Raw genomic sequence first — 72,089 nt, 5'->3', positions numbered from 1 at the left:
TTCAACTCATAGGTGTCATCCCCCGTGGAGAAAGCAGCGGAGCGCACTCCTACCATGATAACGAGATCCACAGCTCCCCTGGAACACTCTTCTACCAATGCTTTAATGCTTTAAATCACATTTTATTGGTCACATACACATGGTTAGCAGATGTTATTGCGAGTGTAGTGAAATGCTTATGCTTCTAGATCCAACAGCGCAGCAGTATCTAACAGGTAATATGTAACAATTCCACAACAAACCCTAATATCTAACAAATTCCACAACAAAACCTAATATACCCAACCTAGTTAAGGAATGGGATGAGAATATATAAGTATAAAATATATGGATGAGCAGTAACAGAGCGGCTAAGATGCAAAAAAATAGTAAAAAATAGATAGTGAAGGATACAGTATAAAGTATATACATGAGATGAGTAATGAGAGATATGTAAATATTCTTAAAGTGGCAATATTAATGTGACTAGTGTTCCATTTATTAAACTGGCCAATGATATCAGGGGCCACCTGATACTGTCTGGAACAGAGTTATTCCATTATTCACTATAGCAAAGTAGAATATAAGCTGTATAGTGAATGATGGAATAACCGTTCCTTTAAATAACATTTACAAGATATCATTAACACTGTATACTCCAAATATGACACCCTTAGTTTAACAAGTTTCTGAGTAACCCGAGTTGATCATTTTGAATGTTTTGAATTCTGAATGTGCATGAAATGTAAAAAACCGCAGGTAATTAGATTTCAGCTACTGCTCAGCAGACTAGTTTCCTTGGGACTGGGAGACAGTCGGAACAGACTAAAATGAAGCTTTTGTAAGCTTTGTCTGCTACTGGTGTCTTGTGAGTTGAGGCCTTCCCTCTGAAGCAAGGTTATGCACTTTTCCGTGTTCTAAAAGAAAAATTATTGCAATGTACCACTCCCCTTCTTGACATGTTCTGGCACACCTCGATCCTGGAGCTGAGCAGAGTACTAATTGGTTGGAACATTTTGGCAATGATGCACTTACGATCCAGGAAAAAGCCTGCCAAGGGACGTGACATACTGTATTATATAGAGCCAAAATATTGCAAGCACAGTGCAAATGAATAATCACAATGTCTGGCTCACTTCCACACACTTTTCTAAAGTATAGCACATAAAAGTTGCTTTTATGCACAAATGCATCTTAGGCACAGACTTCCACCTACGCGCACATTAGCTCATAAAGCATGAACGTCTTCGAGTACCCATTTGCTGTGTTCTTCAGCATCTTCAGATTAAGTGATGCATACTGTAGTTTTCTTCTTTGGGGATGAAAATGCAAAGCATGTTACAGTAAGTAGCCTTTTATAACCTCCCTTCAGCTGTCAGGCTTGGACTTTCTCCCTCCAGCCTCATGTACATAGCTACGGATGATCTTAACTGGGTCCAACGTGTGAGGAAATTGTGGCTGTAGGTGTTTTGCACAGATGGGTCAAATGGGGTCACGTATGGTAACTGAATCACAATTAAAATGTGATTGAAACGCTGCTTTTCTAATATCATACCATTGTGCTTCTTGATAGTCTAGATTACTGCAACAATACAGTAGCAATATGGATGCTAACATCTTAGATGGCTGGAAGGTATCTAAAACCTATTTTCTCTCCATTCTCTTCTTCCTCTTCATCCATCTCTATTTAATCAATAGATTGGACCAGAGTGATCGCTGGAGCTTAACTTTGAATGATGGAATAACTCTGTTCCAGACAGTATCAGGAGGCCCTGAGGGGAACATACAGCAATGTTAAAGGGGATAGGTCGAGCACAGCTGTCAGTCACTGGGTAGGAGAACACGATTGGGTGTCAGCAGGCACAGTGTCAAGAGTGGGAGGGGCTCCTGGGTTGTTTGCTTCCTGCTTGCTCATCATGATCACCGCATGATTGGCTTATAGATAGATTGATAAGGTGTCAAACGGTGGGTGTAGCTGGTGAATGGAAGTCAGGTGCAGGAGAGCAGAGATGAATGTACAAAGCACTTTACTGAGGCAATTATTAGAACACGCAACCGCGTCACAAAAATAAAATGCCCAAAGAACAAGTGAGGCAGCACAAAGTACAACAACCCAGTACAAAATACCGGCTGCCACAAAGCACAGCTACAAAACAAATCCCGGTGCAAACCAGCCGGAAGTGTGCCAACCTTGACAATAAACAATACCCCACACAGACATGGAGGGAACAGAGGGCTAAATACACATAGTAATTATGAGGAGATGTAAACCAGGTGTGCAGGAAAACAAGACAAAACAAATGGAAAATGAAAGGTGGAGCGGCGATGGCTAGAAGACCGGTGACTTCGACCGCCGAATGCCACCCGAACAAGGAGAGGGACCGACTTTGGAGGAAGTAGTGACACAGGGACCTACATTTTAAACATGTTGATGACACTCCATTGGATTGCTTGTTGAATGCATGGAGGACTTTGCTATGTAATGAAATGACAAAATTGCAACCTCTTTTACCTCAAATGCCGTGGTCTTGGATAGTGAAACTTTAGGAGGGTTTTCCGTAATTACAGCGCACTGTGACACCTAGATTGATATTGAGGATGCATAATGTATGCGTAAAAGTGGGCATCCCTAGGGCGCACTCACACATGCACAGGGGCTATCAACCAGCTGACATGGGGTTGCCAGATTGGACATCACTCACCTCACTGTCCTTGCGGGTATGTGAACCTGCTCATTTTCCATTGTACGTGTGTCCTCTTTTGAAAGGGCCAAGAGATTTCGGTTGCCTTTGCTGCTCCGGAGGTTAGGTTGATATACATCAGGGTCAGATGGGTTTCGCCGTGCTGTCTCTCTCCATCTCACTCCTAGTGTACATCTGCCCACTCGCCCCATCTGCATGTCCCTAGAGTGACAAAACAAGTTAGCGGAGCAATAAATCAAACCTGGACTGCCCAATTTGGTTTCCTAATGTAATGAATAAGTGCTAAAGCATTTAACAGGCCATCATTTGCAAATGCCACTTTGAAAGGGAGTATTTAAAGAACTTCGCTGATGGGAAACTACAAAATAATGTTTTCTTTTTTGTGCATGCAATCACAACACAGTAACACAGTGAGTGGACACTCATTTATCTTTTCAAAATAACTTGAGGGAAAATCCTTTTGCGCATATTTCTGACCACGAAAGATTATTTTAACATTCTAAATAATGTGGATGTACTGTATATCATCTAAGAACACTTGATCAACATTTTTAATGCATACGTAGTTGTGTCCAACCCACTCCAGCCTATCAGAAGACGGACTCTGAAGGGTATGGATCAATCAATTAAATCTCTATTACTCTGGCCCCAATCCCTGCAGTAGCTCCAGACTTCGCTAATCTCCCTCCACTCTCCCTTACTGCAGCACTGCACTTCCAGGATATTGTAGACAGACACAGAAGTGAGGGCGAGGGAGGGGTGATTGCCGAAGAGCAGAGCTTGTCATGAGTGGATTTGTAGCTGGGGAGTGACAGCGACGGGACGCGGGCGAATTGATGGGGGACACATAATCAGGGCCTTATCGCGGCCTGCAAAAACTGGATTGCATCCAGTGGCTAGTGATCCAGACGGATTTGGTTAATGTCCCCTCACTCCTCTCGGGTGCAGAACCAGGCAGATCTCACCCTCGTCCACCTCCACTTCTCTGTCTGTATCTCTTGACCTTGAGGGCCAGGTGGAGAAGCAGCTGAGGTCTCTGGGAGTGAGAGCATGTTGACCAGGATTCTCTCTCGATCTCCTCTGTGTATCAGTTGGTAGAGCATGGCGTGGGGATTGTGGGTTCGCTGGGGCCACCCATACAAATGTATGCACGCATGACTAAGTCACTTTTAATAAAAGCATCTGCTAAGTGGCATAACTTATATTATTGCTCTCTCCCTTTCCCGTGCTCTGGTCCTCCTGCATTGTTGGGGTTGTCATTGCTTTCAGTAATAGGACATGGTGTAGGACTCAGACTATAGACTGCAACTACTCTGCAGATACTGTACCACTGCAATCTCCTACCACACTTTTTCCTTTGGACATATTACAACACGACATAGGGTGAGTCATTGACACACATTCAACAAGAGAATGAGCATGCAGGAGCAACCGCATACATTATCTGGTATTGTCTTGTTTGTCTTCAAGGTTGACTGACACCACAAATGTCTATTATTGCCTTCTGATGTTATCACGGACAGAATTCAAGCTAGATGATATGGTTAGTTTATATTTTAGAGTATCACATCTACTTATTTTGAGAGAGACTGAGCTACTACTTATCAAACATGTTTACCTTGCATGTCTCTCTGAGCACTGTTACAGAAGATGATAGTGTGCCTTTACTGTATTTCTTCACGGAAAAAAAACCCACGACAGAATGCCAAAAGCTTTTTACGAAGATGGATTTCTCCAAGCGACTTCCTCAAGTCGAAACCACATGTTTACAGTAGACTGGGGAGAAGAAAAAAGAGACTTCGGACAAGTCAGACTCTTAAAGAGGATCAAGTGTCCAATGTAAACCCTTTGGTAACCTCTTCCTTCCAAGTTTTTTTGGGGGAGTGTTATTTTGCCGTGACTGGGATTACCCAAGCAGTGGAGGGAGTGATTCAGAACCGGAGAATGGTCTGGGCCAGGGTACTGGCACTGTGGTGTTGTGGTGTAGGGGCACAGAGGAAATAGCTCTCGGTGACACAACATGCTGGCTATGAGGGGAGCCTCTGTGTCATCAATCACACAAGACATTGGCTGGCTTCATTGCTAAGTCTCACGATAGAAGAGAACAGTAATCGTATTGTTGAGACACACTGCGTTGTTTGGGAAGACGTTGCGTCGCAAACCATGCAACTACTGAATTCGACTCACAACACCTTTTTTAATTTGTTTACTTATTGTGTAAAGCACAATTCATCTTTTTTTATTTAACCTTTATTTAACTAGGCAAGTCAGTTAAGAAAAAAATCGTATTTACAATGACAGTGGGTTAACTGCCTTGTTCAGGGGCAGAATGACAGATTTTTACCTTGTCAGCTCGGGGATAAGATCCAGCAACCTTTCAGTTACTGGCCCAACGCTCTAAACACTAGGCTACCTGCTGCCCAATAACTCAGACTATCCATATATTTTCAAGTCTTACAGTATTCTAATTACAATTAGCATAATTCATATATTTATGGGACTTAGAGCACCAGTGTTGGAGTTACCTACACTAACAAGGACCACAGTATTTGGCTGTGGACTGACTAACAAAGAACATTTATAGAGGACAAGAAATACATACACATAGGTAAAAACTCATGCTAACACCGTTCTCGACATGCATTGTTCAGATTAACTCAGATGAATGACTTTTTCTTTTGAGCTATAAAATGCAGGGAATAATTGAAGGTGATGGGATATACACCGAATATAATTCAGCCATGGGCCAACTAAAGTATATAGAAGAGTTTGCCAGTTCTTCGATGCATTGGATAAGGCTTCAGAGATTCAAACTAAAACACACACACACACAGTGAGATTTCTGAGAGCTCTCTGAGATATCCAATCTTCATTTTCACTTTAGTAGAGGGAGAAAAGAGGTTCACTGACTAGAGCGTAATAATTTCTGGAACCTTTTGCTGTGTGTTGGCAGGCACAGTGTGGATTTCGTAATGAGCTTAATTGCCTTATTTTAATGGTAACCTGAAGCTTTGCTGGCTTTGCAGCACATGCAGACCAAAGGATTAAACCACATATCCCAGCATTACTGTTAATATTCCCTGTTTCTACCTCTTCTGATTCACTTAGTAGCAACTACACTCTTAGAAAAAAAGGTGTTATCTAGAACCTAAAAGGGTTCTTTGGTTGTCCCCATAGAATAATCATTTGAAGACCCCTTGTTGGTTCCAGGTAGAATCCTTTTGGTTCGTAGTCTAAACATTTGGGGTTCCATGTAGAACCATTTTCACTGAGGAACCCAAAAACGTTCTACCTGGAACAAAATAGGGTTCTGCCTGGAACCAAAAAGGGTTCTCCTATGGGGACAGCTAAAGAACCCCTTTGGAACCCTGTTTTCTAAGAGTGTAGCTCACATATCAGCAAATGCAGCTGTGCATCTCAATAGTTGATGATATTCTCAGTGTACCGCGTGGTCTCCAATTACTGGAGGATTACGTATGGCAATAAATGGGACTTTCTTACTGACTATTTCGGTTGTGCTTAATGTTGTCATGTGGTAATGTCATGACCATGACCGATGTCACTTTTTCACTGCCTTGTGTTAACCTTTGCAACATTGGGATGACACGACTTGTTGTTAGAGATATCCTCAAACCCGTCTCCCAGAAACGACTGACTAATTGCACTTTAAGTAAAACCTTTAAACAGGTCAACATTCACAAGGCCGCAGGGCCAGACGGATTACCAGGACGTGTACTGTGAGCATGCGCTGACCAACTGGCCAGTGTCTTCACTGACATTTTCAACCTCTCCCTGTCCGAGCCTGTAATACCAACATGTTTTAAGCAGACCACCATAGTCCCTGTGCCCAAGAACACTAAGGTAACCTGCATAAATGACTACCGACCCGTAGCACGTCTGTAGCCATGAAGTGCTTTGAAAGGCTGGTCATAGCTCACATCAACACCATTATCCTAGAAACCCGAGACCCACTCCAATTTGCATACCGCCCTAACAGATCCACAGATGATGCAATCTCTATTGCACTCCACACTGCCCTTTCCCACCTGGACAAAAGGAACAACAATGTGAGAATGCTATTCATGGACTACAGCTCAGCATTCAACACCATAGTGCTCTCAAAAAAGCTCATCTATAAGCTAAGGACCCTGGGACTAAACACCTCCCTCTGTAACTGGATCCTGGACTTCCTGACAGGCCGCCCCCAGGTGGTAAGGGTAGGTAACAACACATCCGCCACGCTGATCCTCAACCCTCAGGGGTTCGTGCTCAGTCCCCTCCTGTACTCCCGCTTCACTCATGACTGCATGGACAGGTACGACTCCAACACTATCATTAAGTTTGCTGATTACACAACAGTGGTAGGCTTGATCACTGGCAACGACGAGACAGCCTATAGGGAGGAGGTCAGAGACCTGGCCATGTGGTGCCAGAACAACAACCTCTCCCTCAATGTGATCAAGACAAAAGGAGATGATTGTGGACTACAGGAAAAGGAGGTCTGAGCACGCCCCCATTCTCATCGAATGGATGAGTGAAGCAGGTTGAGAGCTTCAAGTTCCTTGGTGTCCACATCAACAACAAACTAACACGGTCCAAGCACACCAAGACCGTTGTGAAGAGGGCAAGACAAAACCTATTCCCCCTCAGGAGACTGAAAAGATTTGGCATGGGTCCTCAGATCCTCAAAAGGTTCTACAGCTGCTCCATTGAGAGCATCCTGACTGGTTGTGTCACTGCCTGGTATGGCAACAGCTCTGCCTGCGACCGCAAAGCACTACAGAGGGTAGTGCGTATGGCCCAGTATATCACTGGGGCAAAGCTTCCTGCCATCCAGGACCTCTATACCAGGCGGTGTCAGAGGAAGGCCCTAAAAATTGTCAAAGACTCCAGCCACCCTAGTCATAGACTGTTCTCTCTGCTATCGCATGGCAAGCGGTACCTTTAGCGCCAAGTCTGGGTCCAAGAGGCTTCTAAACAACTTCTACCCCCAAGCCATAAGACTCCTGAACATCTAATCAAATGGCTACCCAGACTATTTACATTGCCCACCCCCTCTTTTACGTAACTGCTACTCTCTGTTATTGTCTATGCGTAGTCACTTTAATAACTCTACCTACTTGTACATATTGCCTCAATTACCTCAACTAACCAGTGCCCCGCACATAGTCTCACTATTGTTATATTACTGCTGCTCTTTAATTACTTGTTCCTTTTATTTCTTATTCTTATTCATATTTTTTAAACTGCATTGTTGGTTAGGGGCTTGTAAGCAAGCATTTCATTGTCAGGTCTACACCTGTTGTATTCGGCGCATGTGACTAATGCAATTTGATTTGATTTGATTTGACTTCTGCTTCCACACTACCTCCTCCTCTTCCCCTTGACTTGGGCTCTTGGTGGCATTAGACATGCTTTTCGGACATGTTGCTCAGTTGCCTTGAACGCATGCTGACACTACTGCTATGTACAAACCTTGTGTTCCACTCTCTCCTCCCCTGACCTTACTGGAAGTGATATACAGGCCGTGTTTCATGCAGTCGTTTTTTGCTGTAGCGCTAAGCATCTAAGAAGATTGCGCGATCATATTAATAGGGTTCCTGAGATGTTAAACAGACATTGAGTTCTTTTCAACAAGACTCCAATAAATGTTCTGAAATATGGCCATTTCCTATTGCAGTGAGAAGCCTCTGAGAAGATGAGGCTTGATTTTTCTCCCAAAGAAGTGCTTCACTGTACAAGTGATGTTCTGATCGCTCCTGATGTCAATGAAGAAACAAACTTCTTCATCCTACAGAACATGATTCCATTGTCCTCAAAGCTCAGTGCTTTCAATACGGCCACTGGTATTTTGTTCACCTCCACAGGCAAGTGTCAGTGTGACTACGCTTTACCATACCAATTAATTTCAAATATAATTTTTCTTGTTAGGCCTATACTTTATTGTATAGAGTTATGAAGTCACCTGAATTAATCATGCAGTGAGAAGAGAGTGCTGGGTGGCGATCCACATTAGGTTTAGATTATCCATACTTCTCTGTTTCCTCTGACAATGCAGCATCGCAGTGCAACAGAGCTCTTACCCATTCCCTTTTCATCAATACTATGTCTTAACCTCTCTTGGGTACGTGAGACGTTAGCGTCGCACCTTTTCAACAGCCAGTGAAACTGCTGGGCGCCAAATTCAAATACAGAAATACTCATTATAAAAATTCAGAAAACAAAACATATTTTACATAGGTTTAAAGATTAACTTCTTGTGAATCCAACCACGGTGTCAGATTTTAAAAATGCTTTACGGCGAAAGCATACCTTACGATTATTTGAGAACATAGCCCAGCAGACAAATCATTACAAACAGTAACCAGCCAAGTAGAAGAGTTACACAAGTCAGAAATAGAGATACAATTAATCCCTTACCTTTGATGATCTTCATATGGTTGCACTCAGCAGACATGAATTTACTCAATAAATGTTCCTTTTGTTCGATAAAGTCTCTTTATATCCAAAAACCTCAGTTTTGTTTGCACGTTTTCTTCAGTAATCCACAGGCTCAAACTTAGTCAAAACAGGCAGACAAAAAATCCAAATTGTATCCGTAAAGTTTATAGTAACATGTCAAACGATGTTTATATTCAATCCTCAGGTTGTTTTTAGCCTAAATAATCGATAATATTTCAACCGGACAATAACGTTGTCAATATAAAATGTAAAGAAAGGCACTCTCTTGGTCTCGCACATGAAAAAGCTCTGTGACACTTTAGAGTCGACTCATTCAGACTGCTCTTACTTCCTAATTTTTCAGAATACAAGCCTGAAACAATTTCTAAAGACTGTTGACATCTAGTGGAAGGCATAGGAACTGCAATTTGAGTCCTAAGTCAATGGATACTGTAATGGCATTGAATAGAAAACTACAAAACCAACAAAACAAATACTTCCTGAATGTATCTCAGGTTTTCGCCTGCCAAATCAGTTCTGTTATACTCACAGACACTATTTTAACCATTTTGGAAACTTTAGAGTGTTTTCTATCCAAATCTACCAGTTATATGCATATCATATCTTCTGGGCCCGAGAAGCAGGCAGTTTAATTTGGGCATGCTTTTCATCCAAAATTCCGAATGCTGCCCCCTACCCTAGAGAATTTAACTCTCTTTCAACATCAGTTTGCATTTAATGCAGAATAAACTCAAACCGAGCTCTTCGGGAGCCAGCTGTTTTATGTAACCACTTGGGAAAAGTCGCTGCTTTCCACTCTCATCCCGTATCGACTGCCTAATATTCTGCAAAATGCTGACTTGCTGCCTTAGTAAACAAGTCATGGGCTATTGACTTATTGCACAATGACGCAAACGTGTATATTACAAGACTATGAAGCTCCAATTAAATTCAAGGCCTAACAAAAATCCGTTCTAAACATTGCTGTTGTTGCATCCCACCTTTATTTGTTCATTCAGTCAGTGGAAGCTAAGAAATAGTCAAAATCAGATTAATTCCTGGGACTCAATAAAAATGATTGTACTAGTAATATGATTGTGCATCCATTCACATGAGCTGAATAGACAACCAAATCTCGAATCAAGTAGAAAGAGGGAAAAGGATGGGCCTTAAAAGATACAATCAACTCTTCATGCTTGAGCCGCTTCTTTTGTTTTTTATTTTATAGCCTTTCCTTTTCACTGAAGCAAAGCTCGCACAATGAGTATGTACTGTATAAGCTATGCAAATCTGTCAGTCAAGGGGAAAATAAAATCAGGTAAAGACATTGATTGCCGCTATCATCTTGAACTAAGAGACAAACAAACCAGAGCAAGCCGACATGACACTGTAATCTCATTATACAGGAAGTATTACATTTACATATAAATTAAGTTAAATAACGATTCCCTTTGATTTTGCATTACGATTACAGCATCTTATCAGTAAAAGAAGTTGCAGCGAAGCCACGTTGTTACAGCCTTCATATTTGGTCAGTGGAGGCATTATGCTGCTTAGGACATTGGATGGTGGCGCATAAGAACAATTTGTGGGAGTTTTGACCTGTGTGTGTGTGAACCTATCAAACAATGTAAACTGAGTACCAGCCTTGATGTTTGTATGCAAACTGAACTAAATGTACCTCCACATCAAATATTTGGAGTATAATTTGTCATCAAATGATAAGTTGAGGTAACAAGAACAGAGAAAAACAGTCATGACATTATCAATGCTGTTTGGTGCTTGAAACATACTTTACAGTTTTCCTATTTCAAAAGAAACCCATAGAAACCAGTTCTAACCAGTGGCAACCATACCATCCCAAAGCCCATAGAGGCTTTTTATCCTCCGCAAACAGAACATTATGGAACCTCATTGAACTTTCTCTAAAGTCTTTATTCTTTAACGTCGCCCTCGCGAAAGCCCAGCTCTTGTCCTTTTTTATCAAGGATGATGATAACTAGAGCCCCGGTTACGTACATAGTCACCCCGGGAGATCAATAACGGTAAGGGATCCTATTTCACAAACGATTCCGACTAAGAAGAAAGATGCGCAGGGGAGACACTCCCAGTCATTACGAGAGCCGTGGGCTACTGGAGACCCCCCTTAATGACTCTGAAAAGCAGCCATTTACAGAGGTGGCTATGAGACTGTCAGCACCCTCTCTCTCCTCTTTTTCTCCTATCTCTCCTCCTTCTCTTTCCCAATGCGGCTAGGGCTCCCAAGATGCCGCAGGCAGAAACACCAGGATGACGAATGGTTGTTTAAAGAGCATTTTAAAGAGGATTACTGTCTCTCGCCGTTGTGAGAAAGGAGAGAAGGAAAGCAGGAGAGAAGGAAAGCAGGAGAGAGGGAGAGCAGGAGAGTGAGAGCAGGAGAGAGGGGGAGCAGGAGAGAGGGCGAGAGAACTGAGCATTAGCGTTAGAGTTGATTTATTGGGTGCAGAAGTACATGAGGAAAACATCTACCTACACGAGCTAGCAAAGGGAGGGGAAAAAAACGACGATTTACTAAAGTCGCAACAAATCCCTCACGGTTTTAAGGTCAGCATGTGGCATATTTTGTGCGAAGCCTCTGACAGCAATTTTTCCCTCCCTCGTGTCATACAGATGAGTGTCTCGGCAGAATATCAACAGTTCCACAGGGTTGTTGTTTACTGTTTGTTGGCGTGGCATTTAATGTGTTATTACAGTGTTTTATCACTGTTCTTACCGATGCCGAGCCATGCCACATAAATAATTGAAATCTGTTTCAGAGAGATGCGGATTTTCTTTCCTCTTGATTGAGTGTCATACGACAGTAATTTATCACCTATGGCTATGCCGTATTGATTATTGTTCAGACTGGGTGTATGGTCAGATAGGATCATACCCTCTCATATCATGTGCTTTGATGCATGTATGCTACATCAGTGTAGCAAAATGAAAAACGGGACTGACAGTGCCTTCAGAAAGTATTCACACCCCTCAACATTTTGTTGTGTGGCCCTGAATTTAAAATTGATTAAATTGAGATTGTGTCACTGGCCTACACACAATACCCCATAATGTCAAAGTGGAATTATGTTTTTCAGAATGTTTACAAATTAATAAAAAATGAAATGCTGAAATGTCTTGAGTAAATAAGTATTCAACCCCTTTTTTATGGCAAGCCTAAATAAGTTCAGGTGTAAATGTTTGCTTAAGTCACATAAAAAGTTGCATGGACTCACTCTGTGAAATAATAGTGTTTAACAATATTTTTTTATGACTACCTCATCTCTGTACCCTACACATACAATTATCTGTAAGGTCCCTCAGTCGAGCAGTGAATTTCAAACACAGATTCAATCACAAATACCAGGTTTTCCAATGCCTCGCAAAGAAGGGCACCTATTGGTAGATGGGTAAAAAAACAATGAATATCCGTTTGAGCATGGTGAAGTTATTAAGTATACTTTGGATGATGTATCAGTACACCCAGTCACTGGTGGGTGGCTGCATTATGGTATGGGTATGCTTGTGATCGGCAAAGACTATGGAGTTTTTTTAGGATAAAATGGAATAGAGCTAAGCATAAGCAAAGTCCTAGAGGAAAACCTGGCTCAGTCTGCTTTCCAACAGACACTGGGAGACCAATTCACCATTCAGCAGGACATAAAACACAAGGCCAAATCTACGCTGGAGTTGCTTACCACGATGACATTGAATGTTCCTGACTGGCCTCGTTACAGTTTTGACTTAAATCAACTTGAAAATCTATGGAAAGACTTGAAAATTGCTGTCTAGCTATGATCAACAACCAATTTGACAGAGCTTGAAGAATTTTTTATAGAATGTGCAAATATTGTACAATCCAGGTGTGCAAAGCTCTTAGACTTACCCAGAAAGACTCAAAGATGTAATCACTGCCAAAAGGTGATTCTAAGATGTACTGACTCAGGGGTGTAAAAACCTATGTAAATGAGATTACTTCATTTTCAATACATTTGGAAAAATGTCTAAAAACATGTTTTCAACGTGTCATTTTGGGGCATTGTGTGTAGATGAGTGAGAGAAAAAACATGAATACATTTTGAATTCAGGCTGTAACAACAAAATGTGGAATAAGTCAAGGGGTAGGAATTCTTTCTGAAGGCACTGTAGTTCCTGAAAGAACATAACATTTGGACAGAGCATGGCCATAACCCTATATTCAAATATATCTCTTTACCACAACTCAATATCTACTATAGGGTGCATGTATTTGCAAGCATTAGAAAATCTATCAGCATTCTATTACTATAAAGCTAATAATGAGTTGTTTCTCACCAAAATACTGAAAGAGTGTACTTGTTTTCACCTTTTTGAAAAACAAAACTCTGTACAAGGCCTTGTTCCCAGCGGGATGGATATACAGCACGTCACAGGCGACCCCCTTTACAATGCTAGCAGACACAAGCCTAAATATAGGCTTCTCATATGTGGGAAGCCCTCATCTACATGATAAATAGCAGGTCGGTCTTGTCATTGAAGAGCCAGTCGTCCTGTTAGTGTGGTCGGCCTGCCCGGCACACCATGATGTTTTGATACTGATGGAGATGGTGCGGTCTCCAGGTCAGAAGTATCCAGTGTCTCCTAGCTGGGCCGTTCCAGTACCCACAGAATGGGGCGGAAAGAGTGTTCTTTTAACAAAAACAATGCCCTATGGACCGGAGACTGGGAGGGTAGGAAAAGTTCAGCAAATGTCGAAAACCAGACAGTGTTTATTTATTTTTGACTTAATTTGGTCTATTTCCCCCCCTCAAGTCTGTTTGGGATGATGGCTCTATATGTGTTTCTTCTGTAAAGTCATGAAACCAAGAGACCTAAAGATTTGATAATGATGAAAGACTCACACATGCAGACAGATGCCCAGATGTGGAAAGCCATACACCCCCCCCCCCCCCCCCCCTTTGTGCTAGTGTTCAAAGTACCATGCATCACTAGGTACAATACCATTCCCCATGAACATCTCCAGGCCGGATGTACAGATCAGTACGCAACCAACCCTTTCATTCTCCCCCATGCCAGTATTTTCCCACGGTTTGCCTTTCCATGCTCTGGCTCACATCCTTGTCACAAACATGTATGATTCATCGCTCTTGGTGGTAAGAGCCACACCGGCAGTGTATGGAGGTAGTGGTGCAACACCACAGCACGCAGGCAGTCGAGGATGAAAAACACACTGCAGGTTATAGCGCACGAGAAGAACTGGATGACGTGCTACAGTGCACTTTTTTTAAGACATCAAAAAATTTATAATATACTGAACAAAAATATAAACCCAACATGCAACATTTTCAAAGATTTTACTGAGTAACAGTTCATATTAGGAAATCAGTCAATTGAAATGAAATAATTAGGCCTTAATCTATGGATTTCACATGCCTGAATACAGACATGCGTCTGTTGGTCACAGATTACTTTACGAAATGGGCCTCACAATGGGCCTCAGGACCTCGTCACGGTATTTCTGTGCATTCACATTGCCATCGATGAAATGCAATTGTGGTTCGTTGTCCGTAGCTTATTCCTGTCCATACCTGTACGCCACCGCCACCATGTGGCACTCTGTTCACAACGTTGACATCAGCAAAACGCTCGCCCACACTACACCATACACGTGGTCTGCGGTTGAGGCCAGTTGGACATACTGCCAAATTCTCTAAAATGACGTTGGAGTCAGCTTATGGTAGAGAAATTAACATGAAATTCTCTAGCAACAGCTCTGGTGGACTTTCCTGCAGTCAGTATGCCAATTGCATGCTCCCTCAAAACTTGACACATCTGTGGCATTGTGTTGTGTGACAAAACTGTATGTTTTAGAGTGGCCTTTTATTGTCCCCAGCACAAGGTGCACCTGTGTAATGATCATGCTGTTTAATAGAGTTTATTGATATGCCACACCTGTCAGGTGGATGGATTATCTTGGCAAAGGAGAAAAGCTCACTAACAGGGATATAAACACATTTCTGCACAAATTAAGGTTTTTGTGCGTATGGATGCCTTCTGTTTCTTTTTTTCTGTATTTATTTGTCTGTATATGTGTGTATGTATGTATGTATGTATATTATTTTACTGCTCTAGGGATAAAATTATTGTTTGGATAACCTTATTTACTATTATGTATTGATTTTTACCTTACATTTTTTTTCACTCTTTATGTGATGCGCAATGCAGAGAACACCAGAAGAAGAATTATAATTTGATTACCATAGTGAATTATTGTAATGTTTGTTCAAAATCAAATCAGATTTTATTGGTCACATACACATGGAGATGTTATGTTATTGCGAGTGCTTCTAGTTCCGACAGTGCAGCAATATCTAACAATTCCACAGCAACTACCTAATACACACAAATCTAAGTAAAGGAATGGAATAAAAATAAACATATAAATATATGGATGAGCAATGACAGAGCAGCATAGGCAAGATGCAATAGATGGTATAAAATACAGTATATACACATATGAGATGAGTACTGCAAGATATGCAAACATTATTAAAGTGGCATAGTGATCCATTTATTAAATTGTCCAATGATTGCAAGTCTGTATGTAGGCAGCAGCCTCTCTGTGTTAGTGAAGGCTGTTTAACAGTCTGATGATCTGAGATATAAATGTTAATATGTCAATTAATCCCATAAGGAATGGGTTGCCAATTGGCGATTTGACACAAAAATGTGATTTAATTCATTCGTTCATTTCAGCTCATGAAACATGGGACCAACACTTTACATGTTGTGTTTATTTTTGTTCAGTGTAAATGGGACCATGGCTTGTCTTGCAGAGCACATTGTTAATAATATATGGTTAATGATATGTGCTTCAGCTGCTTTCAGCATCAGAGAATGTTTAGCTCCTAACTCTCTTTCTCAGATAACACTGAGCATCAGCGCACCAGTGATTAAGGCTGGAATGAATTGCCCATGATTGAGCTGTGAGATGTAACAGGTTGAAATGTTTGCCTTTGCTCTGAATGAAGGAAAGAAGTAAGGAAACGTGTTGTTCTTCTTTGTGAGGTCAACATCAAATGTTTCTATCAAATGTTGGGTTATGGAAGTGGTCTGATATAGTCATGTATTTCTTATGTATTGCTGTTAACAGTATCCTTTGTCTAAACATGCATGGCATGTCCTTGTTTAGCATGGCACTAACCCTGGCATAAGTTATTCTGATTTTTAACCGTAACATCTCGATGTATGGAGATATGCTGGCAACCTAGGTGTGCTTGAGTGGTCCAAATTACCAATAATATTGAGCATTTACCAGGCTTTCTTCTTGTGTTGTTTGTTGGACATTGTCTACATAACACACACTACTGTCGCCAATGGTGATATTTGCGTAGCTAAGATTTTAACATCATATTTCAGTTGCATGCAGTCTTTCGCTTTCCTGATATACCACCATACAGGAAATGACCTTAGGGCAAAGCTGGGTTTGATAAAACATGAGGTTGAATGAAAGACAAAGAGAAAGGAACAATGCTCAAAACAACCATTTGTCTAAACGTTGTATGCCAAGGCATTGTCTGCCAGACACAAAGAACTGCTGCAACAATAACAAATGGAGAAGAGAACAGCGAAAACGTGACATTGCCATTCACTCTGTTGAACACGGGTACCTCTCTGATCTATGGACTGTCAGGATGGATATTTGCCTCAATAAAAAGAATCGTCCTCTCACTGCCGACTGCGTTTATTATCAGCTAACTTAACATGTGTAAATATTTGTATGAACATAACAAGATTCAACAACTGAGACAAACCGAACAAGTTCCACAGACATGTGACTTACAGAAATGGAATAATGTGTCCCTGAACAAAGGGGGATCAAAATCAAAAGTAACAGTCAGTATCTGGTGTGGCCACCAGCTGCATTAAGTACTGCAGTACATCTCCTCCTCATGGACTGCACCAGATTTGCCAGTTCTTGCTATGAGATGTTACCCAACTCTTCCACCAAGGCACCTGCAAGTTCCCAGACATTTATGGGGGGAATGGCCCTAGCCCTCACCCTCCGATCCAACAGGTCCCAGACGTTTTCTTCATATCCATGTTTCTTTCGACCTGACTAAAATAAGTAATGGATTTATTGTGATGGTGTATACTAAATTGATTTAATTTATGTAGTTCCAAAGGCTTGTATGCATGGGGGCCTGGAGATGCTAAACCTGTTTATGTTAGTGGTCAACTATTTTTTTATTTTTTTATTTCACCTTTATTTAACCAGGTAGGCAAGTTGAGAACAAGTTCTCATTTACAATTGCGACCTGGCCAAGATAAAGCAAAGCAGTTTGACACATACAACAACACAGAGTTACACATGGAGTAAAACAAACATACAGTCAATAATACAGTAGAAAAATAAGTCTATATACAATGTGAGCAAGTGAGGTGAGATAAGGGAGGTGAAGGCAAAAAAAAGGCCATCGTGGCGAAGTAAATACAATATAGCAAGTAAAACACTGGAATGGTAGATTTGCAGTGGAAGAATGTGCAAAGTAGAGATATAAATAATGGGGTGCAAAGGAGCTAAACTACCATGAGAACAGCAGACTTTTGCATGACAATAATCAACCAACAAAGTTTTGTGACCCCCACAGCACAATATCTCCTTCTGACACTTTAAATTACACCAAACCAAGTAACTGAGAAAAACACAATGGAAAATGTGTAGGATATCAAGATAATGTCGATACTGGAAGCATGCTTTTGTATACTCTCTTTCGTTTGGTTCCCACATTGTCTTTTTGAATCGGCAGGGCACTGTATGATTCATCCACTGCGGTCGGTACATCGTCGAAAACCTTGTCATTTTTACTTCAATTCAGGCTATAATGATTCACAGGCAGGTTCCAATGCAACACTTTGTTTGTATTATGGAAACCACTTCTCAGGCAACCTTCATAGCCTACACCCTGGGGTGGGAGGGTGGCTTGTGTTCCATTGACACAATATTTCAGACAAACAACAATGGCTGCCCACACAAACCACATGGCACAGGAACATAGCTTCGAGCTTCAGCCTTGTGTTGATTTGTGTCTCATGTATCTAAAACATAGTTGTGTGAGGTCACAGGTTTTCGTAAAATATATTGCACTATGCAACGTATCCCAACTTGCGATACTTGTATAGATGCCCTTGGAAGATTTGCCTGGAACATTTAGTTACATTTAGATCTATAACATGGCACATGTTCACATACTGCAGATAGAACCCCTGTAAATACATGCACCTTAATAGTTTGATATCAAGAAATGTCTACTTGAAATCTTTTGGACATATAGAGCAATCTTGAGGGAATCCTACTTGAGTCAGAAAAGGATATTCTTAAGATATACAAAAGCTCTCAGAGAGCCTATCCAAATGATCTCTTAGTTTATATTTTTTTCTATTTGAACCAATACTTAAAAATGACTGATATTGGCACAATATGGAGGGAACATAAGTTATGTTCTAATGAAATTACAGTTAACGAAAATGTACGCTTAAATCCAGTATAAGCTAATGTATAGAATTTATTACATGAGACAACATTAACATTCTACAGCACAACGGCATGTCTTAAGTGTAAAACTAACAATGACTCAATAATCCATGCCTTCTGGGAATGCTTTGAAGTCCAACAGTTATGGGTAGAGTTAGAAAGCTGTCTGTCAGAAGTATTTCAATGTAAATATACTTATAATCTGTCTGTCTGCATATTTCAAGACATGGCATATGTGGGTACAGTGAGATACCCGATGGATGGACGATACTTTTCTTATAAATCATCTTGAAAAAATGTATTCTTAACTGGAAATGAACCAATCCTCCATCTTTAACAGAATAGAAAAGTCAAATGCTTTATTATCTAAAATGGTGAAAGTGAGTGGGTGACTGAGAGAAACAAAACGCGGTGCGTGTATATGTATTCACCCACTTTGCTATGAAGCCCCTAAATAAGATCTGGTGCAACCAATTACCATCAGAAGTCACAAAATGTGTTAAATAAAGTCCACCTGTGTGCAATCTAATTGTCACATGATCTGTCACATGATCTCAGTATATATACACCTATTCTGAAAGGCCAAAGAGTCACCTGTTCTGAAAGGCCAAAGAGTCTGCAACACCACTAAGCAAGGGGCACCACCAAGCAAGCAGCACCATTAAGACCAAGGAGCTCTCCAAACAGGTCAGGGACAAAGTTGAGGATAAGTACAGATCAGGATTGGGCTATAAAAAAATATCTGAAAGTTTGAACATCCCACAGAGCACCATAACAAACGTCCCAAGAGAGGGCCGCCCACCAAAACTCAGGGACCAGACAAGGAGGGCATTAACCAGAGAGGCAACAAACAGACCAAAGTTGACACTGAAGGAGATGCAAAGCTCCACAGCGGAGATTGGAGTATATGTCCATAGGACCACTTTAAGCCGTACACTCCACAGAGCTGGGCTTTACGGAAGAGTGGCCAGAAAAAATGCCATTGCTTAACTTCTTATGGCTGAAGGTGCAGTATTGAGTAGCTTGGATGAAAGGTGCACAGAGGTGCCAGAGTAAACTGCCTCCTCCTATGCTAATATATGCATATTATTAGTAGTATTGGATAGAAAACACTCTGAAGGTTCTAAAACTGTTTGAATTATGTCTGAGTATAACAGAATGGCAGGCGAAAACCTGAGAAAAATCCAACCAGGAGGTGGGAAATCTGAGGTTTGTAGTTTTTGAAAGCTTGGCTTATCGAATACACAGTGTCTATGGGGTCATTGTGCACTTCCTAAAGCTTCCACTAGATGTCAACCGTCTTTAGAAACTTGTTTGAGGCTTCTACTGTAAAGGAGGGGTCTTTGAGTGAGTGGTCTGGCAGAGTGCCACAAACTCTGACGCTCGTTCACGTGAGTGGTAGCTCTCGTTCCATGGCTTTTCTACAGACAAAGGATTTCTCCGGTTGTAACATTATTGAAGATTTATGTTAAAAACATCCTAAAGATTGATTCTATACATTGTTTGAAATGTTTCTACGGTCTGTAACGGAACTTTTGGACTTTGTCTGGACGTAGTGCTCGCGCCTCATGAAGATGGATTACTGGGCTGAACGCGCTAACAACAAGGAGGAATTTGGACATAAATTATGAACTTATCGAAAATATCAAACATTTGTGTAACTGGGATTCCTGGGAGTGCATTCTGAAGAAGATCATCAAAGGTAAGTGAATATTTATAATGCTATTTCTGACTAATGTTGACTCCAACATGGCGGATATTTCTTTGGCTAATTTTGTCGTCTAAGCTCTGTACTCAGATTATTGCATGATGTGCTTTTTCCGTAAAGTTTTTTTGAAATCTGACACAGCGGTTGCATTAAGGAGAAGTCTATCTTTAATTCTGTGAATAACACTTGTATCTTTTATCAATGTTTATTATGAGTGTTTATTACTGAGATTTTTGGATATAAATATGCACTTTATCGAACAAAACATACATTGTGTAACACGATGTCCTATGAGTGTCATCTGATGAAGATCATCAAAGGTTAGTGATTAATTTTATCTATATTTCTGCTTTTTGTGACTCCTCTCTTTGGCTGGAAAAATGGCTGTGTTTTTCTGTGACTTGGCTCTGACCTAACATAATCGTTTGGTGTGCTTTCATCGTAAAGCCTTTTTGAAATCGGACACTATGGCTGGATTTACAACAAGTGTATCTTAAATGGTGTAAAATACTTGTATGTTTGAAGAATTTTAATTATGGCATTTCTGTTGTTTTGAATTTGGCGCCCTGCAATTTCACTGGCTGTTGATGAGGTGGGACGCTACCGTCCCACATACCCTAGAGAGGTTAATAGCCTCAAAGTTCTTCCTCTGTAATTTGGCCTCTTCACTGATCTTTCTGTACATTTGTTAATTTTTCATTTTTTGTATTATTTAGAAAGAATACCTTACCATAATCTTCATTCAGTGGGAGAGGATGAGACGGGAAAAGAGAACATCTGCCTAAAATAATTAGCTTCCTCTTTTAAACTATCATTCGGAGAATCATAGATGACTCCTTCTTCAGTAACGAGTTTCTGCAAATTATTTTTGTTAGTGTTCCAGTATTGGAGATTCAGGAAGAATTTTGTGCATTTTTCTCCATATTCCATCCAGTTTGCTTTATTTTTGTAATAGATTACATTCGATCGTTCTTGAATAAGTTCCTCAAGTTCTTTTGGTTTTTCCTCTAACTTATTTTGTATCTCTGTAGTATCATGTTTAATTGTTATCTACCTGTACTATTAGTTCATGGATTTCCCTTGTTAGTCTTGTTTCTTTAGCCAGAAACTGCTTTTTTTATTATTATTGATGAATATTGAATTGAATGACCCCTGAAGGTACATTTAAAGGTATCCCAAACAATAAGGGGATTTGAGTGAACCTATATTATACTGGAAAAATTCAGTTATAAATTATTTTGTCTTAGTTAAAAATAAGTTGTCCTCCAGTAAACTTTGATTAAATTTCCAATATCCCCATCCACGTGGAAAATCTTTAAGAGTTATGTGAATGCCAATTAGATGATGATCCGATCGCATTCTGTCTCCTATTAACTATTTTAACCTCTGATGCAAGAGAGAAAGAGACAAGAAAGTAGTCAAGACGACTAGCCTGATTAAGTCTCCTCCATGTATATCTCACTAGGTCGGGGTTTTTTAGTCTCCAAATATCCACTATTTCTAATGTGTCCATAATATTTGTTATTTCCTGAAGGGCACGGTGATAATAGTTTGTAGAGTGATTACCTTTACGGTCCATTGATGTACTTAACATTGTGTTATAGTCTCCTACCATAATGATTAGATCATTTGTTGCCTGTAAGTTCAATAAATTGGTATAAAAGTTTGAAGAAATGTGGATCATCCTGATTTGGACCATATATATTAATGAGCCAAATCTCTTTTTCGTCCACTTTCATATTCAAAAGGATACACCTTCCTTGCGAATCATTCCTGATTATTTGCACATTCAGATCGAAATGTTTGTTAATTAATATCATCACACCCTTTGAGTTCCTTTGTCCATGACAGAAAATTATTGCACCACCTCATTCCTTTTCCCACGCAACTTCATCAGGATGTAGAGTGAGTTTCCTGTAAACAGTATATGTTATATTCCTTTTCTTTTAGCCATGTAAAGACTGATCTTCTTTTTTCATAATCTGCCAAACCGTTACAATTATGACTAGCTACACTTATTTCACCCCTTACCATAACTAGATACTATTCTCAGGCTAAATTGACCATAATTAGTGCTTGAAAAGTCAGAGGTATTATGAAAAAACTAGAGTTTTCAAATGTCTGATATTTAGAATTCAAGAAATAGGTTCTAGCAATATTTGTTTTATTCCCTTGCCTGTGAGCCAATGCCACAGATGTTAGAAAATCGAGATAAATGATGTGTGTAACAAATCTGAGTAGGTTGATGTGTATGATATTGGATATGATATAATGAAAGTGTGTATGATGTCTGTGTAAGACTATAATGTGTGATGTCCAAATAAATAATAACTCTGCCAATTTGCATGTTTAAGTGTCTATGTGTGCGTATAGCCTTAATATTCATAATTGTAATCCATATCGTATCACCATCATAGTTGCATCATAATTACCTTTAACATCATTGAAAAACACATCACAGCATTTCCATAGCAAATGACGTTTCACATGGTCATGAAGAGACCTTGCATTACTCTAGAGACGGCTTCACTACAGTACAAATGTATTCAGTACAATATGTTATTATTCCCCAATCCCCCTATTTTGATATCTTCCCTTTGCTTGTTGTAAACATATATAAACTTGTAGACAAATACAGAAAAAAGATAGATAAACAATAAACACATTAAATTATAAAACAGTTGTCGACAATAGAGAGATGGAGAGAGCGAGATCAGGTGTGTGTTTATGTATAAGACCGTATGTGTAAGCAAGCATGTAGTTGAGTACGTGTGTGTTCATATCCACTTCATAATGTTCAGATATTTTAAACAGTTCCCATACCTTCTTTTTTTTCGTAACCTGAAGTCCCTGTAGAATTTAGTACAGTCACGGTGTTATGGAACTGTCTCGGAATAACTGCATCTATAAAGAGTTTGTCCACAATGATAAAGGCACGCCTACCATCCATCCTTTGTTGTCTTTGTACCAGATACAGTCTCTTACGACGTTCGTTTATCTACTTTGGAAATTGGTCATTGAGGCCGAATTCGGTCCCTTTAAGCTCCCTTCCTCTGCTTTTGATCAGCTCCTTTAGTTGGTAGTGTTCAAATTTTGCGATGATCGGTCGGGGACCCTTGGTCTTGTCGCTCCGAGCTCCAAGTCTGTGTACTCGGTGGAAAGCCACCTTATGTTTCAGTCTCTATAGGAAGTTTCAATGCGGATTTCATTAATTCTCTGATCGCGCCCTCTTGATTATTGGATGCGTCCTCAGGAATACCAGAAGAAAATTGATTTTCACTCATGCTACGACATAGCGTCTCCTTCATCACCCTGTTTTCCCTGAGTAGACAATCCATGTTGGAATCGTGTATCTTTACCTTGGCTGTGAGTGTCTTGTTTTCTCTTTGGAGCTTGAGAATTTCACTAAGGCTGAACTCCAAACTCCCCCTCAGCCCTGCTACCTCCTCACACAACTTTTCCATTGTTGCATGGATTAAAGCCAGAGCACTAGCCTCTACCTCAATGGTAAGTAAATCATCCGTGTCTGTAGATGAATCTGTTTTCCTTTTTTTAGTCGGGTTAAAGTTATTTTGTGAGGTGGTCGGATCTTTCCACGAAGGAGTATGTTGTTCCTCCATAGCGTAAAGCTGTTGGTACTCGTCGATTTCCTCAGGATCTGCTTGGTATCCAGATTGGCTCTATACTGCAACCAGTTGTTTTACGAAAAGATAACAATGAGTCTTTCCCATGACGATGACAGGTGTCTGTAGTACAGCTAGCTAGCAATCGCGGAATCCACTCAAAAAAAAGGAACACAAACTTGCAGTCCCAGCCGTAAAGGCTAACCGCGTTGTGGAATCCTTAGTAACAAAACTTTAGTTCGGATTCAAATTGATTTAATGAAAAAGTGAAAAAGCCACCCCCATGCTTCACGTTGGGATGGTGTTCTTTGGCTTGCAAGCCTCCCCCTTTTTCCTCAAAACATAACGATGGTCATTATGGCCAAACAGTTCTATTTTTGTTTCATCAGACCAGAGGACATTTCTCCAAAAGTATGATCTTTGTCCCCATGTGCAGTTGCAAACCATAGTCTGGCTTTTTTATGGCGGTTTTGTAGCAGTGACTTCTTCCTTGCGGAGCGGCCTTTCAGGTTATGTCGATATAGGACTCATTTTACTGTGGATATAGATACTTTTTCATCCAGCATCTTCACAAGGTCCTTTGCTGTTGTTCTGGGATTGATTTGCACTTTTTGCACAAAAGTACATTCATCTCTAGGAGGCAGAACTTGTCTTCTTCCTGAGTGGTATGACAGCTGCGTGGTCCCATGGTGTTTATACTTGCATACTATTGTTTGTACAGATGAACGTGGTACGTTCAGGCGTTTGGAAATTGCTCCCAAGGATGAACCAGATTTGTGGAGGTCTACACTTTCTTTTTCTGAGGTCTTGGCTGAATTCTTTTGATTTTCCAATGATGTCAAGCAAAGAGGCACTGAGTTTGAAGGTAGGCCTTGAAATACATCCACAGGTACATCTCCAATTGACTCAAATGATGTCAATTAGCCAGAAGCTTCTAAAATTATCAGAAGCTTCTAAAGCCATGACATCATTTTCTGAAATTTTCCAAGCTGTTTAAAGTCAGTCAACTTAGTGTATGTACGTCTCATCCACTGGAATTGTGATACAGTGAATTATAAGTGAAATAATCTGTCTGTAAACAGTTTTTGGAAAAATGACTTGTGTCATGCAAAAAGTAGATGTCCTAACAGACTTGCCAAAACTATAGTTTGTTAACAAGAAATTTGTGGAGTGGTTGAAAAATGAGTTATGACTCCAACTTAAGTGTATGTAAGCTTCCGACTTCAACTGTATGTGTATATATATATATAATATATATTATATGAAAAAAAAATGATACCAATTTTTTGTAACCAATAGAAATATATATACAATAATAATAATTTTGTATTATTTTTTTCATATAATGTTTGTATCAGTTAGTATATATGAGTTTAACCATACTATTTGTTGTATTATTTGTTCTGTCCTTTCTGGTGGATTAAACTGAAATTACAACCATCTTTCTATGGCTCGTTTTAAAAATAGCAATATTTTGGAGATTGTTTCATTTTCAAATAACCAATATTCTCATGTGTGAATTGGACCATTTTCCTGTCCTGCTAAGTATTCAAAATGTAATGAGTACTTTTTGATGTCAGGGAAAAAAGTACAATATTTTCTTTAGGAATGTATTGAAGTAAAAGTTGTCAAAAATATAAAAAGTATTTTTACTTAAGTACTTTCCGCCACTGCATGAAGGTAGGGAGGGGCAGTTTCTCTTAATGCTTCGTCGGAAAGTACCATGGTCTTGTAGTAGATGCAAGCTTCGACTGAAAGCTAGTGGACTGTGTGGATGAGCGGGGTAACATGGTTGAAAACCAGGTGGGCTGCAAAATTCAGGATAATTTGCAGGGGTTTGATGGCACAAGCGGGAAGCCCAGCCAACAGCGAGTTGCGGTAGTCCAGACAGGAGATAACAAATGCCTGGATTGTGTGAGGGAGGGTCGTACTCTATGGATGTTGTAGAGCATGAACCTGCAGATCTTGGAGAATGAGAACAGAGGAGAGAGAGAGAGAGGCAGCTTTGGCAGTGTGGAAATCCTCTGACACAGAAAAGAGCAATCTCGGTTGAGTGACCCATTTTGAAGCCAGACCGGTTAGGGTCAAGAAGATTGTTCTGAGTGAGATAACAAGAAAGTTGGTCAGCGACAGCACGCTCAAGTGTTTTGGAAAGAAAAAGAAAGAAGGGATACAGGTCTACAGTTTGACAGATGAGTCAAATGTTGGTTTCTTGAGGAGGGGAGCAACTTGGGGCATTTTGAAGTCGGGGATGCGTTGATGAGCCATTGATCAAGGATGAGTTGATGAGGGACATGAGGAATGGGAGAAGGTCTCCAGAGATGGTCTAGAGAATGGAGGAGGGGATGGGGTCGAGTGGTTAGGTTGTCGGGCAGCTAGACCTCACTAGTTGCAGAATTTCATCTGGAGAGAGAGTGGGATCAGTGAACTCAATAGGCTGAGTGGATGAGGAGTGGATGTCGTCAACCTTCTTTTCAAATTGGTTGACAAAGTTGTCTGCTGTGAGGGTAGAGGGAGGGGGAAGAGGATTAAGGAGGGAGGAGAAGGTGTAAAATTGTTTTATAGGGTTAGAGGCAGAAGATTGAAAATTAGAGTGATAGAAAGTGGTTTTAGCAGCGGATATAGCGGAAGAGAAGGTAGAGAGGAGGCAGTGAAAGGATGAGTCCTCCGGAAGTTAAGTTTTCCTTCATTTTCACTCAGATGCCAGCAACCTTGTTCTGGAAGCTCGCAATGAGTCACTCATTCAAGGAGTAGGAGAGGACGGCCGAGCCAGCCGGGAGGAAAGGGGAGAGTGCAAGTCATAGGATGCAGAAAGGGAGGAGAGTGCCTTTTACTGAGTAGTGGTTTCCGTCTGGCCACTACCATAAAGGCCTGATTGGTAGAGTGCTGCAGAGATGGTTGTTCTTCTGGAAAGTTCTCCCATCTCCACAGAGGAACTCTGGAGCTTAGTCAGAGTGACCATCGGGTTCTTGTTCACCTCCCTGACCAAGGCCCTTCTCCCCGATTTCTCAGTTTGGCAGGGCAGTCAGCTCTAGGAAGTGTCTTGCTGGTTCCAAACTTCTTCCATTTAAGAATGGAGGCCACTGTGTTCTTGGGGACCTTCAATGCTATATAAATGTTTTGGTACCCTTCCCAAGAACACTTGATGAGCAGAGACCAAATATCTCGCAGCCATTTTAGGGATGTGGCAATCTGCTGGAATAGAGTAAAATATACATCTACCTCCTGCGCTCGAGCTCTAATTTCAGTTCAAGCTTTAATTTTTGTTGCTCGAACTTTGCCTTTAGTTCAAACTCCCTTAGTTGCACGTCTACGAGATGTACTCTACCACCCATAGGACCCTTTTCATTAACATCCCTCTCCTGAAGGATTTCATCCTCCACCAGGGCAGTACTGATTAACTCTTCGACTACTGCTTTTGGATTGGCAGACGTCACCTTGATGTCATAATGCTTTGCAATGACAAGCAGATTCACCTTTGTAAATTTATCTAGCATCTCCTATGTACGGTTTTCCACAAATCAAATCAAATGTATTTGTCACATACACATGTCACATACACATGGTTAGCAGATGTTAACCTGTTGAGGACAGAGGGCGCTGTTTTCACTTTGGGGGAAAATCGTGCCCAATTTAAACGGCCTTGTACTCAATTCTTGCTCGTACAATATGCATATTATTATTACTATTGGATAGAAAGCACTCTCTAGTTTCTAAAACCGTTTGAATTTTGTCTGTGAGTAAAACAGAACTCATTTGGCAGCACACTTCCTGACCAGGAAGTGGGAAGTCTGAAATCGATGCTCTGTTCAAGGGCCTGCCTATAAATGGGCATGATACGTATTAGTATACATGCACGTCATACACCTTCCCCTAGATGTCAAGAGGAAGTGAGAGAAGAAATTAAGTGTTTATCTTGGTCTGAGGTGGAATAAATCCTCTTGGCACGACGAGTCACCCATTTCCTGTTTTCTGGAAAGCGCGAAGATGGACCTGGAATTGCCTTCTGGAAAGCTGTCGTTATAGGCGACTACTATCTCCGGCTTTGATTTTATTTGATACATGTCACAATATCATCGTAAAGTATGTTTTTTCAATATAGTTTTATTAGATTATTGAAATTTATTCGGGACGTTAGGCGTGTTGGGTGCTTTTGTTCAGGAAGGAGAGCTTCGCGCCACTTGGCAAGTGTGCTTGCTAATTCAAGAGGGACAAAGGACGTTCTAAAACCAAACAACGATTGTTCCCGACAAAGGACCTCTTGTACAACATTCTGATGGAAGCTCATCAAAAGTAGGACCCATTTTATGATGCTATTTCATATATCTGTCGAACTGTGTACTATTAGTTTTGCGCCCAGGTTTTGGTCACTATCTCGCCATAACGTAAGCCTTATGTCGTAAAGAAGTTATTTTTAGAATTCTAACACTGCGATTGCATTAAGAACTAGTGTATCTATCATTTCCTATACAATATGTATTTTTTTGTAATGTTTATGAATAGTTATTTGGTCAGAATAGGTGAGAGTCTAATAGAAATATCCGCACATTCTGGGAAAAAGATGCTACGTTAGCACAATGTATAACCACTGATTTCAGCTCTAAATATGCACATTTTTGAACAAAACATAAGTGTATGTATAACCTGATGTTATAGGACTGTCATCTGATGAAGGTTTATGAAGGTTAGTGAAAATTAATATATTTTGCTGGTTTATTCGCTAACGCTAACGTGCCTATTGCTATCGCTAACGTGCGTGATGAATGAATGCGGTTGTGTGGTAGGCTATTGTAGTAAGCTAATATAATGCTATATTGTGTTTTCGCTGTAAAACACTTAAAAAATCGGAAATATTGGCTGGATTCACAAGATGTTTGTCTTTAATTTGCTGTACACCATGTATTTTTCAGAAATGTTTTATGATGAGTATTTAGGTATTTCACGTTGGTCTCTATAATTACTCTGGCTGCTTCGGTGCTATTTTTCATGGTAGCTGTGATGGTAGCTGCAATGTAAAACTGATTTATACCTCAAATATGCACATTTTTCGAACAAAACATAGATTTATTGTGTAACATGTTATAGGACTGTCATCTGATGAAGTTGTTTCTTGGTTAGTTTGGTTGGTTCTTGGTTAGTTTGGTTGGTTTCGTGCATGCTACCTGTGCTGTGAAAAATGTCTGTCCTTTTTTGTATTTGGTGGTGAGCTAACATAAATATATGTGGTGTTTTCGCTGTAAAACATTAAAAAAATCGGACATGTTGACTGGATTCACAAGATGTGTATCTTTCATTTGCTGTATTGGACTTGTTAATGTGTGAAAGTTAAATATGTCAAAAAAAAATAATTGAATTTCGTGCTCTGCCTTTTCAGTGGAATGTGGGAGGAGGTTAACGCGAGTGTAGCGAAATGCTTGTGCTTCTAGTTCCAACCATTCAGTAATATCTAACAAGTAACAACCTAACATTTTCAGAACAACTACCGTATACACACAAGAGTAAAGGAATGAATAAGAATATGTACATAAGAATATATGAATGAGCGATGGCCGAACGGCATAGGCAAGATGCAGTAGATGGTATAGAGTACAGTATATAACCTACATTACTGATCTCATATGTATGAAAACATTATATAAAGTGGCATTGTTTAAAGTGGCTAGTGATACATTATGGCAAGATGCAGTAGATGGTATAGAGTTTAGTATATACATTTGAGATGAGTAATGTAGGGTATGAAAACATTATATAAAGTGGCTAGTGATAAATTGATTACGTACATTTTTCCATTATTAAAGTGGCTAGAGTTGAGTCAGTATGTTGGCAGCAGCCAACTAAAAGTCCATGGCCTTAATTTTATAAGCTTGTGTGTTTATCCAACTTCCAAAATGATCCCACCAATCTTACAACCCCCCAGGGTGGATGTCAGTGACAAACTCTACCACAAAAGTGTATTCTGAACACTAAAATATCTGGGCACAGCAGAGCTTCAGAGTTGGTGATTAGAGCGACTACCATACTCATGGAAAACAAGATCCCGGACTAGCCCCATTTTGTTACGTTCCCCAGCAAGAAAACCAAAAATGTTGTTCAAACAAAATGGGGAAACTAAAAAAGAGTCACTGACAACAACCAAAACGAAACAGGTGAGTTTTAGGAGTGGTTCTGAAAGACACTCATGGGGGTGTCCACTGAAATTTGACTAGCAACAACAACTGGGACCTAAAAGACACCCACCATGAGTGCCCACTAAATGCCCAAGTAAAAAAAAAAAGAAAAACCCACTTCAAACTTAAAGGCAGGAAGCAAACCAAAAAGTTGAGAAAAACAAAAAAAGGGATGATCAGACAAAGGATTGTTATTCTAGAAATCAAATAGGGAGAGGCAACTAAAGGTGTTGACCCTCCACATCTTTTAACTTCTTATGGCTGGGGGCAGTATCGAGTAGCTTGGATGAATAAGGTGCCCAGAGTAAACTGCCTGCTACTCAGTCCCAGAAGCTAAGATATGCATATTATTAGTACATCTGGATAGAAAACACTCTGAAGTTTCTAAAACTGTTTGAATGATGTCTGTGAGTATAACAGAACTCATATGGCAGGCAAAAACCTGAGAAACAAATCCAACCAGGTAGTGAGAAATCTGAGGTTTGTAGGTTTTCAAGTCTTTGCCTATCCAATATACAGTGTCTATGGGGTCATATTGCACTTCCTAAGGCTTCCACTAGATGTCAACAGTCTTTAGAACCTTGTTTCATGCTTCTACTGTGAAGGGGGAGAGAATAAGAGCTGATTGACTAAGAGGTCTGGCAGAATGCCATGAGCTCAGTCAGGCGTGCGCCCGTGAGTGGTAGCTGCATTCCTTTTCCTTTCTAAATACAAAGGAATTCTCTGGCTGAAACATTATTGAAGATTTATGTTAAAAATATCCTAAAGATTGATTCTATACATCGTTTGACATGTTTCTACGAACTGTAATGGAAGTTTTTGACTCTTCGTCTGGCCTACGCCTCGTGAATTTGGATTTTTGGACATAAATTATGGACTTTATCGAACAAAACAAACATTTATTGTGGAACTGGGATTCCTGGGAGTGCATTCTGATGAAGATCATTAAAGGTAAGTGAATATTTATAATGCTATTTCTGACTTCTGTTGACTCCACAACATGGCGGGTATCTGTATGGCTTGTTTTGGTCTCTGAGCGCTGTACTCAGATTATTGCATGGTGTGCTTTTCCTTAAAGCTTTTTTGAAATCTGACACAGCGGTTGCATTAAAGAGAAGTTTATCTATATTTCCATGCATGACACTTGCATTCTTTATCAATGTTTATTATGAGTATTTCTGTAAATTGATGTGGCTCTCTGCAAAATCACCAGATGTTTTGGAAGCAAAACATTACTGAACATAACCCGCCAATGGAAACTGAGATTTTTGGATATAAATATGATATATAAATATTGTTCGATAATAAATATATTATCGAACAAAACATACATGTATTGTGTAACATGAAGACCTATGAGTGTCATCTGATGAAGATCATCAAAGGTTAGTGATTCATTTTATCTCTATTTCTGCTTTTTGTGACTCCTCTCTTTGGCTGGAAAAATGGCTGTCTTTTTCTGTGACTAGGTGCTGACCTAACATAATCGCATGGTATGCTTTCGTTGTAAAGCCTTTTTGAAATCGGACACTGTGGTGGGATTAACAACAAGTGTATCTTTAAAATGGTGTATAATACTTGTATGTTTGAGGAATTTTAACTATGAGATTTCTGTTGTTTGAATTTGGCGCCCTGCACTTTCAATGGCTGTTGTCATATCGATCCCGTTAACGGGATTTCAGCCGTAAGAAGTTTAAGACAATTGGAGCACTGGACCCGCCACTCTTAAATTTCACTTGGGCAAGCACAGGTGAAACACATTCCAACTAACAAGATGAACATGCTGCCTAACGAGGAGACACCAATCGGTGCGCTCTACAGTACGTGCCAACGTGCTGGGGCGGCAGGTAGCCTAGTGGTTAGAGCGTTGGACTAGTAACCAGAAGGTTGCAAGAACAAATCCCAGAGCTGACAAGGTAAAAATCTGTCATTCTGCCCCTGGACAAGGCAGTTAACCCACTGTTCCTAGGCTGTCATTGAAAATAAGAATTCGTTCTTAACTGACTTGCCTAGTTAAAAAATAAAAATTGAAATATGTGCTAAAAGTCCAACCTCAAATCATAAATGGAAAAAAAAAACTCTTACAGGCATTCATGTTAAGAGTGCCATATGGAGGGAATTCACAGAATTTAATATAGGCTGCAAAAATAGGCTACTGTGACAATGTTGCGTTAGGAGGTAGGTGAAGGAGTCAGGCGTAGGAGAGCAGAGATGTCTGAGATGCGTACTTTTAAAGGCAAGTCCACCAAATACAGGTATGGCACAATACAAAAGTCAAACGCCCTTGACAACAGAGACACCCGTTACTCACGCAAGGAGGGACAAACAAAGCTCCTAAATAACACACTCTTATTAAATGCGTGAAACAAAAAAATGGGCACAACCTCACCGAGCTACATCACAAATAAAATAATCCGGCACAAACCTAGGAAGGCAACAGGGTAAATATATACAGACAGAAATTAAGGCAAATGAAACCAGGTGTGAAAGAACCAAAGACAACAAACAGAAAAGGAAAAAAGGATAGGTGATGGCTAGTAGGCCGGTGACACCGACCGACCGCTGAGCGCAGCCCGAACAGGGAGAGGAACTACCTTTGGTGGAAGTCATGACAGCTACATTTGTTTGGTAGGCTACTCAAACTTTTACCAGCCGCACCGGTTTAAACTTTATATGACCTGCTTATGGTATAATTAACAAAAGCCTGAATAAATGTAATAATTAACTTTGAATTTACTCAATTATCAAAAACAAGTAGGCTTACCTGCTTGCACTTTGTGCAGGCTGGGTATCCATCTACCAAGTTTTTGTTCTGGTAAACTATGGATTTCACACACGCAGCACTAGTTTACACATCCCCAAACTGTAGCCTATTCCCTTATCATAACCTTCCTTTTTATTTCTCCGGTTAGGCCTACCTTAGCCAATTTCGCCTGAGGTAGGCTATCCAGGGAAATTAAACTTGGCAACATGTTGTATTCTCATAAGAGGGAACATAAGCTCTGTGCATTGACAAATGTGTTTTTAGCACCACACAAATAATGGACAGTTCCCGGCTCCAAACACTCGGAATGTGTGCGTGGCTTTCTGTCTGCCTCAGCGCTCATAGAATGGAATTCGCAACACAAACAGCTCCTAGGTTTTTAAAAAGTGTATTATCTTGATTTGAAATATTTTTATTCCACGCTCCAGCTGATTTTTTTTGGGGGGGTGAGGCGCTCACCCTGCTAAACTGGGTATCCGACCCCATGCAGGACTGTACTAATGATTAGCTCAATAGGGTAAATGCAGATAGGCAACCCCATGCTTTAGCCTATTTATTTCTAGCCACTATGCTGCATCAGTTGGGCTACAGGTGATAATGCTTATTGATAATATAGACCATGCATAGGTGTAATTTTAACAAACCATTTTACCAATATGTTATTTGGCTCATATCTGGAGGTGGAAATTACTTTTTAGTTTTATATTTTCATTCATTTTGGAGTCGAATGTCATTTTAAAAAGTTACCAGAACTGAGCTTTTCAGTCCTTCTTCATAAAAATCCCATACGGGTAAGAAATAAAATCTACTTTCACCTCTGCATATAGTAGTGCAAATGTGGTAAGGAATTAACAGGTTTTGAGAATTCATGACAGTACTAACATTAACATCCTCTCATCGCCGACAGCCCCAGGGAGAGCCAGCCATGCGTATTCTATTAACAGAAGGTGTGCCCAAGTCTCAGCCTTCGAATCAAACACATCCCCAAACTGTTTGCTTAAGCCTGGAAGAGGGGGTGGTGGGAGAGAGGGGGAGACGAAAGAGGGGGGAGAAAGAAGGGGGGTGCAAGAAGAGAGAGAGGTGGAGAGAGAGAGATGGAGCGGAAGAGTAAGACCGAGAGAGACCAGAGGAAAAGAGAAAGGGAAAGAGAGTGAAAGAAGAAAATGTCACTTTTTTTACTGGATCAGAGGCCTGGTAGGGACGGCACCCGCGATTGAGACAACAGGGCCACTTCTTTACAGACATCTGTGTAAACTGCCATTCTGCCTTTAGGGTGCTTAGTACTGGATCTTTCATCAGGCAGATCCATAAAACTGCCTTGCTCCCAGGCACTAAGCCTGACAACCGACTCAGCGGTGGCAGCACTTTCTGTAGTTCTCTGCCTGCCTGCCTAGGGGATCAGATGCACCGGGAGCCGTTTAGTTGAAGAATTACAAGGCATTCGCAGAGTTACTCCACGCAGAAGCCATAACGAGATCCCGCAAGACATTATAACAGTTCGATGTTGTTTGTGACTGCGTTAAGAGTTGAGCGCTCCAGAAAAAAAGGCAGACAGAGGCTGGCTAATTATGTTGTCAGAAAGGCATCAGCTAGGCTGCATTTTACTGCCCACTTGAAAATCACAAAGCGCTCTTGGGTTTGCCCTGATCGATATTTCCCTGAACGGTGCTCTAGTAAGTTTAATCAAACCAGCCTGCGAGACAAGGAAGGACTTCCCACACAGTTCTGTTCACACTGTTGAAACAGTTCATTGATGGCTACAAGAAGCATTTGTTGGCAGTTATCTTGGCCAAAGGCTGTGCAACGAAGTACTAGCTCTGGGGTACCAATAATGTTTTCCATGCCATTTGTCTTTATTTTCTAAATTAGTTAACAAAAATGTAGTTGGTTCTGCAATGTTTAAAATCCAATAACATGTCATTATCAAATTAATGTACAATTTATTGACTGGCAGAGGAGACCTTTTTAAAATGGTAGCTCATAAGCAGGGGCTTTTCACTTCAATTGAAAGAGACAGCTACAGCAGCAACGATTATGTTTACCTTTTAATATTTCCCTTAAATAAGTCTTCAGACATTGGGAGTCACGTGATGCAGCAAAGCTAGTAAGAAGCGTGACCGAGAGCTCTAGATAAATCTTTAACAAACTTATCCTAAAACTTGATAACTTCATCCATACTTATTACTACATTGTAGCCAAGAGTGGTGATATGCACACGCGACAAAAAAAGGCAAGGGAAGCACCGAAACAGACCAAGAAACGACGGAGAAAGAACCTCTGACCATGGCCTCCTCGGAAACCCAAGATGGCACCTGACACCTCAGGAAGAAGCTAGGCTAGCTCACATCCTCAAAGTTATCAAAGAAGGCAATGACTCCCTCACAACACAATTTAACTTGAAAATGGCTGAGTTCAGCTGCACCATCTCAGCACAGTTGACTGAAATAAAAAACTCCATCTCAGATTTGACAATGACTATCAACACGCCATTATTCCCTCCCTACTGGGCAAAGAACATTTTGCTGAACCCCTGCTTTTTGAGCTGGCACACAGGTCACTCGCCCCTCGCCCATCCCCTGATCAGAACCCACAACCCTTCCTCGTTCGGTTCCTGAGGTACCAGAACAGAGAGAAAGTTCTCAGAACCGCGGCCAAACATTTCAAGGAGAAAGGAGTTATCCTACACAACAGGGAAGCGATTAAATTCTTTCCAGACATGAGTCTCGGGATGGTCAAACGCTGGAAGGAATTCGACTAGGTCAAAAAATAACTTACTTCCAAGACCATTCCCTTTGCGCCTCTTCAACCTGCAACGAAGAGAATCATCCATGGCAGACAGAGAAGATTCTTCAAAACGCCCAAAGAAGTCCCAACTTTTCTCTGCGGACTGCAGGCGATCAGCTCAGGACATAGTTGATTGGATTAAGGACCAGGTAAATTTTACTGCTAGCTGTGCTGTGTCCCACTAGCATGCCTTATTACTTAACCGATAGGACTGCTTTGCTGGATTAACCTATAGTTTACTGACAGATCAATGAGGTAAGATCCCAAAACCCATGTAATCAAACATTTTCATTTTTTCCAGAGTGACATTGTTTTTAAGTTGTTATTTGGGACAGGCATGGTCCTCAGCGGCGTCAATATTATTATTTGTTAGACCTTTTATATGGCTAATCTAAATAATATCTTATTTATTTTTTACTCCCGGACGATGTTAGGTGTGTTGGGATCAGAACACCCGCAATTGGTTTTGTTTTCGACTTGCACCATCTAAGGATGGGTGAAGAATTCAAAATGTGTTAATTTACCGATGCTCGTGCTTCAGGTTCACATTTGTCTTCATGTTAGAAATTGAATTTAGGAATTGCGACGATGGGAGCGTAGCTCCACTACAGGTGGGATTGTCTGTTTTTATTACTTTATATTAAAGTACTGTTTTCTGAGATACCTTCGCTTTATAATTTTTGGGGGGATTCCCAAGATGGCATAGCAGTCAGACGTCCTTTGTCCTCGTCTTGTCGTGTCCCGTATATATATATATATATATATATTTACACCTTTCTTCGCATATCTTTTATATATTTTCTTTTCCAAAAACTCAACTTCAAAACACTCTCCTGCAACCTGCCACACCAATTAAAATATATATATAAATAATTTACCTCAAATCTGAAATCCACAATAGAAGCTAACCAGAAGCTAACTAGAAGCTAGCCAGAAGCTACCCAGAAGCTAGCCAGTTTACTGGCTAACGTTAGTATTCAGCTAACCACGGTTTGTGGTCATCAGCTATTCCTTTAGCTCGAATCTATCGCCAGTTTTGTACAACGCGACTCAGACCAGAACATACTGGACCTATTTTTCTCTCCATATCCCCGGATTTCAACCTCAAGCTCTGGACATTTACACCTGGATTTCGCAGCTAGCTAGCTGCTATCCGTGTGACTATTGGCTTACGTCGATCGGAGCAAACATCAATTCCGGAGCTAGCCAGCTGAAGAGTTCCATCAGCCACTCCTGGGCTACAATCACCTATCCGGACCCGTTTTACTGCCAATGCGGAGCCCCACCGGGCCTTCACGACTGGACTACCGACGTCATCTGCCCGACGGAGTTATCCAACTGGCCCCTCCGTCGCGACGTTACCTGAACGCCCATCTGTGGCCCGCTAATCGTTAGCTGTCTTATCGGCTGCTATCTGAATAAGTCTATCGGACAATTTTTCTTGGGTCACTATAACTGTAACGACCTGGGTGTCGGGGGGGTGTGAAATCAGACGCAGGAACAGCAGAGCTTCAATACGGTGATTTTTAATTCCCAACCGGCAAACCAAAATGTCCAACACGGACTTACTGGGTGTCATAAACACCTGTCTACAAACACGGGAGACAAACCCAGTATACAATACAATAAACCACTCCCGAAATCCACAGCTACAGACGAACAATCCCGCACAAAGAAGCCTACGGGCTGGCTGACTAATAAAGCCACACTAATTAACAACTTAACTGAACACAGGTGATACAAATAAACACATAAGGAGGGGGAGGAAAAAGAGTCAGTGGCAGCTAATAGGCCGGTGACGACGACCGCCGAGCGCCACCCGAACGGGAAGGAGAGCCTGCCTCGGTTGAAGTCGTGACAGTACCCCCCCTCTGACGCGCGGCTCCCGCAGCGCGCCGACACCGGCCTCGAGGTCGACCCGGAGGACGAGGCGCAGGGCGATCCGGATGGAGGCGATGGAAATCCCCTAACATAGATGGATCCAAAATGTCCTCCACCGGTACCCAGCACCTCTCCTCCGGACCGTACCCCTCCCAGTCCACGAGGTACTGCAGGCCCCTCACCCGGCGTCTCGAGTCCAGAATGGCCCGTATCGTGTACGCCGGGGACCCCTCGATGTCCAGAGGGGGGGAGGGACCTCCGGCACCTCACCGTCCTGCAGGGGACCAGCTACCACCGGCCTGAGGAGAGACACATGAAACGAGGGGTTAATACGATAATAGGAAGGGAGTTTTAATCGATAACACACCTCGTTTATTCTCCTCAGGACTTTGAAGGGCCCTACACACTGCGGCCTCAGCTTCCGGCAGGGCAAGCGGAGGGCTAGGTTTCGGGTCGAGAGCCAGACACTTTCCCCCGGTACAAACACGGGGGCCTCACTGCGGTGGCGGTCAGCGCTCCTCTTCTGCCTAGTAGTAGCTTGTTGGAGGGACTCCTGGACGGCCCTCCAGGTCTCTTTGGAGCGCTGTACCCACTCCTCCACCGCAGGAGCCTCGGTCTGGCTCGGATGCCATGGTGCCAGGACCGGCTGGTACCCCAACACACACTGAAAGGGGGACACATTAGTAGAGGCGTGGCGTAGTGAGTTCTGGGCCATCTCGGCCCAGGGAATGTATCTCGCCCACTCCCCTGGCCGGTCCTGGCAATACGACCGCAGAAACCTACCCACCTCCTGGTTCACTCTCTCCACCTGCCCATTACTCTCGGGGTGAAAACCGGACGTCAAGCTGACCGTGACCCCCAGACGCTCCATGAACGCCCTCCATACTCGGGACGTGAACTGGGGGCCCCGATCAGAAACGATGTCCTCCGGCACCCCGTAGTGCCGGAAGACGTGAGTAAATAAGGCCTCCGCAGTCTGTAGGGCAGTAGGGATACCGGGCAACGGGAGGAGACGGCAGGACTTAGAAAACCGATCCACAATTACCAGAACCGTAGTGTTTCCCTGAGAGGGGGGAAGATCGGTCAGGAAGTCCACGGACAGATGAGACCATGGCCGTTGTGGAACGGGGAGGGGTTGCAACTTCCCTCTAGGAAGGTGCCTAGGAGCCTTACTCTGAGCGCATACCGAACAGGAGGAGACATAAACCCTAACGTCCCGAGCTAAGGTAGGCCACCAATACCTCCCCCGAAGGCTCCCCACTGTCCTCGTCACCCCAGGGTGACCCGAGGAGGGTAGGACATGAGCCCACCGAATCAGTCGGTCCCGAACACCAAGGGGTACGTACTTACGGCCCGCCGGTCACTGAGGAGGCGCGGGTTCCGCCCGTAGCGCCCGCTCGATGTCCGAGTCCACCTCCCATACCACTGGCGCTATCAGCCTCGAGGCGGGGATGATGGGAGTGGGTTCGGTGGTCCTATCCTCTGTGTCGTAAAGGCGGGACAGTGCGTCAGCCTTTACGTTTTGGGAGCCGGGTCTATAGGACAACGTGAACCGAAACCGGGTGAAAAACATGGCCCACCTTGCCTGACGCGGGTTCAGTCTCCGAGCTGCCCGAATATACTCCAGATTCTGGTGGTCGGTCCAGATGAGAAAGGGGTGCTTAGCCCCCTCAAGCCAGTGTCTCCACACCTTCAGAGCCCTGACCACCGCTAACAACTCCCTATCCCCCACATCATAGTTACGCTCCGCTGCACTGAGCTTACTAGAGAAGAAAGCGCAGGGGCGGAGTTTTGGTGGCGTACCCGAGCGCTGTGATAGCACGGCACCCACCCCAGCCTCGGACGCGTCCACCTCCACTATGAATGCCAAAGAGGGATCCGGATGCGCCAACACGGGAGCATCCGTGAACAGAGCCTTCAACCTGTTGAAAGCTCCGTCCGCCGCCGCTGACCACCGCAACCGCACCGGGCCCCCCCTTAGCAGTGAGGTAATGGGAGCCGCTACCTGGCCAAAACCCCGGATAAATCTCCGGTAGTAGTTGGCAAAACCCAAAAACCGCTGCACCTCCTTCACCGTGGTTGGAGTCGGCCAATTACGCACGGCCTTTATGCGGTCACTCTCCACCACCACCCCCGAGGTGGAAATGCGATAACCCAGGAAGGAGACGGCTTGTTTGGAGAACACACACTTCTCAGCCTTGACGTATAGGTCATACTCCAGCAGTCTGCCAAGCACTTTGCGCACCAGAGATACATGCGCGGCGTGAGTAGTTGAGTAGATCAGAATGTCATCGATATACACAACTACCCCCTGCACATGCAGGTCCCTGAGAATGTCGTCTACAAAGGATTGGAAAACGGCTGGAGCATTCTTTAACCCATACGGCATGACGCAGTACTCATAGTGGCCCGATGTGGTACTAAATGCGGTTTTCCACTCGTCTCCTTTCCGAATACGCACCAGACTGTACGCGCTCCTGAGGTCCAGTTTTGTAAAGAACTGCGCTCCGTGAAATGATTCCACCGCCGAAGCGATGAGAGGTAGTGGGTAACTAAACCCCACTGTGATGGCATTTAGACCTCTATAATCAATACACGGACGCAAACCTCCCTCCTTTTTCTTCACAAAAAAGAAACTTGAGGAGACGGGTGAGATGGAGGGCCGAATGTACCCCTGTCCCAGAGACTCGGCGACATATGTCTCCATAGCCAACGTCTCCTCTTGGGACAAAGGGTACACGTGACTCTTGGGAAGCGCAGCGTTAACCTGGAGATCTATCGCACAATCCCTACCCGGTCGATGTGGTGGTAATTTCGTCGCTTTCTTTTTACAGAAAGCGATTGCCAAATCGGCATACTCGGGGGGAATGCGCACCGTGGGACCCTGGTCTGGACTCTCCACCGACGTGGCACCAATGGACACTCCCAGGCACCTTCCAGAACACTCCTCTGACCACCCCTGGAGAACCCCCTGTCTCCACGAAATATTGGGATTGTGCCGGGCCAACCAGGGAATACCCAGCACCACTGGAAACGCAGGCGAATCAATAATGTATAAACTGATACGTTCCCTATGATTCCCCTGCGTCACCATGTCCAGGGGAACTGTGGCCTCCCTGACCACCCCTGACCCTAATGGCCGGCTATCTAGGGAGTGAACGGGAAAGGGAGAATCTATCGGCACAAGCGGAACGCCCAACTTACGGGCAAGTCCGCGATCCATAAAGTTCCCAGCTGCACCTGAATCGACTAGTGCCCTATGCTGGGAAGAGGGAAAAAAATAAAGGAAAAAAATTGAGACAAACATGTGACCAACAGGAGGTTCTGAGTGAGTTTGGTGCTGACTCACCTGGGGTGATCGAGAAGCGTTCCGCCTGACATCTCGACTCCCAGACAGACCCCCCCAGCACCGGTCGACCGTGTGTCCTCTCCGACCACAGTTGGTGCAGGGGAGGCCTCCTCCTCCGGTACCCCTAGGCGCGGCCCCTCCCAACTCCATCGGGATGGAAGCCGGGGCGCTGGGTGGTGGAACGCACAGGACCCTCTCCGAATGCCCGCGGGCAGCCAGCAGATTATCCAGTCGGATGGACATGTCAATAAGCTCATCTAGAGAAAGCGCGATGTCCCGACACGCTAGCTCCCTGCGGACGTCCTCCCGGAGACTACACCGGTAGTGGTCAATAAGGGCCCTGTCGTTCCACCCTGATCCCGCGGCCAAGGTCCGGAACTCCAGCGCGAAATCCTGTGCGCTCCTCTTCTCCTGCCTGAGATGAAATAGTCTCTCACCCGCCGCTCGGCCGTCTGTGGGGGGGTCAAACACGGCACGAAAACGACGGGTAAACTCCGGGTAGTGCTCCTTCGCGGAGTCCGGGCCATTCCAGACTGCGTTGGCCCACTCCAGAGCACGACCCGTTAGGCAGGAGACGAGGACACTCACCCTCTCCGCTCCCGAGGGAGTGGGGCGAACAGTGGCCAGGTATAGCTCCAGTTGGAGTAAGAACCCCTGACAACCTGCCGCTGTTCCATCATAATCCCTCGGGAGCGTAAGACGGAGCGCGCTGGAGCCGGGGGATGGAGAGTCCTGAGGGGGGGAGCCGAAGGTGGAGAGAGGAGCCCACTCCTCTCCCATCGCTCCATTCTCTCCATCATTTGGTCCATGGCTGATCCGATCCGATGGAGGACGGTGGTGTGGTGGAGAACCCGTTCCTCCATCGATGGGAGAGGGTTGGCTGCTGCTCCTGCTGACTCCATTAGATTGGTGCGGGATTCTGTAAGGACCTGGGTGTCGGGGGGTGTGAAATCAGACGCAGGAACAGCAGAGCTTCAATACGGTGATTTTTAATTCCCAACCGGCAAACCAAAATGTCCAACACGGACTTACTGGGTGTCATAAACACCTGTCTACAAACACGGGAGACAAACCCAGTATACAATACAATAAACCACTCCCGAAATCCACAGCTACAGACGAACAATCCCGCACAAAGAAGCCTACGGGCTGGCTGACTAATAAAGCCACACTAATTAACAACTTAACTGAACACAGGTGATACAAATAAACACATAAGGAGGGGGAGGAAAAAGAGTCAGTGGCAGCTAATAGGCCGGTGACGACGACCGCCGAGCGCCACCCGAACGGGAAGGAGAGCCTGCCTCGGTTGAAGTCGTGACAATAACTATATCTATTTTGCCAATTGGATTGATCCCCTCTACCACACAGAACCCCACTAATCTACTGACGAAAATGCACGAGGTGGCTAAAAACAGACCTCCATCCTATGCTAGCTTGCTACCAATGGCTCGGCTAGCTGTCTGAATCGCCGTGACCCCAAACAACCTCTACTCACTGGACCCTTATGATCACTCGACTAAGCATGCTTTTCCTTAATGTCAATATGCCTTGTCCATTGCTGTTCTGGTTAGTGTTTATTGGCTTATTTCACTGTAGAGCCTCTAGCCCTGCTCACTATACCTTATCCAACCTTTCAGTTCCACCACCCACACATGCGATGACATCACCTGGTTTCAATGATGTTTCTAGAGACAATATCTCTCTCATCATCACTCAATACCTATGTTTACCTCCACTGTATTCACATCCTACCATACCTTTGTCTTTACATTATACCTTGAAGCTATTTTATCGCCCCCAGAAACCTCCTTTTACTCTCTGTTACTCTCTGTTCCAGACGTTCTAAACGACCAATTCTCATAGCTTTTAGGCGTACCCTTATCCTACTCCTCCTCTGTTCCTCTGGTGATGTAGAGGTGAATCTAGGCCCTGCAGTGCCTAGCTCCACTCCTATTCCCCAGGCGCTCTCTTTTGATGACTTCTGTAACCGTAATAGCCTTGGTTTCATGCATGTTAACATTAGAAGCCTCCTCCCTAAGTTTGTTTTATTCACTGCTTTAGCACACTCTGCCAACCCGGATGTTCTAGCCGTGTCTGAATCCTGGCTTAGGAAGACCACCAAAAATTCTGAAATTGTCATCCCTAACTACAACATTTTCAGACAAGATAGAACGGCCAAAGGGGGCGGTGTTGCAATCTAATGCAAAGATATCCTTCAGAGTTCTGTCCTACCATCCAGGTCTGTACCCAAACAATTTGAACTTCTTGTTTTAAAAATCCACCTCTCTAAAAACAAGTCTCTCACTGTTGCCGCCTGCTATAGACCACCCTCTGCCCCCAGCTGTGCTCTGGACACCATATGTGAACTGATTGCCCCCCATCTATCTTCAGAGCTCGTGCTGCTAGGCAACCTAAACTGGAACATGCTTAACATGTTCCATAGAACATGTTCCATATCACGCTAACCAACTTGCCCTCTAAATACACCTCTGCTGTTTTCAACCAAGATCTCAGCGATCACTGCCTCATTGCCTGCATCCGTAATGGGTCAGCGGTCAAATGACCTCCACTCATCACTGTCAAACGCTCCCTGAAACACTTCAGCGAGCAGGCCTTTCTAATCGACCTCGCCGGGGTATCCTGGAAGGATATTGATCTCATCTCTTCAGTAGAGGATGCCTGTTTTTTTTATGCCTTACTCACCATCTTAAATAAGCATGCCCCATTCAAGACATTTAGAACCAGGAACAGATATAGCCCTTGGTTCTCTCCAGACCTGACTGCCCTTAACCAACACAAAAACATCCTATGGTGTTCTGCATTAGCATCGAACAGCCCCTGTGATATGAAAATTTTCAGGGAAGCTAGAAACCAATATACACAGGCAGTTAGAAAAGCCAAGGCTAGCTTTTTCAAGCAGAAATTTGCTTCCTGCAACACAAACTCAAAAAAGTTCTGGGACACTGTAAAGTCCATGGAGAATAAGAACACCTCCTCCCAGCTGCCCACTGCACTGAAGATAGGAAACACTGTCACCACCGATAAATCCACTATAATTGAGAATTTCAATAAGCATTTTTCTACGGCTGGCCATGCTTTCCACCTGGCTACCCCTACCCCGGTCAATAGCACTGCATCACCCACAGCTACTCGCCCAAGCCTTCCCCATTTCTCCTTCTCCCAAATCCAGTCAGCTGATGTTCTGAAAGAGCTGCAAAATCTGGACCCCTACAAATCAGCCGGGCTAGATAATCTGGACCCTTCTAAAATGATCTGCTGAAATTGTTGCCACCCCTATTACTAGCCTGTTCAACCTCTCTTTCGTGTCGTCTGAGATTCCCAAAGATTGGAAAGCAGCCGCAGTCATCCCCCTCTTCAAAGGGGGTGACATTTTGACCCAAACTGCTACAGACCTATATCTATCCTACCCTGCCTTTCTAAGGTCTTCGAAAGCCAAGTCAACAAACAGATTACCGACCATTTCGAATCCCACCATACCTTCTCTGCGATGCAATCTGGTTTCAGTGCTGGTCATGGGTGCACCTCAGCCACGCTCAAGGTCCTAAACGATATCATAACCACCATCGATAAGAAACAATACTGTGCAGCCGTATTCATTGACCTGGCCAAGGCTTTCGACTCTGTCAATCACCACATCCTCATCGGCAGACTCGACAGCCTTGGTTTCTCAAATGATTGCCTCGCCTGGTTCACCAACTACTTTTCTGATAGAGTTCAGTGTGTCAAATCGGAGGGCCTGTTGTCCGGACCTCTGCCAGTCTCTATGGAGGTGCCACAGGGTTCAATTCTTGGACCGACTCTCTTCTCTGTATACATCAATGATGTCGCTCTTGCTGCTGGTGAGTCTCTGATCCACCTCTACGCAGACGACACCATTCTGTAAACTTCTGGCCCTTCTTTGGACACTGTGTTAACAACCCTCCAGGCGAGCTTCAATGCCATACAACTCTCCTTCCGTGGCCTCCAATTGCTCTTAAATACAAGTAAAACTAAATGCATGATCTTCAACCGATCGCTGCCTGCACCTGCCCGCCTGTCCAACATCACTACTCTGGACGGCTCTGACTTAGAATATGTGGACAACTACAAATACCTAGGTGTCTGGTTAGACTAAACTCTCCTTCCAGACTCACATCAAACATCTCCAATCCAAAATTAAATCTAGAATTGGCTTCCTATTTCGCAACAAAGCATCCTTCACTCATGCTGCCAAACATACCCTTGTAAAACTGACCATCCTACCGATCCTCGACTTCGGCGATGTCATTTACAAAATAGCTTCCAATACCCTACCCAAATTAAATGGATGCAGTTTTGCACACTGTGACCTGTATGCTCTCGTTGGCTGGCCCTCGCTTCATACTCGTCGCCAAACCCACTGGCTCCAGGTCATCTACAAGACCCTGCTAGGTAAAGTCCTCCCTTATCTCAGCTCACTGGTCACCATAGCAGCACCCACCTGTAGCACGCGCTCCAGCAGGTATATCTCTCTGGTCACCCCCAAAACCAATTCTTCCTTTGGCCGCCTCTCCTTCCAGTTCTCTGCTGCCAATGACTGGAACGAACTACAAAAATCTCTGAAACTGGAAACACTTATCTCCCAGCTTTAAGCACCAGCTGTCAGAGCAGCTCACAGATTACTGCACCTGTACATAGCCCATCTATAATTTAGCCCAAACAACTACCCCTTTCCCTACTTTATTTATTTATTTATTTTGCTCCTTTGCACCCCATTATTTCTATCTCTACTTTGCACATTCTTCCACTGCAAATCTACCATTCCAGTGTTTTACTTGCTATATTGTATTTACTTCACCACCATGGCCTTTTTTTGCCTTCACCTCCCTTATCTCACCTCACTTGCTCACATTGTATATAGACTTATTTTTCTACTGTATTATTGACTGTATGTTTGTTTTACTCCATGTGTAACTCTGTGTTGTTGTATGTGTCAAACTGCTTTGCTTTATCTTGGCCAGGTCGCAATTGTAAATGAGAACTTGTTCTCAACTTGCCTACCTGGTGAAAAAAAAAAAATATGTGTTTGACTACAGGCTCACCGAAAACTGGCAATAGGATATCCCACACCCTTATTGGACATACTCCTGCATTTGCATTCATGTATTGAGTGAACAATATGGCTAAGATAGTAAATTATATATCATTAAGTGTTAATGGACTGAACGGTCCTGTTAAATGAAAACGAGTCCTTATGTACTTGAAAAAGCTAAAGACCGATGTTGCATTTAAAGAAACACATCTAACAGGGGCAGAATATAAAAAGTTAAAGAGGGAATGGGTAGGACAGGTCTTTGCCTTTTAATTTTTTACATAAAGACACGGGGAGTAGCTGTGTTGATTAATAAGAATTTACCCTTCTGTGTTACGAAAACAATTTTTGATCCACTGAGACGTTATGTAGTGGTCCATGGCAGAATGTATTCTGAATCTTGGACCTTGCTTAATGTATATGCACCTAATTATGATTATTATATTTTTATTCAAGATATATTCCTCAAGGTAGCGGAATTTCAGGGAACACTCTTAGTTGGGGGCGACTTTAATTTTTGTCTGGATATGATTCTGGATAGATCCTCAACTAAAGCAACCTCATTGACTAAGTCAGCCAAATGCACTCTATGATTTATGAAAGACTTAAATTTGAAAGAGAGGGAGACAGCTCCACCCCCAAGATAGGGATTACTTATTCTACTCCTGCTCGCATAACTCTCATACCCGGATTGATTATTTTCTCCTATCAGCACAGGTAAACCATAGAGTTGTGGAAACTGAGTATTTATCCAGAACTGAGTATTTATCCAGAACTATCTCAGATCATTCTCTCCTCACACTTTCTGTTTGGATGCCAGATGGAGTTCAAGGGACTTATAGATGGCGCCTAAACCCAACTCTTTTGAAACAGGCAGAATTTTGTCAATTTATCAGAGACCAAATTACGTTTTTCTTTGAAACAAACTGTCCATCCTCTCCCAATAGTTTTGTACTCTGGGATACATTAAAGGCCTTTCTTAGAGGTCAAATCAGTTCCTATACCAAAGGTCTTAAAAATAAATGCACTGCTGAATTGAATGAATTAGAGAATGAAAAAACTAAAAAAACATGAACATTGGTGAATAAAAAACTAAAATATAATAGCCTAAGTACTTACAAAACTGAAAAGGCTATTCTTAGAACTAAGCAAAGATATTATGAATTGGGGGAGAAAACACACAAAGTCTTGGCTTGGCAGATAAAAGCCGAGGAAAATTTGAGAACCATCAACTCTATTGAAACATAGACTGGTCAAGTGTCTCACAACCCGATAGAGATTAATGATTCATTTATACAATACTATTCTGAGTTATACACTTCAGTTATACACTTCTGGTGCCAACTATAAATCGATTTCTAAGGCGATTGCTAATAGATTAGGACAATATTTGCGAAACCTGATTAACATCGATCGATCAAACAGGCTTTATACAGAAACGATCCTCCACAAATAATTTGCGCTGGTTATTCAATGTAATTCACATGGCCTGTGTGAGGAGCGATCTTAGTATAGCAGTATCTCTAGATGCTGAAAAGGCCTTTGATAGGCTGGAGTGGCCATACCTATTCAAGGTACTTGCTAATTTAACTGTGATCCTTCGTTTGTCAACTGTGTTAAGACTTTACTATAAACCGCAAGCCAAGATCACCACTAATGGCATGATGTCAGCTACATTCCCAGAGGTAGTAGACAAGGCTGTTCACTTTCCCCGCCCCTTTTTGTGCTAGCCATAGAACCCCTGGCGGAGGCCATAAGAACGAATCCTGGCATAAAGGGCTTTCAGGTGGGCCAGATAACGCATAAGATCTCATTGTTCGCAGACAACATTATTTTGTTCCTCTCTGACCCGACCGGATCCCTTTCAAAACTGCAAACAGTTATATATCAGGTTACAAGGTCAACATGGCCAAAGTGAAATACTTCCACTGACTCGCTTAGACTATAGCATTTGTGAACAAACAGGTCCCTTCAGATGGTCGCCACGGGTTCAAATATCTAGGAATCACAGTTGATAATGACTTAAGAAATTTGTACAAGCCTAACTACTCTGTCTTGTTTCAGAAGGTGGTGGATGATTTGAATAGATGGATAGATCTGCCTCTCACATTATTTGGGAGAATTAGCTGTATCAAGATGAACATTCTGCATAAGATGATGTACCTATTTCCATCTTTACCCATATCCCTACCCGGAAGTTTCTTTAAGTCCCTTAATAACAAGACCACAAGACAATTTGTATGGAACCGTAAAACCCCAAGAGTGAGCCTGGATAAATTTACGTGGGATTATAGTCTAGGAGGTTTCCGTCTAGCAAATTTGAAGATGTACTACTGGGCAGCGCAAATTTGATTAATTTAATTCCTATTTGAAACTGAACCAGCCCCTTCTTGGACTCAGATGGAAATGTTTGCTCTTAATGAAGAGTTTGGGAGTAATATTATCTACAAGTGGAACCCCAAGACTATATCAACAAAAACAAGCAATCCCTGTACCATCAATTAAGTAAGATCTTATTGGTTATTTGGTCTGAAACAAGACTTGTCACCCAAAACACCCCTGTGGCAAAACAAACTCCTGCCAAGGATCTTGTATAGCAACATTTTTCAGCAGTGGCATGAGAAGGGAATACCGCATTGAGAACATTGTTATATAGATGGGGTACTTATGTCATTTGAGCAACTAAAAGAGAAATACCAGTTATCCAATAATAATTTATTTTGTTAATTAGTTAAGAAACTTTCTCAGAAGCACTTTTGGAGATATGACTTTACCAAACCTATCAAGTATTGAACAGCTACTCCATGATAACAATGACACATGTAGATTTATATCCAGAGTGTACTCATTGCTAATGCAACAATGCCCAAAACCAGATGTACATATGTTGAGAGAGCAATGGGAATCCAATTTGAATACTACAATTGACTTATGCCAAGATAATGTGTCAACAACCATCAACGCTAGATATAGACTTATATATTACAACTTTCTCCACCAATTCTGACACCTCAGAGGTTACATAGATATAACCTTGAAATATCAGAAATGTGTTTAAGATGTGGAACAACAGAAGGCACTTTTTTGTATTCTACTTGTCAGTGTACTAAATTACAAGCATTCAGGCATGATGTTTGTGACACCCTGGCCTTTATTATGGAGGTCCCTTTCCCACTTGGCCCTGAAATATGCCTTCTGGGTAACTTCACAAATGTGAATTTGAGGAAAATCAAATTGACAGAAATCTCCCTTGCCACTGCAGGAAAATGTGTTGCATTGACATGGAAATCGGATTCCCCTCTCCCAATTTACAAGATTGCTCTCTGAAATGAATACATGTATTCCTATGGAGAAGATTACCTATGCTTTAAGAAATAAATTCAACCACTTTGTGAAAATATGGCAACCCTTCCTGGACTATATGGAAATACTTCCATTGAGGTTGGTGGATGTGAACTACATGTAGATCAATGTAGATTGATGTGTAACGGCAGCCTTCCCTCTTCCCGAGAAGAGAAGGTGTAACAGGGATCAGACCAACACGCAGCGTAGCCAGTGCTCAACATGTTTAATAAAACGATAAACAGTGAACACTTAACACGATACAAAATAACAAAATGTGGCAAACCGATACAGCCCTATCTGGTGCAGAGAAAACACAAAGACAGGAAACAACCACCCACAAACCCCAACACAAAACAAGCCACGTATATATGATTCCCAATCAGAGACAACACAAAACACCTGCCTCTGATTGAGAACCATATTAGGCCAAACATAGAAACAGACAAACTAGACACACAACATAGAATGCCCACCCAGCTCACGTCCTGACCAACACTAAAACAAGCAAAACACACAAGAACTATGGTCAGAACGTGACAGTACCCCCCTCCTGAGGTGCGGACTGGAGGGCACTGGAGGGCAGCTCATGACTGGAGGGCAGCTCATGACTGGAGGGCAGCTCATGACTGGAGGGCAGCTCATGACTGGAGGGCAGCTCATGACTGGAGGGCAGCTCATGACTGGAAGGCAGCTCATGACTGGCGGGCGGCTCTGGCGGCTCCTGACTGGCTGACGGCTCTGGCGGCTCCTGACTGGCTGGCGGCTCTGGCGGCTCCTGACTGGCTGGCGGCTCTGGCGGCTTCTGACTGGCTGGCGGCTCTGGCGTCTTCTGACTGGCTGGCGGCTCCTGACTGGCTGGCGGCTCTGGCGGCTCCTGACCGACGGCTCTGGCGGCTCCTGACTGGCGGGCGGCTCTGGCGGCTCCTGACTGGCGGGCGGCTCTGGCGGCTCCTGACTGGCGGGCGGCTCTGGCGGCTCCTGACTGGCGGGCGGCTCTGGCGGCTCCTGACTGGCGGGCGGCTCTGGCGGCTCCGGGCTGGCGGGCGGCTCAGACGGCTCGGGACAGACGGACGGCTCAGACGGCTCGGGACAGACGGACGGCTCAGACGGCGCTGGGCAGGCGGACGGCTCAGACGGCGCTGGGCAGGCGGATGGCTCAGACGGCGCTGGGCAGGCAGGCGGCTCAGACCTGCTGAGGCGCACAGTAGGCCTGGTGCGTGTTGCCGGAACTGGTGGTACCGGTTTGTAGACACGCACCTCAAGGCTAGTGCGGGGAGCAGGAACAGGGCACACTGGACTCTCGAGGCGCACTATACACCTGGTGCGTGGTACCGGCACTGGTGGTACCGGGCTGAGGGCACGCACCTCAGGGCAAGTGCGGGGAGAAGGAACAGTGCGTACAGGGCTCTGGATACGCACAGTAAGCTTGGTGCGTGGTGCCGGAACTGGTGGTACCGGGCTGGAAACACGCACCAAAGGGAGAGTGCGTGGAGGAGGAACAGAGTTCTGGAGACGCACAGGAAGCCTGGTGCGTGGTGTAGGCACTGGTGTTACTGGGCTGGGGCGAGGAGGTGGCGCCGGATATACTGGACCGTGAAGGCGTACAGGAGCTCTTAAGCACCGAGCCTGCCCAACCTTACCTGGTTTAATGCTCCCCGTAGCCAGGCCAGTGCGGCGAGGTGGAATAGCCCGCACTGGGCTGTGCTGGCGAACCGGGGACACCATGCGTAAGGCTGGTGCCATGTACACCGGCCCGAGGAGACGTACTGGAGACCAGATATGTTGAGCCGGCTTCATGGCACCTGGCTCGATGCCCACTCTAGCCCGGCCGATACGTGGAGCTGGAATGTACCGCACCGGGCTATACACACGTACAGGAGACACCGTGCGCCTTTCCGCACAACACGGTGTCTGCCCGTACTCTCGCTCTCCACGGCAAGCCCGGGAAGTTGGCGCAGGTCTCCTACCTGACTTCGCCACACTCCCCCTTAGCCTCCCCCCAAGAAATGTTTTGGGTTTCTTCTCGGGCTTCCTGGCCAGCCGTGTTCCCTCATAACACCGGTTCCTCTTCGCGGCTGCTTCCGCTCTCCTAGCTGCCTCCACCTGTTCCCATGGAAGGCGATCCTTACCAGCCAGGATCTCCTCCCATGTGTAGCAACCTTTTCCGTCCAATACATCCTCCCAAGTCCATTGCTCCTGACATCGCTGTTTCTGCTGCTGTCGCTGCTGCCCGTTACTATGCTGCTTGGTACGGTTTTCGTGGGTGGTTCTGTAACGGCAGCCTTCCCTCTCTTCACGAGAAGAGAGGGTGTAACAGGGATCAGACCAACATGCAGCGTAGCCAGTGCTCAACATGTTTAATAAAACGATAAACAGTGAACACTTAACACGATACAAAATAACAAAATGTGGCAAACCGATACAGCCCTATCTGGTGCAGAGAAAACACAAAGACAGGAAACAACCACCCACAAACCCCAACACAAAACAAGCCACCTATATATGATTCCCAATGAGAGACAACACAAAACACCTGCCTCTGATTGAGAACCATATTAGGCCAAACATAGAAACAGACAAAAACTAGACACACAACATAGAATGCCCACCCAGCTCACGTCCTGACCAACACTAAAACAAGCAAAACACACAAGAACTATGGTCAGAACGTGACATGATGTAGCTATTGTCTCTCTGTAATGTACTGTTTGTATTGCTTTGTATATATGTTGGTATCTCTTGTCATTTTGTCTTAGTCATTAGTATTATTACTATTCTATTTTAACTAATTTATTATTTTTATTTTGTAATTTGTCATTGTTTTAATTTATTTTTATTTTTGTGGTGGGGAGGGTTGATTTACTTTTTGTTGTAGTACTTACTCTTGCTGTGTTGTATTGTTCTGTTGTTGAATAATTTAAGACATGAATTTGTTCCATAAAGGGTTATCAAATAGAAATGATTCAAATCAAAAGGAGAGGTGGCCCTGACTGTGTGGCATTTAAACTACATGGCAGAAAAGCAGAACAAAGCACAACCAAGAATAGCAATCATTATCTTCTCTCACACAGAGTAGATCATTCAAGTACAATTAAATGACAGTACTTAACCTTTGGTAGATGAAGGTTTTGACAGGTCTAGACAACCCTGCAACTACCTCATCACCTAACACTTAAAATAATTCACTCCATATACAATTAACATTCCCCATAAACTGAAACGGTAGCATGTCTAGCATTGAAAGTACTAACTCAGTCATTGGCAAACATCTGACACGTCATGGGGGTTGGGCAGTTTTGCTATTACATTCGAACAGCACTGTATTATACATTGTATCTCTGTACAGGGACATATTTAGAGCAAGGCAATGTGTGTCTGTAACGCTCTAAAGTTAGCTGGTTGAATCAAAGCAGGAAATCCTCCAATAAGTAGTTTCAGATCATACCCCTATTACATGTCATTACCATTAGTAGGCATTAGTCATGAGGGCTGATCCACCCCTTCATGTGTTGGGTCCAGACAATATGCTGTCTGACAGTCGAGCATGCACACATGCACACACACACACACACTGTACACACACAGCTGCAAAGCTTCTCAGGCTGAAACCCAGATATATTATTCTAATTCCTAATTCTATGGTGAAACATCTGCAGCAGTGACATTATGGCTATGTGTCGAAGTGCTCAGAGCGGTAACAGAGTGAGAGAGATAAGGTTCATGTCGCCACCGGCAGCATTGGCTGGGATTAAAATGCCTGATGCTACCCAGGAGGGGAGCAAAGCAGAGGGTGGGAGTAAGGAAGTCATTTGCATATAAGGATTTGATATTGGAGAAAATCAACAGCATGAATTAATTGCACTCCCCCACGCCTCTGTTATAGCAGAGTCGGTTGTGTTAACAACATTTCTTCAAGGCATAAACAAGACAAAATTCTATTTGAGGAATATATGGTACAAGGCAATACCCACAAAGAATTGAACCTCGACTACCCACTGGGCACACACTGGTTGAATCAATGTTATTTAACGGAATTTTTCAATGCATTGTGATGTGGAATCGACGTGGAAAATACATTGCTGTTTACTTTCTGCATCCCCATCATATTGCTGAGTCTACTTTTAACCTGACTAACAGGTTGTTACATCAATCTAATTTCAACATATTATCATCCTATATTTGATGGGTGCGTGCTCAGTCCTCTCCTGCACTCCCTGTTCACTCATCACTACACGGCCAGGCACGACTCCAACACCATCATTAAGTTTGCCGATGACACAACATAGGGAAGAGGTCAGAGACCTGGCCGTGTGGTGCCAGGACAACAACCTCTCCATCAACGTGATCAAGACAAAGGAGATGATTGTGGACTACAGGAAAAGGAGGACTGAGCACGCACCCATTTTCATCGACGGTACTGTAGTGGAGCAGGTTGAGAGCTTCAAGTTCCTTGGTGTCCACATCAACAACAACCGTTCATGGTCCAAATACACCAAGACAGTCATGAAGAGGGCACGACAAAGCCTATTTCCCCTCAAGAGACTGAAAAGATTTGGCATGATTTGGTAAAAAACGTTCTACAGCGGCACCATCGAGAGCATCCTGACTGATGGCATCACTGCCTGGTATGGCAACTGCTCTACCTCAGAGGGTAGTGCTTACAGCCCAGTACATCACTAGGGCCAAGCTTCCTGCCATCCAGGACCTCTATACCAGGCGGTGTCAGAGGAAGGCCCTAAAAATGGTCAAGGACTCCAGCAACCCTAGTCATAGACTGTTCTCATGGCAAGCGGTACCGGAGCACCAAGTCAATTGTTGGATCAGGGCTTGAAAGTAAGCATTTCACTGTAAGGTGAATACCTGTTGTATTCAGAGCATGTGACTAATAACATTTGATTTGATTATTAATGCCAAAATAAGATGTAAAACATGGAAGAAGATGTCCACATTCACACATACATCACACACATCTGACCACTTGTGGTTCAGATAACTTAGAATCATGTCTAGTGAGATTTGACATTAACTATGGTTCTGAAAGGAAAGAGGAGAAAGAAAACTCGCACTGGGGCTGCAGAACCACATTCTTGCTCTCCTTCAGTTGTATCTGTTGCATGACCATCTCTGAGATCCTATGATCCTATGAGATGCATATTTTCCCGACCATTGAGCTCAAGTTAGTAGTGGGGCCTATTACCCCCGCTCCTGTCATGGAGCTTCAGCTCACCATTCCCACCGCTGTGCTTCAACCAGCTCCTGTCGCAGAGTCGCAACTGGTTCCCATAGTGGTGCATTCGCCGTCTCCAGTGACAGAGGTTCTGGACAGCTTAGTGGCACAGGTCCCTGCTCTCCCCCTATAAGACGTTATTCAGTTGTAAGAGGAGAGAACCGTTGAAGGACTGGCTGAGATGGTCAGGTTACAACTGGCAGTGTCCATCAGGTAAGTACTGGCAAAGTTGGTCGGGTGAACTGTAGGAACCTTCCATCTTCCAGACTGATTCAATGAGCTCATCAATCTCGTCAAGCTGGCTATGTAAACACAGTGAGACCTCTCCGGTTGTCACTGGCGGTCCACGCTGATCCCGGTGATCTCTGGTTGAGGTTCGATGCTAACCTTGAGGATCTCTGGTCGAATTTTGACGCTGATCTTGAGGATCTGGTTGAATTGCGATGCTGATCTTGCCGATATCTGGTCGAAGTTAGCCAGAGGTGGGAACCCAGTGAATTAGTGACCAATGAAAAGGCTGAGGCTCTGTCCTCTATTCTGCTGGTCAGCCAGGGTAGTGACTTGGACCGGTGATGAATTGTTGAAGGGTTGAATTGTTGAAGGCCACTAAAGTGCTCAAGAAAACCCTCAAGCTGCTCTCCTTCATAGGAGTGGTATGTGGATGTGTGTGGTAGTCTGTGCCTTGACTCGTAGCCATCAACGTATTTATCGAGATATTGTGGCAAGTGAGCTGGTCAGCGCGGATGGACCACAACTTGTGGAGGATCTTCTCTGGTGACTGGTATCCTTCGGTTCTGGCAGTTACAGCATCCTGCTTGAAGGGACCATGTGACATAGGGGTAGGTTGTAGGACCATGGATGTAATAAGAAACCTTAGGGCATGGTTTAAGGCTGGTCACAACCACTACAGAATGTCCGGTCAGAACAAGAATGAGGTGGATGTCCAGGTCAAGGGGAGTGTAATGGAAAAAGATGTCCACATTCACACACACATCTGACCACTCATGGTTCAGATAACTGAGAATCATGTCCAGTGAGAACTGACATTAACTATGGTTCTGAAAGGAAAGAAGAGAATGAAAACTTGCACTAGGGCTGCAGAACCACATTCTGGCTCTTCTGGTGTAGCACTACTATAATATGAATGGCATGGCTGTATAAGCTAGCACAAGTAAGTATATACCAGCAAGGGCTATACACTACAGCAGGCAGTAGGCCTAGTCACATGGCAATAGACTAAACAGCTTAGTGGACTTATACACATGAAACTCAGGCAAATGTGAAATACAATGAGCATGAGTAATTATAAATAGAATAGAAAATAAAATGAGCAATGCTAATAAACGGCTAATCGCTGACAGTCATGCTAAAATGCTCATGCATTCCAATGCAAAATGCTAACGCTAGCAGGAGCGCAAGTTAGCTAACAAGCTCAACACACACGGTAATTGTAAACAATAGGCCAGAAAACTTAGCTCCACATAATATGACACAGATCTCAAGGCACTTATGTTTAGATGCATGCACAATTGATCATCAGACAGAAAGGGATCCAGTCCACAGGAGGAGAGTTCAGCAGGAAGGGGAACTGCTCATCAGGATGGGGAAAGTGCATTTCTGACCACACATTGTGCTGGGGTCATAGACTAACTGAAACTGAAATCCCAGGAATCAAGGCCGCTGATGGGCTGAACGAGATGTGGTGATAAGTAATTGCCGTGACCTAGACCTATAAGACACGAACAAAAGTGGGGGTCCTCTGAATGGGAGACTAAGCTACCCGACTAGAACTTGACAGGAGGGATGACTAGAATCAGCTGGCTGAAGCTGGCCGTTTTAACAACATTGAAAGAAGGTGAAATAAAATGCCAAATGAAATATAAAATTCAACAATTTCAACCACCCAATTGAATAAAGGATGAAAAATTGTTGTAATGTTTCTACAGGGAATTTAATGCAACATATTATGATCATTATGTTGAAATTAGATTGATTTCACAACCTGTTAGTCAGGTTAAGTCAATAGTTTTAAGTAGATTTTTTTTTACCCTCATTTCAATGTTGACAACACTGGATGAAATTAGATGAACAGTACTGGTTGATGACTTTTTTTTCAAATCCAATGTATTTTCCACATCACAATAAGTTGACCAATTACGTTGAAACAACATCGATTCAACCATGTGTGCCAAGTGGGTAGTATTCTTTGTCAGAGGTTGATTCTTTGTCAGACTTTCAGACATGAGACTTTAAAGTCAAATTAAAGGAGTGGAAAATAGGAGATTATCTTGTTGCCTGAATGAAAATGAATGCATACTTAATGCACAGTGGGTGGTGGTACAGGCATGTAGAGCTGTTGATATGGGAGGTTGTACCGCTCAGTTGGTAAGCAGAACATTGCTGACATTTGGCTCTTTTAATTTGCACAAGGTCTGTAACCTGATGCGCTCCTAGACCTGCCAGAATTAAAAAATAATACCCTTGGTAGCCGAGCATAGAGCAGAAGATCCATATTCAATGAATATCGTATACATATACAAAAATCTATATTTTTAAGAGATGAGTGAAATACAGAGGATAAAATTGAAAACAGGTATAATCAAAATTATTATGATTTCTTAGATAACTGACCAAAATAATTATGGTTTTACAGCTTTGTAATACAGGTATTACAATTATCTTGTGTCACGCCCTGACCTTAGAGAGCCTTTTTATTTCTCTATTTGGTTAGGTCAGGGTGTGATTTTGGTGGGCATTCTATGTTTTCTGTTTCTTTGTTTTTGGCCAAGTGTGGTTCCCAATCAGAGGCAGCTGTCTATCGTTGTCTCTGATTGGGGATCATACTTAGGCAGCCCTTTTTCCCACCATTAGGTTGTGGGATCTTGTTTTCTGTTTAGTGTTTCTGCCTGACAGAACTGTGCGCTTTCGTTTTCACGTTTGTTATTTTGTTTGAGTGTTTTTTGAAATAAAGGAATCATGAACACTTACCACGCTGCGCATTGATCCACTCTTCATACCACCAACGAGAGCTGTTACATCTTGACTGGACAATGAATTCAATGTAGAGAGTGGGAGGGAAAGTATGCATGCTAAGTCTGTTTACTTTAGGTTTTAGGAAACATTTTATGAAAAATTGCAGCAGCCATACTTTACTTTCTTGTCTTCTTAAAAGTGCATTTTATTTCAGATTGAAACCAGGGATGAAGGCTGATAGTGACAGGTGTTTATCTGTCATCAGCATTCACAATGAAACCCTGCAGGGTGCAGATAGTAAATTGCTGGTCTCAGACCAGATTTATTCCACGACTCATGGTTGTGGTTAAGATTATCTATCCCGGGGCAGGCTGATCATAGACCTGCTATTTGGGGAGCTACTCCTGCCGGCACTCCTGGGCAATGGCAGCAAGACAGCAAGGGTGGCATAATTTATCAGTCAAAAACTTATAATTGGCTCATTCATCCCCCTCCTCTCCCCTGTAACTATTCCCCAGGTCGTTGCTGCAAATGAGAACGTGTTCTCAGTCAACTTACCTGGTAAAATAACGGTAAAAAAAATAAATAAAATAAAACACACACTCATACACACCTCCCCTAATAGAATGTGTGGATATCCATTCCTTCTTTTGTATTGAATTCAGTGATTCCGCCTCCTCTCACCTCTTCCCTGGCGGGATGCCCCCTTAACACACAGGTGCATGTCCCGAAACGAGGCACCTCTTCACTTGGGCCGCTCCCCTGCCCTTCCCCTCCACATAGAAGTAAATGATTGAGTCTCAGAGTTCTCACACACAGGTGGAGAGGAAAAAAAATAACATCCAGACCCATTTGAATATTGCAATAGGGTTGTGAGGGGAGGCAGAGAAGGACAACACTGCCCCCTTGCATCACTCCAGATCTAGTGAGGGTGAGAAAGAGGGGATCCCATTTTAGCAGATGAGCAAGGTTCCTACTATAACTTTAGACTGTTAATTATGGTACATATCATCCATGTGAAAAACTGACTATCGGGGATGTTTATTTTGGGATATGATTTACTTTCCACCATGCCATGAACATACACATTGGTTCTTCAGTGAGGGCATAGCAGTCTGTCTCTTCTCCTAAGGTTGTCATTGAAAACCTAACCACCACCCACAGTAGACTTTCAAAATGTGTGTCCTAAGTCCTCTTACAATTGTTCTTAGACCTTATAAGTGAATCAGAAATAATACAAGTGAAGCTGGGAGTCTAGCAGAGAAACCAACTCTTATCCTTACTAAAGCAGCCAGAATTCACATCAATAGACGTGTGTGTGTGTGTGTGTGTGTGTGTGTGTGTGTGTGTGTGTGTGTGTGTGTGTGTGTGTGTGTGTGTGTGCGCGTGTGCGCGCGCGTGTGTGTGCGTGTGTTCGTGTGTGTTCGTGTGTGTGTGTTCGTGACTGCACCCATCCGGTGTGTGTGTGCTCTCCTCTCTAAACTTCACTTGGATAGTTTCACTGCAGCTAATCTGTCTCCTGCAGCGTGGGCGGCAGTGGTGTACAGGGGCAAGGGGCTGCTGGATAGAAGACGGTAGGGAGACGGCAGTGATCGACAGCTGTAATTAGCGTGCTGGAGTCTCACCAACCAAACAGGACCGAGGGGAGGGCTGTTTTGGAGAGCAGCTACCACTGTTGGACACATACACAGAGTACACACGCAAACACACACACATATACATTAGACAAACAAACATACACTCATACACACAAACAGTAGACACAAACATACAAACACCCACGGCACATGCAAACCCAGAGACTTACACAAAAATAGCTACAATAATCAGGCACACATTTGCAAATACAATTGCATATACACAAACACCTAAATAAATGTGTGTTCTATGTGGGGAGTTTAAGTAATTTCTTACTTAATAAAATTTACGAAAAGACCTTTCACATATACAGGCTCACACTAAAAAGCAAACAAACATCAGGCACAACACACACACCACGTCTCATTGCTCAGATCAGTGTCGCAGTCAAAACACTCTCCCCACTAGTCATGTCCTATGGGAATGAAGATTTACTGACACACACAAAGACAAACATACTGTGTATAGAGACATGTCCAGTGGCGATTTTAGCATGTATATCTTGGTGGGGCAAAGTCGCCAAAAACATTTTTGATGTATGCCAACAAAGCCACAACACAACACTAAACAATATATTAATTGCACTACATAAAGTTATCCCAAAAGCAGAACTTTCTTTTCAGCACTATGGAGTGAATCCTTACCACTGCTACAGTGGAGCCTTGTCTGGCAGCGAAACAGTTCATTCAGCCTCATTTACTGCCTTTTTAATTATGGCTATGCGTCCCGCTAGCGGGACAACTTCCGGTGAAACTGGAGGGTGCGCAATTCAAATAAATAATCATACAAATGATGGATATTAAACATGTAGGTACATACAAGTGTCTTATATTGGTTGAAAGCTTAAATTCTTGTTAATCTAACTGCACTGTCCGATTTACAGTAGCCATTACAGCAAAGCATGCCATGTGATTGTTTGAGGACGGTGCCCCACATCAAAATATTTTTCCACCGGCACCGGTTTCATAAATTCACAAATAGCGATTAAATATTCATTTACTTTTTGAAATTCTTCCTCTGATTTGTCATCCAAAGGGTCCCAGCTATAACATGTAGTGTCGTTTTGTTAGATAAAATCCCTCTTTATATCCCAAAAAGTCAGTTTAGTTGGCGCCATCGATTTGAGTAATCCACTTGTTCAACATGCAGAGAAAGGAATCTGAAAATCTACCGCTAAACTTTGTTAAAACAAGTCAAAATATGTTTCTATCGACTCCTCAGATACCCTAAAATGTAATCAAACTATAATAGTTCATACGGAAAGAAGTATGTTCAATAAGAAACCGATATTAGCAGGTGCATGTTGTCTTCATGTCGTGCCCAAACACGAATTTCCAAGAGTGTGTCCCTGTACTAAAACTCATATTTCTTACTCGTTTTGGAAGTTACAAGCCTGAAACCTTGAACATAGACTGCTGACACTCTGAGGAAGCCATAGGAATTGCATCCTGGGAGCTAGATTTCATTATTTCCCTATACATTCCATTGTAAGAGCATGGGCTCTCAATTTTTTTTATTTGGGGTTGGTTTTTCTTTGGATTCTCTCCTACCATATCTATTGTGTTATAGTCACCTAAATTATTTGAACATTTCTACAAATGTCAAAGTCGTATCTTTCCAATGGTACCAATTATATGCATGACCTGGCTTCAGGGCCTGAGCAACAGGCAGTTTACTTTGGGAACGTCAGTCAGGTGGAAATTGAGAAAAAACGACCCTAGCCCTAACAAGTTGACTTGCTTAAACAAATGTGGTTTCTACTGACAATGGAGATGTACAAACTATGGCATAAGGGGACGACGAGCGGATAAGAGGCAATCCGTAATTTTGAATAAGACATTAATGAGCGAGCTAGGACGGATACAATCAATATAACTATTTGTTCAGCACTTTTGAAATGTACAGAGACAGAATTCAGAACATGGGCCATTCTTATATTCTCCCAGTATTCTCCCTTTACACCAAGTCAGAACCGTAGGATAAATAAAAGTGGCATATAAGAAGACAATGAAGCTCTTACAGTATTCTATGATTACATTTCTCTAAAACAGGCTATAGGCTACATGTGCACCAGCAAGTCAGAACAGTAGCCTAAGTTATGAGTTACACAATTGTACAATCATCAATACAATGATGCATGGTAGCAATAAACAAAAACGTAAACATGCATATAACAGCAAGCACATACATTTACACAGTTCTAAACATCACACGGACATGATAAGATGCACACTTAAGCTGGGGACGGAATGCGGATTAAGTAATTGCCTGCGCTGAAGATGTCTATATCAGTCTACTAATACAGAACTATTTCTATGTGAAAATGTAATTGGTCTACTCATTCCTTTTTAGTATATACTCTTTTCCAGAGCAACTTACAGCAGTGAGTGCATACATTTCCATACTGGTCCCCCATGGGAATCAAACCAACAACCCTAGCATTGAAAATGCCACACTCCACCAACTGAGCCACATCATCACAAACCACTTGATGTCTCAATGTACTCACTTACTGTATTGTGCATTGTTTTCTTCATGGTGATGGAAAGTCTACAGGTACAAACCTAGATGACCAGCCTATTTACAATAAAGTAATGCATATTTACATAACGTGGCTTTTAAGGATGGTAAAAAAGTGGTTGTTTTCCTTGTTATTTGATTTAATATATAAATATAAATATATATTAAATCAAATAACAAGGAAAACAACCACTTTTTTATATATATATATATATATATAGTTGAAGTCAGAAGGTTACAAACACCTTAGCCAAATACATTTAAACTCAGTTTTCCACAAATCCTGACATTTAATCCAAGTAAAAATTCCCTGTCTTAGGTCAGTTAGGATCACCACTTTATTTTAACAATGTGAAATGTCAGAATAATAGTAGAGAGAATTATTTTTCAGCTTTTCTTTCTTTCATCACATTCCCAGTGAGTCAGAAGTTTACATACACTCTTTTAGTATTTGGTAGTATTGCCTTTATATTGTTTAACTTGGGGGAAACGTTTCGGGTAGCCTTCAACAAGCTTTTAATTTGGCCCATTCCTCCTGACAGAGCTGGTGTAACTGAATCAGGTTTGTAAGCCTCCTTGCTCACACACACTTTTTCAGTTCTGCCAACAAATTTTCTATAGGATTGAGGTCAGGGCTTTGTGATGGCCACTCCAATACCTTGACTTTGTTGTCCTTAAGCCATTTTGCCACAACTTTGGAAGTATGCTTGGGGTTATTGTCCATTTGGAAGACCCATTTGCGACAAAGCTTTAACTTCACGACTGATGTCTTGAGATGTTGCTTCAATATATCCACATAATTTTCCTGCATCATGATGCCATCTATTTTGTGAAGTGCACCAGTCCCTCCTGTAGCAAAGCACCCCCACAACATGATGCTGCTACCCCCGTGCTTCATGGTTGGGATGGTGTTCTTCGGCTTGCAAGCCTCCCCCTTGTTCCTCCAAACATAACGATGGTAATTGTCACGACCGTCGTATGAATAATTGGACCAAGGTGCAGTGTGAGTAGAGTTCCACATTTTAATCATAGTGACACTTCCAAAACAACAAAGATATAACGATTGTGAAATGCGTAGCGCACATAGGCACTCGTACAAAAACAATATCCCACATCGCAGGTGGGAAAAAGGACACACTAAGTATGATCCCCAATTAGAGGTAACGATCATCAGCTGCCTCCAATTGGGAACCATACACACACACACCAACATAGAAATATAATACCTAGAAACCCCCCTAGTCACGCCCTGACCTAAAACACCATAGAGAACCCCGATGGCTCTCTATGGTCAGGGCGTGACAGTGATTATGACCAAACAGTTCTATTTTTGTTTCATCAGACTAGAGGACATTTCTCCAAAAAGTACGAGCTTTGTCCCCATGTGCAGTTGCAAACCGTAGTCTGGCTTTTTTATTGCGGTTTTGTAGCAGTAGCTTCTTCCTTGCTGGACAGAACATGCCTTGCTGGACAGAACATGCCATTAATACAGGTAACGAGTGGAGGACAGAGGAGCCTCTTAAAGAAGAAGTTACAGGTCTGTGAGAGCCAGAAATCTTGCTTGTTTGTAGGTGACCAAATACTTATTTTCCACCATAATTTGCAAATAAATCCATAAAATATCCTACAATGTGATTTTCTGGAATTTATTTTCTCATTTTGTCTGTCATAGTTGAAGTGTACCTATGATGAAAATTACAGGCCTCTCTCATCTTTTTAAGTGGGAGAACTTGCACAATTTGTGGCTGACTAAATACTTTTTTGCCCCACTGTATATACAGTGGGGAGAACAAGTATTTGATACACTGCCAATTTTGCAGGTTTTCCTACTTACAAAGCATGTAGAGGTCTGTAATTTTTATCATAGGTACACTTCAACTGTGAGAGACGGAATCTAAAACAAAAATCCAGAAAATCACATTGTATGATTTTTAAGTAATTAATTTGCATTTTATTGCATGACATAAGTATTTGATCACCTACCAACCAGTAAGAATTCCGGCTCTCACAGACCTGTTCGTTTTTCTTTAAGAAGCCCTCCTGTTCTCCACTCATTACCTGTATTAACTGCACCTGTTTGAACTCGTTACCTGTATAAAAGACACCTGTCCACACACTCAATCAAACAGACTCCAACCTCTCCACAATGGCCAAGACAAGAGAGCTGTGTAAGGACATCAGGGATAAAATTGTAGACCTGCACAAGGCTGGGATGGGCTACAGGACAATAGGCAAGCAGCTTGGTGAGAAGGCAGCAACTGTTGGCGCAATTATTAGAAAATGGAAGAAGTTCAGGATGACGGTCAATCACCCTCAGTCTGGGGCTCCATGCAAGATCTCACCTCGTGGGGCATCAATGATCATGAGGAAGTTGAGGGATCAGCCCAGAACTACACGGCAGGACCTGGTCAATGACCTGAAGAGAGCTGGGACCACCGTTTCAAAGAAAACCATTAGTAACACACTACGCCGTCATGGATTAAAATCCTGCAGCGCACGCAAGGTCCCTCTGCTCAAGCCAGCGCATGTCCAGGCCCGTTTGAAGTTTGCCAATGACCATCTGGATGATCCAGAGGAGGAATGGGAGAAGGTCATGTGGTCTGATGAGACAAAAATAGAGCTTTTTGGTCTAAACTCCACTCGCCGTGTTTGGAGGAAGAAGAAGGATGAGTACAACCCCAAGAACACCATCCCAACCGTGAAGCATGGAGGTGGAAACATCATTCTTTGGGGATGCTTTTCTGCAAAGGGGACAGGACGACTGCACCGTATTGAGGGGAGGATGGATGGGGCCATGTATCGCGAGATCTTGGCCAACAACCTCCTTCCCTCAGTAAGAGCATTGAAGATGGGTCGTGGCACGGGTCTTCCAGCATGACAACGACCCGAAACACACAGCCAGGGCAACTAAGGAGTGGCTCCGTAAGAAGCATCTCAAGGTTTTGGAGTGGCCTAGCCAGTCTCCAGACCTGAACCCAAAAGAAAATCTTTGGAGGGAGCTGAAAGTCCGTATTGTCCAGCGACAGCCCCGAAACCTGAAGGATCTGGAGAAGGTCTGTATGGAGGAGTGGGCCAAAATCCCTGCTGCAGTGTGTGCAAACCTGGTCAAGAACTACAGGAAACGTATGATCTCTGTAATTGCAAACAAAGGTTTCTGTACCAAATATTAAGTTCTGCTTTTCTGATGTATCAAATACTTATGTCATGCAATAAAATGCAAATGAATTACTTAAAAATCATACAATGTGATTTTCTGGATTTTTGTTTTAGATTCCGTCTCTCACAGTTGAAGTGTACCTATGATAAAAATTACAGACCTCTACATGCTTTGTAAGTAGGAAAACCTGCAAAATCGGCAGTGTATCAAATACTTGTTCTCCCCACTGTATATCGATATATATATATATACTACCGTTTAAAAGTTTTGGGTTACTTAGAATTGTCCTTGTTTTTTAAAGAAAAACATTTTTTTGTCCATTTAAAATAACATCAAATTGATCAGAAATAGGGTGTTGACATTGTTAATGTTGTAAATGACTATTGCTGGAAAAAGCAGATTTTAAACGGAATATCTACATAGGCTTACAGAGGCCCATTATCAGCAACCATCACTCCCTTCACAGAACGGTGCAAACTGGCTCTAACCAGAATAGAAAGAGGAGTGGGAGGCCCCGGTGCACAACTGAGCAAGGGGACAAGTACATTAGAGTGTCTAGTTTGAGAAACAGACGCCTCACAAGTCCTCAACTGGCAGCTTCATTAAATAGTACCCGCAAAAAGCCAGTCTCAATGTCAACAGTGAAGAGTCGACTCCGGGATGCTGGCCTTGTATGCATAGTTGCAAAGAAAAAGCCATATCTCAGACTGGCCAATAAATAGAAAATATTAAGTTAGGCAAAAGAACACAGACACTGGACAGAGGAACTCTGCCTAGAAGGCCAAAATCCTGTTCTGTGAAGGAAGTAGTACCCAGCGTTGTACAAGATTTTCAGTTTCTTGGCAATATCTCGCATGGAATAGCCTTCATTTCTCAGAACAAGAATAGACTGATGAGTTTCAGAAGAAAGTGCTTTGTTTCTGGCCATTTTGAGCCTGTAACCGAACCCACAAATGCTGATGCTCCAGATACTCAGTCTATAGTCTAAAGAAAGCCAGTTGTATCGCTTATTTAATCAGTACAACAGTTTTCAGCTGTGCTAACATAATTACAAAAGGGTTTTCTAATGATCAATTAGCCTTTCAAAACGATAAACTTGGATTAGCTAACACAACGCGCCATTGGAACACAGGAGTGATGGTTGCTGATAATGGGCCTCTGTACGCCTATGTAGATCTTCCATTAAAAATCAGTTGTTTCCAGCTACAATAATCATTTACAACATTAACAATGTCTACACTGTATTTCTGACCAATTTGATGTTATTTTAATGGTCCAAAAAATTAGCTTTTCTTCCAAAAACAAAGACATTTCTAAGTGACCCCAAACCTTTGAATGGAAGTGTATAAATATATATATACTGTATATATATATATATATATATATTTGATGTGGATGTTTTGTGTCTTTGCCCATAACTTTGCACCTTTTGATGTAAATGTTTGAGGACAAAGTTTTGTTCTTTCTGGATACCATTAGAATGACAATAGTACAGAAAGAGACAGGGCAACAACTTACAATTCCAACTATTGAATCCTGCAAGATACTGTTCTTAATTATCCAACTACTGATATGCTGATATGCTGAAAAAAATTTTTTGCTCGCACTACAGAAATCCATGTCAGTGTACTTTTGTGAATAAACATATTTTTCAAAAGAAAAAGTTTTATTCATTAATATTTTTTCAAATTCATTTTCAGGGGATGCTGCAGAACCCTCAGCACCCATATTTACCGCAGTTATGCCCGTGGACATTTTCATTGAAAATGACCCATGAGCACCAACATGTGAAGTTCATAGGAGCGTATCAAGTTGGGTGTCAAATGAAAGCTACGAGTCTATATTTTTGGGAAATGAAGGCATAGATATCTTTTTCAACCATTTTCCATCTTAAAAATGAGGTGTGAGTAAAGTTTTTGATTTCTGGATAAACGGATGGGAAAGGGGTATTAGAAAACATCTACCAGAAAAGGTCTTAAAAGGTATTCGGAATACATCAAAACACAATGTTGACATAAAGAGCCCTTCCAACTAATATCAACAAATGTTGCCTTGTGCCTTGTAATTCCATTACCAAATACCACATATGTTTAAGATATTTTCTCATACATTCTTTCAATGTAAAGTTTTATTAAGTTTTCTTTTTTTTCAGTCAACAAACAAAACACAATCCATGTTCACAGATGTGGCAGACATAAATAATAGAATAAAACAAAGTTGTTTTGTTTTTTTGCTGCAGTGGCAGCACTATCAGTAATCCTGTTAGATTTGTCCAGCTTTAGTTGAGACAGTGAGCACCAAATTAGGTTTACAGCACCAAGTATACAAATACATTTCCTTAATCACCCAATTCACTCTGTCCAGTTTGAAATATAGCTGAGTAGTGGAGATCAGAGTATTTTCTAATTTATCTCCCTCATGAGGAGGGAGGATAATGAAAGTTCACAGAAGTAACGGTAGACCCACCAATTACACTGACAAAAATATAAACACAACATGTAAAGTGTTGGTTTCATGAACTGAAATAAAAGATCCCAGAAATGTCTCCTTTGATAAGATAATACATCCACCTGACAAGTGTGGCATATCAATAAGCTGATTAACCAGCATGATCATTACACAGGTGCACCTTGTGCTGGGGACAAGAAAAGGCTACTCTAAAATGTGCAGTTTTGTCACACAATAGAATGCCATGGTTTTAAGGGAACGTGCAATTGGCATGCTGACTGCAAGACTGTCCATCATAGCTGTTGCCAGATAATTTAATGTTCATTTCTCTACCATAAGCCAACATCGTTTTAAATAATTTATCCGGCTTCTTCACCTGTGGGATTGTCTGAGACCAGCCACCCAGACAGCTGATGAAACTGTTGTTTGCACAACCAAAGAATTTCTGCACAAATGGTCAGAAACCCCCTCAGGGAAGCTCATCTGCGCGCTCGTCATCCTCACCAGGGTCTTGACCTGACTTCAGTTCGGCATCGTAACCGACTTCAGTGGGGAAATGCTCACCTTCGATGGCCACTGGCACGCTGGAGAAGTGTGCTCTTCACGGATGAATCCCGAATTCAACTGTACTGGGCAGATGACAGATGGCATTATGTTTGCTAATGTCAACTTTGTGAACAGAATGCCCCATGGTGACGGTGGGGTTATGGTATGGGCAAGCATAAGCTACAGACAACGAACAGAATTACATTTTAATGCACAGAGATACTGTGACGAGATCCTGAGGCCCATTGTCTTGCCATTCATTCGCCGAAATCACCTCATGTTTCAGCATGAAAATGCACGGCCCCATGTCGCAAGGATCTATACACAGTTCCTGGAAGCTGAAAATGTCCTAGTTCTTCCATGGCCTGCATACTCACCAGACATGTCACCAATTTAGCATGTTTGGGATACTCTAGATCGACGTGTACGACAGCGTGTTCCAGTTCCCGCCAATATCCAGAAACTTCGAACAGCCATTGAACAGGAGTGGGACAACATTCCACAGGTCACAATCAACAGCCTGATCAACTCTATGCAAAGGAGATGTGTTGCGCTGCATGAAGAAAATGGCAGTCACACCAGATACTGACTGGTTTTCTGATCCACACCACTACTTTTTTTTAAAGGTATCTGTGACCAACAGATGCATATCTGTATTCCCAGTCATGTGAAATCCATAGATGTACCCTACTCTGCTCTACTGTACTGTGATGTCAAAACTTGTGAAACATGAGGACCATGACATTCATATCCATAATTATGCATTCATGTGTAGTACAGATCAGGGACCCATGATGTAATTCTGTTACTGTAATGCCGTTACCAGGTGTACATCTCTTACTTCTCTTACTGTAGTTCAATAACAAAAAGACAATTCCGTTACCAAAATTTGCATTTGCACATGTTCTTCCAGTAAATGTGTTTTGGTAAAAAAAAAAGTGGAATTAGTAAAAGTAATCATGTGTGCATGGAATTGTGTGGTTTTGTCACAATGGCGTGTATAAGTGGCAGGGAAGTCAGGTGCAGGAGAGTCAAATAGAGTGTAGAATGGAGTACTTTAATAAAAGTCCCAGTAATCTGCTCCATAACACTCACGGGAAAAACATAAAACAAATCTGGGTACGAAGACCCGTCGCACACCTATACACAATCAACACAACACTTGACAACGAACAATCTCTGACAAAGACATAAAGGGAAACAGAGGGTTAAATACACAATAGGTAATGGATGGGATTGAAAACAGGTGTGTGGGAAGACAAGACAAAACCAATGGAAAATGAAAAATGGATCGATGATGGCTAGAAGACCGGTGACGTCGACCGCCGAACACCGCCCGGACAAGGAGAGGCAACGACTTCGGCAGAAGTCGTGACATTACCCCCCCCCTGACGCGCGGCTCCAGCAGCGCGTCAACACCGGCCTCGGGGACGACCCGGAGGGCGAGGTGCAGGGCGATCCGGATGGAGGCGGTGGAATTCTTTTAACATGGAAGGATCTAAAACGGCCTCCACCGGAACCCAGCATCTCTCCTCCGGCCCGTACCCCTCCCAGTCCACGAGGTACTGAAGGCCCCTCGCCCGACGTCTCGAATCCAAAATGGATCGAACAGAATACGCCGGGACCCCCTCGATGTCTAGAGGAGGTGGAGGAACTTCACGCACTTCAGCCTCCTGGAGCGGGCCAGCCACCACCGGCCTGAGGAGAGACACATGGAACGAGGGGTTAATACGGTAATTAGTGGGCAGTTGTAACCTATAACATACCTCGTTCACTCTCCTCAGGACTTTAAACGGCCCCACAAACCGCGGACCCAGCTTCCGGCAGAGCAGGCGGAGGGGCAGGTTTCGGGTCGAGAGCCAGACCCTGTCCCCTGGTGCGAACACCGGGGCCTCACTGCGGCGACGGTCTGCGCCAATTTTCTGGCGCCTTATGGCACGCTGAAGGTGGACGTGGGCTGCCTCCCAGGTTTCCTCAGCGTGCCGAAACCAATTGTCCACCGCAGGAGCTTCGGTCTGACTCTGATGCCAAGGAGCCAGAACCGGCTGATACCCTAATACACATTGAAAAGGAGTAAGGTTAGTGGAGGAGTGACGTAGCGAGTTCTGGGCCATCTCTGCCCAGGGCACGAACTTCGCCCACTCCCCCGGCCGGTCCTGGCAATAGGACCGCAGAAACCTGCCCACATCCTGGTTAACTCTCTCCACCTGCCCATTACTCTCGGGGTGAAAACCTGAGGTAAGACTAACCGAGATCCCCAGACGTTCCATGAACGCCTTCCAGACCCTTGATGTGAACTGGGGACCCCGATCAGACACTATATCCTCAGGCACCCCATAGTGCCGGAAAACGTGTGTAAACAGGGCCTCTGCAGTTTGTAAGGCCGTAGGGAGACCGGGCAACGGGAGGAGACGACAGGACTTCGAAAACCGATCCTCAACGACCAAGATCGTGGTGTAACCCTGTGAAGGTGGAAGATCCGTCAAAAAATCCACCGACAGGTGTGACCACGGCCGTTGAGGAACAGGTAAAGGTTGAAGCTTACCTCTAGGCAGGCGTCTAGGAGCCTTGCACTGGGCGCACACCGAACAGGAGGAAACATAAATCCTCACGTCCTTAGCTAAAGTGGGCCACCAGTACCTCCCTTCAAGACAGCGCATCGTCCGACCTATCCCAGGATGACCAGAGGAGGGTGACGTGTGAGCCCAATAGATCAATCGGTCGCGGACAGCAGACGGAACGTACAGACGACCAGCTGGACACTCAGGAGGAGAGGGCTCTGCACGTGACGCCCGCTCAATGTCCGCGTCCAGCTCCCACACTACTGGCGCAACCAAACACGACGCTGGGAGTATGGGAGTGGGATCCATGGGCCGCTCCTCTGTGTCATACAGCCGAGACAATGCGTCTGCCTTGACGTTCTGGGAGCCTGGTCTGTAAGTGAGCGTAAACACAAAACGAGTGAAAAACATGGCCCACCTTGCCTGGCGAGGATTTAGTCTCTTCGCCTGCCGGATGTACTCCAGATTGCGGTGGTCAGTCCAGATGAGAAAAGGGTGATTAGCCCCCTCAAGCCAATGCCTCCACACCTTCAAGGCTTTTACGACAGCTAACAGCTCTCGGTCCCCCACATCATAGTTTCGCTCCGCCGGGCTGAGCTTCTTCGAAAAGAAAGCACAGGGGCGAAGCTTCAGTGGCACACCCGAACGCTGAGAGAGCACTGCTCCTATCCCAGCTTCGGATGCGTCCACCTCTACTATGAATGGCAAAGAGGGATCCGGATGAGCCAACACAGGCGCCGAGGTAAACAGAGCCTTCAGTTGACCAAAAGCCCTATTCGCCTCGGCCGACCACTGCAAGCGCACCGGTCCCCCCTTTAGCAGTGAGGTAATGGGAGCTGCAACCTGACCAAAACCCCGGATAAATCTCCGGTAGTAATTGGCAAACCCTAAAAAACGCTGCACCTCCTTTACCGTGGTTGGAGTCGGCCAATTACGCACGGCTGTAATGCGGTCGCTCTCCATTTCCACTCCTGAAGTGGAAATCTGATGCCCTAGGAAGGAGATGGATTGTTGGAAGAATAAGCATTTCTCAGCCTTGACATATAGATCATGCTCCAACAGGCGACCAAGCACCCTGCGCACCAGGGACACATGCTCGGCGCGTGTAGCGGAGTATATCAAAATATCATCGATATACACCACTACACCCTGCCCGTGCAGGTCCCTGAAGATCTCATCTACAAATGATTGGAAGACTGATGGAGCATTCATCAACCCATATGGCATGACCAGGTACTCATAATGACCTGAGGTGGTGCTAAATGCCGTCTTCCACTCATCACCCTCCCTAATACGCACCAGATTGTACGCACTCCTGAGATCCAATTTTGTGAAGAAGCGTGCCCCGCGCATTGATTCCATAACTGTATTGATCAAAGGTAGCGGGTAACTATATTTTACCGTGATTTTATTGAGATCTCGATAATCAATGCACGGGCGTAAACCGCCATCCTTCTTCTTCACAAAAAAGAAACTCGAAGAGGCGGGTGAAATGGATGGCTGAATGAACCCCTGGCGCAGGGATTCAGAGATATATGTATCCATAGCCACTGTCTCCGCTTGCGACAGGGGATACACGTGACTCCTGGGATATGCAGCGTCTACCAGGAGATCTATCGCACAATCCCCCTGTCGATGGGGTGGTAATTGAGTCGCCTTCTTTTTACAGAAGG

This window comes from Salvelinus alpinus, chromosome 31 (assembly GCF_045679555.1).
Source record: "Salvelinus alpinus chromosome 31, SLU_Salpinus.1, whole genome shotgun sequence".
NCBI classification, from domain to species: Eukaryota; Metazoa; Chordata; class Actinopteri; order Salmoniformes; family Salmonidae; genus Salvelinus; species Salvelinus alpinus.
Note: the sequence above shows the minus strand (reverse complement) of the source record.